The sequence below is a fragment of the Phalangium opilio genome, unplaced genomic scaffold, assembly GCF_054372755.1.
Source record: "Phalangium opilio isolate 3A_F unplaced genomic scaffold, DU_Popi_V2 ptg000031l_1, whole genome shotgun sequence".
NCBI classification, from domain to species: domain Eukaryota; kingdom Metazoa; phylum Arthropoda; class Arachnida; order Opiliones; family Phalangiidae; genus Phalangium; species Phalangium opilio.
This window is the reverse complement of record NW_028324158.1, coordinates 2,273,460-2,345,548: the sequence shown is the minus strand read 5'-3', so window position 1 is coordinate 2,345,548 and position 72,089 is coordinate 2,273,460. Positions and strand designations below refer to the sequence as shown.

The window sequence follows — 72,089 nt, the reverse complement described above, 5'->3', positions numbered from 1 at the left end:
TATTCTCCCTTTAAATAGCTACCACCTTTTCCAAAACATTCTCCTATTAATTAGCTGCCACGTTTTCCAAAAGATTTTCCTATTAATTAGCTGCCACCATTTCCAAAATATTCTCCTATTAATTAGCTGCAACCTTTTCCAAAACATTCTCCTACAAATTAGCTGCCACATTTTCCAAAACATTCTCCTACTAAATAGCTGCCACATTATCCAAAATATTCTCCTTTTAATTTGCTACCACCTTTTCCAAAACATTCTCCTATTAATAAGCTGACACCTTTTCCAAAATATTCTCCTATTAATTAGCTGCAACCTTTTCCAAAACATTCTCCTTCTAATTAGCTGCCACATTTTCCAAAATATTCTCCTTTTAATTAGCTACCACCTTTTCTAAAATATTCTCCTATTAATTAGCTGCCACCTTTTCCAAAAGATTTTCCTATTAATTAAAAATAAATTTAATGCAAAACCATACAGTATATCTTCTTCCAGTTCAAAAGAATTTCGGTCCAATGGGATTATAATAAAATCGCACCTTTTGGCTACGTTCGGTCGAATGGGACACCACAAAAAAGGCGTTCTGTCGAATGGGAATTCGGTTCAATGGGACCAAAGCAAATATTTTCGATGTAAACATCGTCTAGCTCAGCGTTGGCGAAATATTAAAGAAGAATACACATTAAATTTAAGGAAACGTACCGCGAACGTTTTCCACGAGATTTTTCTTGTTTCAGAAATAAATACACAAATTCCGCATACCGTGTAAGGAATGATGTAATGGAAAGGGAGTTCCTTCTGCTGTAGACTGCTTTAATACGAAACACAGTTTGCTTCCACTTACGTGTCGCAAAAACCCAACTTTTTTGACGTTTTGGTTCATCAAATTCAGTTCCACTTTTGTCGTTATTATTATTTTTTTTTAAATTTTAGGTAATTTTTGGTGTTTTGTAACAAAATAATTTTGGGATATTTCTACTGCACCACAACAACGGTTCGGCATCGTGAAACAAGTAGGGAAAAAACCAACTATTACTGCTCCGAGTCAAGAGGAATATTATCCCCAAATATTTTCTCTGAACAGGCATCTTTAATTGCTGTTTAATGATAAGTTGTTGCAGTTAAAATTGTGATTTATATTTGTTTTTCTCCCCACCCGCCTTTCCTTTAAGCACGCTCGAAGCCTAAAAGGGGTTCCATACGTTTTTCGGGAAATTCCCAAAAAAGGTTGGATAGTGTTTTTCTCTCGGAAGAGGGGTGTGCACTACTGTTTGTTTCTCTTTTTCTCCTAAATGGATAGTTGATAATTCAAAACTTTTTTAAACCAGTTTTAGTTTTTTTTTATTATAAATAATTGAGTAATTTCTGTAAAGTTCCTAAAGCCACCATGTCCGCGAGAATTAACCTCGCGCACTGCTCTATTACACGGGAATCGGTTCAGAACTGGCTGGCCCAACTAGTTTTGAAACCCTCTTTATTACCGCTTCAAAGTGATTTCAACATCCTCGGTTCGCACTTTACGACGCTTCTATTAGTTCTGTCTGCTAGGCCTTCCCTTATTACTGTTGGCTGAGGCAATTGGAAAAATTAATTAAAACTAGTCTCATCAAATGTGATATAACCGTGAAATGTAGAAACTTGCCACCAAACCTGCTTCAATTTGGTTCGCGCAGCAACGTTTATAACTAGTTCCTAAATTATTAGTTTTGTTCACAGTTCACATTGGAAGCGATTTGAATCGCTTTGAAGCAGTTTCTCGTGTAAGTGTTAACAGTATACAGGCGCTAGTTAATGTCAATACATCTAATTGATCTATGATCACTTCAATTTAGTTCCGTCTAACACCGAGATACAAATTTCTAAGGTGTCTCTTGTTAAGCAAAGAGTTATGATACACGATTGTGAGTCCTGTGACACGTGACTTTGGTTTATTTTATTTCCGCAATTAAATGCGCTGCAAGTACTCATTTAATTTCTCTACAAGCACCAATGTGTTCCCCAGACATTATCAATGCAATGAGGTTTCCATATTGCATGATCTTCATGGTACCCTGACCTAGAGTCAGTAGTCTCAAAAGTTTGCTATGCCATCTACTAAACATCTTCTATTGAATACAATGGTATAATAGAATAGAATGAGCCTCCGAATTTTTAGGCTACTCTACTCCTGCAAAGGGTAGAGCACAGAAGTCTAAAAGTTCATTCAACGCTTACTATTAGAACGAAGGGCTATTTTCAATTAAGGAAATGGTTTATTCCTTCATGGTTACTTCATATATTTATTGAACTAAGCGACGTTCTGACACGACTCTGAGATGAAATTTAACCTTTTTCACGAAAAATAGCCTCAGAAGAGCAAATAAAATATTCGTGCCAGCTTAATGGGAAAGCATTAGAGTCACTTAGAAACACCAAGCCCATCCGTTAAAGAACAAGTCTAATGAAGACCCATTACATGGTTAGGAAGAAAATCTGCTGAAGCCAGGGACCACTACAAGCTAGGATATCATTTATTAATATTTCGATCTGTTACACGCGGTTACAATCTTTACTCTGACGTACAAGATTTTACGTAGCCTTTTATATACAAATTCCCGTAGGCCTCGATAACATATTGATGTTTTTTATTACTAGTATAGACCTAGGCCTAATAGGCCTAGGCCTATTATAACAGTAGGAAATTATGCTTTTTAAAAGTATTTTAGAGCTAAAGTTAGTGAGGCCTGCTAATTTTTCAATTGTAAAGTTAAAATACCTCAACGAAATTCCAGAATGACTGTTAATGTTATAGTAAATGCCAAAGCTGACTCATTTATAGCCGCACTGAAGGAACAAAAGTTCTGAAGCTATAACCCTATTACGATCGACCCTTAACTACCGCGAGCTAGTTACAAAACGACACTCAGTTCTATTAAAAATAGTTAGAAAAGTGTAAGTAAAGTTCATGAGTGGTGTAAGTCTGAATCTTCGAGAAATCTCGTTCCCCGAAAAAAACTATGGAAAAAATTAAAACTATCACCAATAATATGTGCAGGGTGACCACTCTTCCTATATTTCCTATTTTTTCCTATATTTTTAAGTCCTTCCTATTTTCTCCTATAATTTTATGATAATTCCTATATTCTCCTATAATTGGAAAATTCTAATCCATACGACGAGACTATCGGCGTTTTACCGTGTTTCAAATATCGCGGAGTGCCTAATCCTTCCATAACTGCTATAGCGACGCCTGGGGAACTGGAGAATAACTTCATAAATAATTTTTTTTTTGAACCACTGTCCACAGACGCTATGCAACTCTTCAAAACTGCCTCTGTATTCTGAGGGAAATAATGGCTGCGTTCAGAAACACTCATCAGGAAAAGCATCGATGTTTGGGAAGATGAAATCGATGGTGGTGTAGGACATCAATGTCATCATCGATGCTTTTGATGCCGGTTACTGAACGCGGCCATTGTCTACTCTTCTCGTGCAAAACCTTGAGGAAGTTGATGCTTGTATTTTTTTAATCGCCTGCTTAGAATTTTGGCGCGCTTCTCTCGCAAAAGATATGAGAGCTATAACAGTTGCTCAAATGCTTTTGAGAAGTGGTCATGAGGAAAATGTTAGCGCTCAATCGAAACTAGACTCTATTAATAGGCAGGCAGCTACTCAAAATTTAAAACAAAAAACACCATATGCTCCTAAATTTAACCAGCCCTAAAGGTGTTGAAACGGCTCCTAAAAAAACCAAAAAGAAATAGTTGTGATAGTAACAGTATGTGATAATTTATCGCTCATATATGTGAGGTGATATGTTCTGGTTGCAAGAAAAGTATGGTTCCTACTTTTTAATGTATGGATATCATTTTTCAAAAAGAAATGCACCCCATTTTTTCAGTAATTTCTTCCTATATTTTACGCCAATTTCCTCCTATATTTTACGCCAATTTCCTCCTATATTTTCCTATATTTCCAGGATAAATTTCCTATATTTCCTTTAAAGGAATTTACAATTTTCAGTGGTCACCCTGTATGTGGATAAATCGGTATACGGACTAAATACCCCCAAGACAAAAGATCCCCGGTCATAATCCCCCCATTTTTAAAAACGTACAAAATCCCCCCTCTCTCAAGAAAAATTCCCCCGGTCATTTTCCCCCCATCCTAGTTAAGAGTACAAAATCCCCCACCCTCTGGACAAAATTCCCCGGTCATGATCCCACGACAATAAAAAATACAATATCAATATTATCTAAAATACTGGAAGCCTCAGCGATCTGGTGGCGTAGTGGATAAGGCGTTGAACAGCGGAGATAAGAATGGTGGGTTCGATTCCCCGAAGGTACGTGAGTATTATCAAAATATAATTTGAATTATTTCTAATAATTTCGTTCAGTTTCATTCTTTTCTAGGGCAGAAATAGGTTTACGTATTAATAATTAGTTATTAGCGTGAATAATGGAGAAAAATTGGAAATCCGAAACAATTTTCGCTTTCGAATTGTTAATTGGTTGTGTCACTGACATTCAATATTGACATTCAGTTTGACAATTCTTTGATTTTATTCGGGTTCAGTTGGGTTTGGTTGGGTTAGGTTAGGTTAGGTTTGGTTAGGTTGGGTTCGGTTGGGTTGGGTTGGGTTGGGTTGGGTTACGTTAGGGTAGGTTAGGTTAGGTTAGTAATATTTTGGAAATATTGTAGCAATGGTACGCCTTTTCCAAAATATTAATTTTACATTTATTTTCTTCCTTAGTAACGTTACTTTTTAAAATATTGAGATTTCCCTCCCTTTAGAGACTGGCCTATAGTTATAGGCGGAATATTTTTTAAGATTTCTATAAATGACAATGCATATTTTAACACTTGCTCATTTAACCATGGAAATTATAGCGACCAACAAAGGTACGCCTTTTCCAAAATATTATTTTTTACATTTATTGGGGGGAATTTGTCCTAGGACTGGGGGTATTTTGTCTTCGGCATCCATTCGGGGGGAAATTGTCCGGGGGATTATGTCCTTTTCTTTTCTAATGGGGGATTATGTCCAGGGGTGATTATGTCCTTCATTCGGATAAATCAGAGTGTACCTGCCACTATTTCCTGACCGGGTTCACAGTGAAATGAACTGATCAGTGTCAAATACGCTTCCTCTAAGTAGAACGAAGGATTCTCCTCGTTAAAATTGTTTTTCTAAACATTGCCCATCAAAATTCCATATCATGAAAAAACCAGCACAGGGGTTGGTACTGGTAACTGTGAACACTTTTACACATCTTTGAATAACTTCAGGTCCACTTGCGTTAGACAACTGAAACTTTCAGGACATGAAATATGATTCTTTAGACACTATTAACTATGTTTTCTGCTTTTTACCTCTTTAAAATTTTGCGCGAAATCCTATTTCCGAAACACCTTAGAGGACCCTAATTGTGAATAATCGCTGGTAAATGTGAACAACTCTGACCCTAAATATTGTATAGTTTTAAATCAGTATAGTTTTAAAGTGAGATAAACGCTGATTGCCGCTTCTTGGCAAATGGCGGGGAAAAAACAATCGACAGGCAAAAAGCCTGCCAAAAGAAACCCTAATTGTTTAATATGTAAAAAAGCAATTACCACGTCCCAACCTAAAATACCGTGTAAAATGTGCAACGCGAATTATCACGCAATTTGCCTTGGAGCCTCCACAAATGAAGAAATTGGACTACTTTACAATGGAAAACAAAGTAAATACAAATGTAAGCCTTGCCTCATGAAAAGAGACGACAATTCCCTTATTGAATTTACTAACACCGACGATGTTGACCTTGAAAGCGAAAGCGAAAGCGAAACTGACCCTGACAAAAGCCTAGAGAATGAAGATACCTATACCACTAACGATCTTATGAACAGTCTAAATGAATTCTTTAAAACAAATAGTCTCTACAGAACCAAAGAAAACATTATGGACAATGTGTTGACCTCTATTTCATTATTAGTTGAAACTGTTACGGAACTTCAGAAAGAGGTCAAAAGCCTCAAGGAACAAAACACTTTTATAGTAAGGCAAAACGCGGATATTCTAAGTAGAAGCGCTATTCCCCGAAGTATATCATCAGATTTCAACACAAGTAATAGACCTATGGGATATATTCTGGGAAATCCCGATCGTGTCGTAAAAAATCCCCGGGAATATTCCAGCTTGATAAACGAAAACGTCAAACAAACACAGATCCCTTCAAAAAATTAACAACAAAAAGCAAAGAAAAAAAACCAATACAAACAGGAACTAAAAAATCTGATTCAATTAAATGTATCTCAAAACCCAAAAAGGAACCCAGAAAACGAGCCCTCTTTATATCAAGGCTACCGACAGATGCCTCCGCAGAGCAGCTCAAGGAAACAATTCAATTTGAAAATGATCTAAAAACAATAGAATGAATACGTCTAAACACACGGATAAAGGGTTACTACTCCTCTTTTTATGTCACTTCCAGCGACGAGGAATTTGACAAATTAAGCGATCCTAGTAATTTCCCAGAGAACTGTTTAATAACCGAATTTAGAGGTCCCCTATACGAAAATCAGAAATTCAAGACTACACAAGAAGTAGCCGAAGCAAGGAACGAAAATTTAGGAGGCACTACTGAAGAGGATCATGCCTAATCAAACTAAGCAGATAGATATATACTACCAGAATACAAGAGGTCTGCGAAGCAAAGCGAATAAATTTTTTAATAATTTGATAGAAACAGATCTAGACATAATATGTCTTACCGAAACTTGGTTAAACAACAGCCACAGCAGTACGGACTATTTCCCAAACAATTACACTGTCTTTCGCTCTGACCGCGCATCACATCGACGCGGTGGTGGTGCTCTCATTGCTATAAAGAACAACTTTAAGGTAATCCGGCGAACCGACCTCGAATGCCATTTTGAAGCAGTCTGGATTGAGGTTCGATTAAATAAATATAAAAATCTCCTGCTAGGCTGCATCTACCTCCCACCACACACCTCCATCACATCTTACGAACTTCTTAATACTACCCTTAAAAATAATTTACTAAAATTCAAGGGTGATATTATGTTGCTGGGAGATTTCAATCTTCCCCTTGTAGACTGGAGGGATTGGACACTGGATTTTTGCAACCATAATACAAAGAAAAAAGCTAAACAAATTTTTGAACTGTCAAATATGAACAATCTTAAACAGATAAATACAACTAAAAACTATAAAAATGACATCCTTGATCTTTGTCTCACCAATAATCACAAATGTAGAATAGATACTGAGGTAGATCCCTTGGTCCCAATTGACAAGTACCACCCTACCCTCTTAGTGCAATATGAAACAAACGAATCAATAGACCAAAACTTAGAAGAAAGGATATCTGCTAACCTTAATTACAAGCAAGGAGACTACCTAAAACTATACAATACAATGAAGACAATTAACTGGAAACCTATCTACATGTCCAATGATCTAAATTTTGCTGTGCAGTTCTTAACAGATAATATACAAACCGCAATAACCAAATGTATCCCTAAATATACGAAATCGAAAACCACTATTAACAAAAACTATCCAAACTGGTTCTCTCCCGCGCTAATTAAAAGTTTAAAAAATAAAAATTACTACCATAAAAAATTTAAAAGAACTAAAAACCCCCAGGATCGACTAAAATATAAAGCCATTAGGCAAACAGTGAAACATCTATTAAAACGCGACAAGCAGAATTTTTCCTCTAAAATATGCACTAGTGTTAAAAATGACCCAAAAACCTTTTGGTCCTATGTAAATAAAAAATCCAAAGAATTCAAAAAATACATAACACTGAAGAAAGGAGACGAACTACTTGTGAACAATGACGAAATAGCCAGTGAGTTTCGCGACATTTTTTCTAATATTGCGAATGACAATTCGCATGATTTCGAATTTTCCCCGAATTGCAAGATTCAAAGAGAATTCTTCAACACCATAATAACAGACGTTGAAATTAAAAATACAATTAAGAAACTTAAACCAAAATTGTCTTCAGGCGTCGATGGAATCCCAAACTTTATTATCAAGGGCTGTAGTGATCTGCTGTCCCCTGCACTTGCGAGAATATACAATCTCTCCCTGGAGCTAGGTTTCTTTCCCTCAACATGGAAAGCGGCACTAGTAACACCCATATTTAAAAAGGGGCATCAGGGAGATTCTTCTAACTATCGACCAATCTCCCTACTAAACAGTTTAAGCATGGTATTTGACATGATAATGAGTTCTAAATTATACACATGAATTAAGGTGAATCTTCCGGAAAGCCAACATGGCTTCGTAAAAGGAAGATCCATCGAAACTAATCTTCTAAGCACATTGCAATACCTAGCGCCCATTATCGAAGGGGGGGACAGGTTGACATAATATATGTCGACCTGTCCAAAGCGTTTGACAGGGTCTCACACAGAGTGCTAATTCAAAAACTAGAATACTACGGCCTGTCGGGAAAATTGTTAGAGTGGATTAAAAGCTACTTAAGCAACCGCACAAGTACCCTAAAAATCAATGGGCAAAAAACCAATGTCACATACAAAGTAACATGTGGCGTTCCACAGGGGTCATCGCTAGGCCCATTACTATTTAATATTTACACAGCCGATGTACCGTCTCAAATTAATCACTCGAAAATCTTCCAATTTGCTGATGATAATAAACTTGGGAATTCCATATCGACCGAGTCGGACTGCGAGAAACTCGAAGCCGATCTCTTAAATCTTAATAATTGGTGCATCCAAAACAATATACCCATCAACAATGACAAAACATTTATAATGTCATTCATTAGAAGGAAAACTCAAATTACGTATAATTACAAATTAAGTGGTAAAAGTCTCAACAGAGTTGAAACCATAAGGGACTTGGGAGTAATTTTTGATAAAAAACTAAATTTCATTGCACAGGTTAAAAATACCTTAACTGATTGTCATAAAAAGCTAGGTTTATGCCTTAAAATCGCCAAAGACATAAATTCACCAACCTGCTTTATAAAACTTTACCTGACACTTGTTAAACCAAAACTAATTTTTGGAGGCCTGCTGTACAGTGGCTGCAGTGAATACCAATTATCTAAACTTGAACGGATACAGAATAAGTTCCTAAATTATTATAAATATTATTTTCAATCCAAAGCCTCACACAAGACGATCCTAGATAAATTAAAATTAGATACCATCAGAGAAACCCTTATCAAATTGGATATCGCATTCCTGCAAAAACTAAACAGAAATTATATAGACTGCTCCTTTCTGTTAGAAAAAATTAATTTAAACGTTCCTAACAAGAAAACTCGTCAAAGGAACAACAGAATATTCCAACCTAACATAACCTCAATAGAGCCCATGAGCAGAATGATGAAAAATTATAACAAATACGGCTCTCGTGTAGATCTTTTTGACAAGGGTAAATTATCCCTAAAAGAAATTCATCTGTAAAATTTTTAGGACCTTTAATGTATATTTTTAATGTATGTTTTCATTTTCTTTTATTTTTTATCAATCTGTAAATGATTGTTCAATTCCACTCCTCACCTTTAAATTATTACCCCCCCCCCGTGCAAATACTTGCAGGTCAAACCTATGTACCGTTTATTTGCACGCAATAAACATTATTATTATTATTATTATTATTATTGAACACTGGACACAAATGTGAACACTAATAATTATCAAACGGGAGGAATAAAAATTACGTTTAACTACCTAGGTAGGTCTATGCCTAGGTCCTAGGAGGGAAAGTTACGAATAAGTAATTTCATGCATCTTACGGAGATTTGACAAGTGGAAATTGTTTAAAACAATATGAGTCAAAATGTTTAATGATTTGTTGATAAATCATAGTTTTTTCAATACCTAGCATAACAGCTAACTTTATTTCGCGCTACAAGTCCAAGAAGAAGTAGTAGCTACGGCCCTCTTACAACAAACTTGAAACCTTTGCTAAAGATTCGAAATTTGAATCTTTTTTACAGTGATGTATTTTGAAGTTCATATTATCTGAACCAAGGTTGTCTACACTACTGTAAATGATTCTAAATAACCTTGAAACGTCACATTTGCAGTTTTGATTTGGTTTTTTTCCGACCTTATTTTTAAATCGAATTCCTAATCGAAACAATAAATTTTAAAATCGATTTTATTGAGGAAAATTTGATCTATCTGAAGTTTGTTAGAGTGTTGTTATTGTAACTGTTGCTAAAGCTTATCCCGCGAAGGTATTGTATTACGCAACACCTAAAATAGTCATTAACTTAAGTTGATTAGTCCGAGTTGGTATGTATTTAAGTCCGTATCGTTCATTCAAGTATTCGTGCAATATTAGGTTCATTTTTAGGGTAATACTTGATGATCAATCTTCAAACTGATAGCCCTGTTAAAATTTTGGAATTCGAGCCACCCAAAAATTAGTTACAAAATTGTAAAGAAAATCGGTTCATATTAACCAGTACCAACCCCTAGATAACGTAAGTCTAGAACGGTGGACGACAGATTCCTGTTCGTATTCATGCAGTTATGTAGATTAAAGATAGGTCAGTGGCGATTATAGTATAGACAATAGTCGGGCTCTAATCTTTATTGGTAGCCCATGATTAATATAGGATTAAGAAATTAATACCCTTGGATTAAGCTTCATTTCTCGGAAAAAGCTTAAGTACCTTCCTTTTTTCATTAGAATTTCCTCATAGCATTTCGGAGCTATCTGCGAAAGAGAAAGCAGAAAATTCTTTTTAGGCAGAGAGAAGGAGATTTACAAGAGTCATGATTCAGCTACGACGATTTCCATACTGTATATATTTTCAAATATGGTAAGAAACGAATTTCGTTTTAGTAAAAAAGAGACAAGAGTTTTTCTTTTCAAAAACATTAGAAAAGGAGACCATTAGAACAGCATTTATTTCGAATCAAATTTCCTCTCCCAGATATAGTTCGTGTAAGTGAATAATCGATAATTTTTGAAAATAAGTGGGCAGAAAAGGATATCACGACGAGAAAAGAGTAAGGTTCAGTTGAGAAGAACTGGACACTTGCCGAAATTAAAAAGTCAAGAAAAATTAAATTTCAAAGTTGTTTAAAAGTAACAATTACACTGGAGAAAACTATATTTCTTAACCTTTCAATGCATTCGATTGTCATAAAATTCGCATTCATGAATTGTTTATGAGCAGTTGTTTCTACAAACTAAGGTTAGGTTAAAATCTTCAAGTTTTCAGTTGCAATAGCTTACGTAAACCCTATTAGGCCTATGAGAAACACCAATGATACTGCTAGTGACGAAATTATAATTCATACAGGGTGGAACTATTCTAAAGCATTGTTGATACGCTGGGATAATTTGTACTGAAACGAATTTATTAGTCACCGAACTTATGTTTCGAACTTAAATGTTCGAATTCTATCCATAGACAGCAGTGACCAATGGCGTAAGTTCATTTGGGGTTTTTTAATTTTACACGGAATTTTAATTACGGTAAAATTTAAGAAACGGCACCAAAACCCCTGTCCCTGTCCCGGACGCGTCCGCGAAACGAACGCTTACGATAAGAGAGGGAAACCGGTCGCGTCCGCGAAACGTACGCTTACGATGAGAGAGAGAGATCGCTAGCGTACGCGGTGGCGATACGAAGCTCCGCGTAGAGAGAGAACTGCCTCCCTGGTATATTAGTGAGAGGGGGAAGAGGGAGAGGGGGCATCCCGCTCGGAGAGAGAGGAAAGAAAGGTAGTTTAAATCTCGCGGGCTTTTTTGAGTGAAGGGAAACAAGATGATAATTTTCGTGCACTACTGCACTTTGTGCGCGTGATACATCAGAGATTATGCTGGATGGTTAGGTTAGGTTTCGTAAAATAGAGGGGACGCTTTACGGTCATAGTGATTTCTGGTTTAGGGGATCCAGGATTTTGTTTAAATACATTATTTGATTCGTATGGTTTTTAAAAATTATACTTTAGTGGGGTGCACAATTTAGTTTCATTAATATTATTTGAAATGTGACGTTATTAGAAATTAAAGGGATACACGATTGTGTTTCAGAAATGTTTTTAGTTGTACGATTTATTGGAAATCAACTATACGGGGGGGGGGTCACGTGAGCCGTGTAAAATTACTATTAAGGCCCAGCCCTTGGGCCATCTTGTTTATAATTAAAGGCATATAATATAATTTCTCAATTACTAGACTACTACACCTGTAAATCCCTGCACAACAACAAGCAATGCGTTAAACTATGTGGGTCGCCAGTGAAGGTTTCCACCCAGTGTATGGGAAACTCCGTCTGGTAATTTATTACTTTCAAACCTTATCAGTTGTCAGTGTTATTTAATTTTAACAAAATGTTCGAAAGACGTGTACGTCAACCTTACCTTTTAATAACCATTAATTTCCTAAAAAAACTGCCTAAATGAAAGAATAAAACTACAAATAATAAAATATTTTGTAGCCAAACTTCAAAAGGTTTTAGGAATTTCCCCTTTCCTTGGACTGACAGGTTTTTTATCGATTTCTTGAACAGTACATTTGCAGGGAAAGGTTTTTGATCAACCGTTTTTGCCAAATGTAGTTCGCTTATTTTCCGGTCTTTGGGAGTTTAATTTGAGAACATTGGTTTTTCCATTTGGCATCCCATAATACGCTTTCGAGTGAAATTCTCAACTCTTTCGCATCCAAGTATTAATTTCACTATTAAAGTATCTTACCCCTTGAATACGGCAGCTTAAATCGATACCCTAAGGAAGTTCTCTGTAAAACAATATAAAACCGAAAGTATATATTATTTAACAAAAAGTTTCGATCAAGCTGGCGAACGTGCGCCAGGTCATACCCGTTTCCCCAATTCCTTACCATCGACCTCCTCTTTCGAGTCGCGGGACTCAGGAGTTGGATACAATCACGAAAGCTACGCTTAAGCCGATTCACTGTAGCTGCGGTTTCTAGTATTTTGCGCGTTCTGATGACAAAAGCGGTAACATAGTTCAATGAATTGTGGTGAAAGACCGAGCGAAAAATTGAAGGTCTAATCGTTATGTTGTTTTAATTTTTTTTCTAGAGTTGGTTGGTTATTTTAATAGAGTTACATTGTGTTTTCTTCGTAACAGTGTTATGAACCTTGATAAAATACATATAAAATTCCCTAAAAAGTTTTGCATTTATAAACTTTATGTCGCGTGGAGTCACTCTACAGTTCGGCCAGTAATTAAGTATAGGTGAACTAAGGCCAATTTTTTGCATCGTCTGCTACCTGAATATGGTAGGATCATATAAAAAGTGGGAAACCGAAACTTTCTGTAATAATGTATATACTTTTGATAAAACTGAGGTAAAAGAAAATGGAAGGAAACGAGACTACAGTTCGTTCTGTTCCTCTTTAATCGAACGTCTTAACAATCGACATGTGGGGTTTTTTTGTAGTCTATCAAACTGGGGTTAACAAACAAGTAACATTTGTTTAAACATCGCAAGACTCTTAACAGAATGTATTGATTTATTATCTGAATCTTTCGACAAAATAAAATCAATGTATGATAAATAAAATATTGTTTTCACAGTCATAGCTCTTTAGGTTAACGGTAATAGTTAGTATAGGGCGCTGTCGGTTAGCTGTGGCATATGGGCTAGCCATCACCCCTCTATGCATTGTAAAGGCGTTAGATAAGTGGCAATAAGTCGCAAGATGACTTGGTCCAATTAGCTAGCTGAACTTTAATATGTTAAATTACTGGATGCCTGTTGCTAATTACTCTCGTTTAAATTTTGCTCAAACATATTAAAATTTTAAAACTGAATAGGGTTTACTTTTTCAAAACGTTTCTGGCAATATTGAAGTTAAGTGGCGTGATGTTTTTCGCAGCGCCACAGTAAACAAAGTACCAGAGACAGTTTTCATCAGAAGTTTTGCTTTTCCCACATTTGATAAGGAGAAGACATTTGAAGTAAGGAGCTCCCTAGCCCTACATCGGGAATTCTGTACTACGATTGAGATAAAATTGAGTCACCAGCTGTCGGATGATATAATTCTGGTCTGTTTTGCGCGAACAAGAATTGAGGCCGAGAGGCTAGTCACCTTTTGGTGAATACATATTTAATCCACTGATGTATTGCATAGTTAAATCCGATGTGTAGTTGGCAATGAAAATTTACCATTTTATTTTGGATCGAAATTATTTTTCTGAATAGAGCTAAAAATTAGAGCATAATAGGAAAATCTTGTATAACGAAAGAACTTCAACATTTTGAAATCAATCTCTTTATGCCTTGAAATGAGAAAAGCTGACTGAACACTCCCATTAATTTATTTGGTAGACCGAGTTGAAACGATTCAAATACAAAAACAAGTTTTTTATTATGTTTAATTAAATTCTTTGAGAAAGGATTGCTGATTTAAGCTTAACGCAAATCTTCTTAAACCAAATCACAATTTGATTAAATAACTAATTTTTGGACCATTCGGTCCGTTCTTTGTATTGGACATATGTATCTTTAAATACTCCCCTTCTTTGACTTGTATGTATTTGAAATTTGCCATTATGTGCATGATCTCCCGAGTTGTAAGCAACGTTTTTCATTGCACAATTAACCACTTTTTCAATTCAATTTTAAGTAACGATTCTTTTATGGTGCACCATTTTTTCAGTATCAAGTTTTTGTTACAAATAATGCAAGCAATTATTTTTTCTGTAACAACATTTAAGTTCAAAGTCATAATTTTTATCTTATAGTAAAAATAATGTTCAAGTACAAGCATTACTATTATACTAGTAGCTAATTCCCCCAGGCGTTTCCCAGGAAAATTTACTTCTAAAATGAATAAAATGTACAGAGATTATTCGTTCAGAAAGTTTTGGTTACAATATTATGGCAACATTTTCAATATGCCCCAGCGTTGAAACGAAATCAATTGTTTAAATCGGTACCAAGTTTGTGAAATATCATTGAAATGGGTAATATCGGTCAAAGCTTTTAAAACGTACAGACGTTATCCCGTCGTGGAATATGGTTTGATTTCAGGCTGTCATTTCAAAAAAATAATTCTTCTCACCATTTATAAACTGGAACCAAAATTTAACTGAAGAAAAAAGGTTTTAAGAATATTTCGGCCACTAATTAAAATGATATTGAGTTCCAAATTATACTGTTGTGGTCTAGGTTTACTTTAACACCTTAACTATTGAAAACGTTCAGAATATAGAAGAGCAGTTTGTGGTTCCAATAAAACTAGTTAGACAACACGGTTAAATTTTTTGACTAATTGTAAATCTGAATTATACTAGAAATTAATAGGAACATTATATTTGAAATTAGAACGACTCGAAGTAATTGTGTTCGGCCACAACTCAAAGTGGTTTTATTTGAACAAAAAAATTGACCCTTACTAATTAAAACTTAGAAAATTATGACTTAATTGGAATAAAAATAAAAACTGCACAGAACGGAAGAAAAGGTTATATAGAATATCCAGCGTTTATTATAAAGCCGATCATGTACATCACCAAGCAAACAAATTTTCTCATCAGCGATTTCCCATTTTAAATATACTTCACGAATAAATTTTTACTCATGCAATTTGGCCTGACTAAAAATTTTATTTATTAATATTAGCGATGCTGATATTCTAACAAACATTGAGAGTTGAACGTGCAAATTTCAAGAGTAAGAAACCAATTAATATCTTAAAATGAAGATATTTGTTGCACCGCCGCATGAATAAATATTTTAGAAATTTTCTGCAGGTCACAGGATGGCGCCAAGCTATTTTTGCTAAATTCATTATACATTAAACATATTTTGAAAATAAAATATATATATATACTCAAACAGTATGGTACTATTTTTGAATGAAAATTTAATTATTAATATTTTAAATATTTTGAACCATTGAATTAACATAGAATTTTCAAACTACACTCGAACCATTGTGTGGTCAATATTAGGGTCAAGAAAAGCGAAGTAGCATGATAAAGGGAATAGTTGAAAACTATGGCCAAATCATAATAAAGCTCTAAATCCATACTATCTGATGGTGAGAACGTGCACAAAAATATGGAAGAAAGAGATACCGCTATTCCGGGGGTCCAGTATAGAATAGAATAAGAAACTTATAAAATCGTAGACTACCCAATCTCCACAAAAGAAAACTGTTGCAGAAAAAAACCGGCCGTCAAGGGAAGTTCTCTTGTATCTTTTAAAATTCAAATTTTTTCCCCATTTTTCGTTAAGTTTCTAGTAACGGCTGTGGTGAAGCGTTAGACCGGGCGAAAAAGTGAGAGGAAGAGCAGCGCAGAGTAGGGGATGGTAAAAACGTAAGAAGAGCCAAAAGTTCTTCTCTTAGATGATCTATCACCTTTTCCTAACCTCTTCTAGTAATCCGAGCGGAGGTTTCATCCATCACAAAGCGTCATGGGGTACGGTCCGTTAAAGGTCAAATCGATAAGACTATACTGCCCATCTACGTCGCTCTCCACTGAAACAAGGAAGAGAGGAGGGCTTGACCACCTTTGCAATCGTGTCGTGTGACTATGACATCCAGTATATAGATTGCTACTGTCTCGTTCGCATCTTTGTGCTGTCCGAGCTAATCTCAAGAGGGTGCTAGCGAGAAACTAAAAAACTTTGACCGGGCGACCCTGGTCTACTTTTTATCTTTTCATAATTAGTGTCGAATAAAATATTGATTCGTAGAGTCTGGTTCCGTACGGGGAATACTCCAAAGTATTCTCGTATCGGTGCATGCAAGTTTGTGTACTATTGTCGTGTTTACTAGCATCTATTCCCACTACAACTAATTTGATAATTAGTTTTTTAATGATTTAAGTATAGATTTTCAACATACAGATGTTGTACAGTACTAATTTTCAATTAAATTCTATCAACAATGATGAATTAGTAAAACTGAGCTTCAAGCCTGAAGCAAGCGGAAGCTTTCGTGTCAATAGATAAAATATTTCATAAAATTGACATGAAACTAGGAATATTATGCCTTAAGCCTTGTTTGGCAGTTTCTTTCGGTTTAGGTATAACATTTTACAGGAGTAAAATGGGACCTTAGAGTTTCGGTTCCGTAAAAAATACAGTGCTACCCGCTTTTCACATCACGTCAAAAGTGTCGTTTTAGGGCCTCAGAAATGATGAATATGTTAAAGGGTAGTTGCTTTTTAAAAGCTTATTTTTATATGAATCGAAGGCGCTAGGGAAATGAGGCATTTAAAGTGCAAATAAAAATTCAGCTATAGATCGTGGTAAGGATAGAAGTTTCGTTACTTTAGTTATTATAAAAAATACAGTTTGCTAGCGAAGAATCTCCAGCTGTTTATTTGCGGATCACTGTCAAGAGGCAGCCGCCATTCGTAAGATAAATATCAGTATCAGCTTCCCATAGCAAAACTTTACCATGATCCGTATAGCTTTTGCCTTATAACAGCCGATTTACAATATGTTATCTACACCACCGTGAGTAAGCACGAACTATATTTTCGCTTCGGTGGGTTGGTGGTTTACATTTATGGTGCATTTTATCACACGTATTGAGTGTAAACACCATCTCTGGAATTCTAAACGTCTAAACCACTAGTCTAAACGAATAAATTTTCACTTTCATAAGCATGTTCTAGTTCTTTTTGGGCTTGCTCTTCGTAGAACGTTTTAACTTTCTGCCTCGAATAAGATTTAACCTAACTGAACACCGTAAAAACTTACCATTGCTGCGTTATTTTCTCCAAACAAAGACCCGTAAAAATAATCCCGTATTACACCGAGAGGGTAACATAATTTGTACGAAATGGGTACGTCTATCGGACGAAGCTCCCGAAAGAGATGGAAAAACATTCTAGCAATTCAGATAATATCAATCTCCTTCCGGTACAAACCGATATCTTCAGATTGTAATAGAAGACAATTCTAGCTGTAATTCAAAAGAAAAAATCTGTTATTAGAGAAGAGTTCTTTTAGACCAATGTTTTACCATGAGACTTCGCTTTTTGTTCAACCTTACCGTAAACAAAGACATCGCATATTGCATGAAAAATGAAAAATTAGCCTAAGACGGCAAAGCAGTGTAATAAACATTATTGCCAAATGCATATAAATTTGCATACAAAAAGGTTTCGCCGTAAAGCTCAGCGGATTCATACACCGCTTAACTCCCAAAGAAATAGTTACCCCATTTTTTAGTGCCCACGCGCATTAACTTCCACACTTCCGGTTTAGCACTATTTTTATCTTGTGATTTTGAGAGCGAAAATGGCTCACGTCTGCTTCTGTCGGAACGGTGCAAATTAAGCCTTGGCTAAGAAGTTGGCTTTTAGTCGGGGTTTCGAGTTTTCTACAAAACATTTTAACTATCGTCAATAATGTTTTGTTGTGATATGTGTGAGTGAGAATTCCGTGGTTAAATTAAAACGGTTTGGACAAATTTATTCGCAGTATCTTTAATATAAGGATTGCAACATGTTTCTACGTCCACCATATCGCCATTTTTCTTTTCGACGAAGGTTTGGAACGAAAACCAAGGAGCATAGATGCCACTACGATATACTGTAAGGTTGTATGTCCATAAACAGGCTAATCCTTTCTATGCGCAACGACAGAATCATGTTGTTCGCGATTTTTAACATTAGCTCTATGGCCAGTTTCATACTCCCCCCCCCGAAGGTGGGTTATTTTGAACTCCTGATTAAAGTAACTGTAAAGTGTTCGGAGGAGAGATGTGCAGAAAAGTTTCCTCACTGCGCATGGTACTAGTCGATGGGGAGCAAAACCACTTTGGGAAGGCAGAACAAAAGTCTTTACTACCTTTTCCTTCCTTATTTTCTTCTGCGCACATAATTCTAAATCTAATGCTTTGTTAAAATATAACATAAACAAGTCAAATCGTCTGGCAGGGCGAAGTCAAATTATTTTGTACTTCTTACAGTCTCGCAATTACTTATGAGCACAGCTAGGTTAATCCCCGAAATTCCTATCCATTTTAATTCAAATTCAGCGGTTCATTCTAGGATTCCCTTATCAGTCTTATAAGCTTAACTACGGTTTCTATGATCACTAAGATCATCAATCTGTTATTTTGACCTCGGAGAACCGAGTAGAAAGTTATGGTTAAGAGTAACCGCGATTTGAGTTTAGCATAAAAAAATTTAATTGAGGAAAAAGAAACGAAAGATCTGCCATAAAGGGCACAGATTAAGTTCTGCTTTGATAAAGTCATTAGGGTATGTTAATGTTCTTCTGAATGAATGAATGGTTTAGAAAATCTGCGAGTATTTAATAGATCTCGAGCATCTAAGGAATTCTTTGCAATTTCTTTGGTGTGAGGCTATTTCCCGCTCTTGTAAAGAGTTTTGCGTTAAGTCCACATTTACGGGATAAACAAATGTAATTTAGCCGTTCACTTGCACTAGAATTTTATCTTTCAGTTTTTGTGGAAACACTCACTATACACGCCTTTCTATTTGTTTAAGAATGTTTAGCTTTTCGGGCGGTGACCATTACAACCGAACGGATTCATACAGTTAAGTTTTCTTTACTTTGGCAATTTGTATGTAAAACGTGTTTCGAATTAACTTTGGCTAGCGCATATTCATGAGGTATTTGTCCAAAAATGTTTTTAAGATAAGTCTTATCCGAAGTAACCTAACGAAAAGTAGTCAAAAAAGACTTCCCTTGAAGAGAGGCTGAAAAGATAAATCAAAAGATTATTTATCAATTATAAAACCAATCTGCATAGTGAAACATCCAAGAAATACTACCAAATTAATTTGAGATTTCATGGATAATTTGAAATTAGCACCACCGACCAATCGCGTAACGTCTTGCTTTTTTGTTAACCAAATTCTCGTGGAACGCTCTATATCTCACATATTACGCAATTTTTATCAAACCTCTCGCTAAATTTCATTCGACATGAAATGTGTCTTGGTAATTTTGTTAAAGGGTATGAGAAGCTTCGTTTGAAAAAGATAGAATTAATTACTGTGAATTCATAAATATCAAGCTTTTAATCCTCCGATTTCTAGTTATTTGGCAATATGCATTTGAAAATGCTTCATATGAAATTATTTAAAATCCACTTTTTAAAGTTTTTAAGAAAGGCTACAACGTTTTCTTGTTTTTGACGTCACACACGCGAGATGGTGCCACTCTCTCCGCTATCAAAGCATGGACAGAGCTCGAGACGCGTATAGCTCGCGCTCGCGCGTATAGGTTTCCCGCGCTTTTTCCCTCAACGTCATAGTGATGTCATAAACCAACCGAACAAGCTGTCAAGACAAAATTATTTATATATCGAAACTGAGTTTTCGTGATTTTCCAATGGATTTTAAAAATAGAAACTTTGGTTCAATTATATTAAAAACTTTATATTTTGAAAGTAGAGACTTGAAAGTGTAATATAAAACCACTTTCATGCTAAAATATGATATGAAATTGTAAATTCCCATACCCTTTAAGAAAAAGGCAAGGCATTACACGATTGGTCGGTGGTGCTAATTTTAAATTATCCATAAGATCTCAAAATAATTAAAACTTTTAAATCATTCAGAGATATTTCCTGGATGTTATACTATACAGATTTGTCTTATAATTAGTATAAGAATAGATAAATATCACTTGATTTCGCTTTTCACCCTCCCTTTAAGGGCGTTTTATTTACCATCAGAATTTTGTACAATGGTATATTTTACTACACTGAACGAGACACTAGAAGTTAATTTGTAAGTTTACTTTATTTTTCGTAAACACGCTTCGTTTTCGTTTATAATAAGATATTGTAGATACTTCAGATTTAAAATCTACCCAAAACCAAGAAAAAGTTGAATTAAACTTCAGCTAGACCCTTTCGAGGAAAAAAAGGAGTTTCCTCAGTAACGGGACACACAAGGGGGACCGTTCAGATTATCCAACTTCAGTCAGCCGACAAAGCCGAACTGACCAGGGTTTTATCGCCGCGCATTTCCTTCTTAAACTCATGGAAATGGTGTACTCCCATGTGGAATGAGTAATATCACTTACCTTTGAGACACATGATTTATACACTTCTCATGTAGGTGTTCTAGTATAGATATGTATTCAATCATTTAGTATATCAGTAGTACAATTACAATTTGATAATAAAGACATCTAAAATCAAGTATTTAAATCGAGACGAATTAAGAATTTTCATTGTATTTCTACTTTTGGTGAGTCACTTCCTACTGTGGAATGACAACATACTTTAGCAACTTAGCGCGTAAGTAGTCGCGTTTACACGAGACACTTTGAAACCCTTTTCAAGCGTTTTGGAATCATCAAAATATAAAATGTTGCTGTTAATTGTAGAGATATTTTATGAGAAGATTAGTTTTTTTAGTGATATGGCCTTTTTAACCGGTTTCAAAGTGTCTCGTGTAAATGCGGCTTAAGTGAGATGTGCCGCATTTGAAGTTCCCTGCATTGCCCGAGTGATAGATTTTAAGTTTTTTATTGTTTTATATTTTCTTTAAAAAACCTCGACTTTATTACTTCAATATTTATTGGATGCCACTGATGATCAGATTCATTATCCGCAGGATAGAAGTCAAATACACACTAGTAAGTTTAGTGTGTGAAGTGTGAATTAAGCAAACTGTATGTGAATACTGTAATAACTCCCAAAAAGCCGAGAATGAAGTATCTCAACGTTTTCTCACATACCACTCTCTACTTTAATAGGAAATTTTGAAGATTCATGAATTATTTCTTAAGCATTGTATAAATCCTTTAAACTTCGTAATTGATTTTCGTTAGGAAAGGAAATTACGTTTAAGTCAATTTTGAGAATTGATTATGAAAATGGGTCTTCCAACCACTTTGTGACTGCTATGGGGGAATCTTTCTTTTCTCGTTTAATATTTTTTGGGATATAAGTATTCCGATGCATAAAATATCCCACGGCAGTTTAATAGTCCAGGGAGTAAGAAAATTGCCGAAAAAAACCGATCAGCCTTTACCTTGTATCTTTCTACAGTCGTAGGTTAGCACTTGCGTAGGCCACCTTCTAAAATCGAGAATAGACGACCTTCAGAGAATGTCAATCACTATTAGTTACGAGATGGCTCGTCTCGTTCATCCAATCGTATGCGGTGTCCCAATTGATTCAGTCTGAAGAGGGTGAACGGAATATCCAATAATACGGTTCATATACTCCAAGCCTTACGCTCTATTAATTACTTCTTGTCGTATACCCATCACCCGCCCGTCTCCTCTTACTCTTGTCTTTTGAGAAACCTTAAACCCCTTACTCAGCTATGTGTAAGTAACTCGGAAGTTTTCAATTCTCTAGTCTTTTGATTTTATGGAATCTACGGTGAAATAGCTTTTATCGGTTTCGGTGTACGCTGATTTTGCTTGGGTAGTGGCAATGAAATTTTACCAACAAAAATTGTGAACGTTTGAAGAAAGGTACTCAGCAATGTTTATCCACTGTCGCCATATTTAAAACAGAAGCCATAAGATAACTATCTACCACCAAGTTTAACTCAAGATTCTAGATGGTATAAAAGATGCTTTAGGGAAGAAATAAAAATTAGAGGAAGAGGTAATTTAAACTTTTACATGGGAACAGTAAACATAAATGGATGAGGCATTTAAATGAAAATAAATGGTATGACGGGCAATTTGTTTTATTTATGAGATATTGAAATGAAATTTTACTCTATATACAATAATTTATTGCAAATTGGCATGGTTAAGGAATTGCAACGGTTCGAAAGCCTAAAATTTTAAAAATATTTCATTCAACCATGAATCAGAATTAGAATTATTATCTTTAAAACTACTACAAACTCCTTGAATTGGTTTATCTAAGTTTCCGGTGTCTCATTGCCATCAATAAATGATCGTCTATCTGGTGTCGCCATTAGAGCTAAAGAGCAGACCTCTAGCCAACAAAAAAGGGACATAAGCCTGAGCTTTGGATGAAAATGATATATATGTATAAAAAATTAAATTACTTTACGTCCAATATTTTTACCTCTCCGTGTGACGTAGTCCAGGAGAGGTTCTGTAACGGCCGTGTCTGTCTGTGTGTCTGTCTGTCTGTCTGTCTGTGTGTGTGTGTGTGTGTCTGTCTGTCCGTTGTTACACCCACGTGACCGCGTTCGCAGTTTGCGTATCGGAGCAAACGTGTTGGCCATTTCCGAACTGCTTTCACAGTCACGGAAATGGCTCCTCTACTTGAGTTCTCACACCACCATCTTCTGGTCTTTGTCCATCCCACACGGACACCAGTCTGTTCTTACTGGCTTCTAATCACCACCATCTTCTGGTCTTTGTCCATCCCACACGGACACCAGTCTGTTCTTACTGGCTTCTAATCACCACCATCTTCTGGTCTTTGTCCATCCCACACGGACACCAGTCTGTTCTTACTGGCTTCTAATCACCACCATCTTCTGTTCTTTGTCAATCCCACATTTACACCAGTCTGCACTTACACTGGCTTCTAACACCACCATCCACTGGTCTTCCGTCTATTCCACATAGACACCAATCTGTATCATTGGCTTCTACTCCATTATCATCGTTTGGTTTTAGGATATACGCGGCGATCAGCTAGGGTTACGAGAAACGTCTAGCCTCCCTAAGGTGGGATCGCCACCAAAGGTTTTCGCAATTGCGCTTTTTCCTTACTATTATAATGGAAACGAATCGTATATATACCCCAAATTTGAAAAAAGCGGGCAAGAGGGGTACCCTTCACTTTAAACGTCAATATTAGCAAAGTTTGAGAAGATAATAGGTATAACTCTATTTTAAACGATTTAACTATTATTAATGTTAATTATTGAAGATTAAAATAATTAAAAATAATTATATTTATTTAAATATTAAAGATAAACCTCTCGTGCAAAGAGAGAGATTATCATTGCCTCCTATATCTACCAAGGCCCGTGCATGCGATATATTTCCTTCATTGCCTCCTTTATCTATCAAGGCCCGTGCATTGTGATATATTTCATTCATTGCCTCCTATATCTATCAAGGCCCGTGCATTGTGATATATTTCATTCATTGCCTCCTATATCTATCAAGGCCCGTGCATTGCGATATATTTTTCAAAACAACAACAAAAATGGGAAACCCCAACTCAGAAACATAACGTTTTCATTGGATACTTAAGTTTATATAATCTTCTTGACACGGAGAGGTAATATTTTGGTTTTCCCAACTTGTAAATATCTGAAAAGGTTATATCACAGAATTCGTTATTAAGCTATAAATTACGTTTTTCCCCTCAAGAATCCCATGGGCTGCTTTAGCTTTTAGATACCAAATTTCCTCATCGAATATTACCTTAACGGAATGTGCACGCTATTTTTTTCTGTTTCATGGAAGAATGGCTGAACAAATTTGGTACTTCTACTTCAAATATATTTTAATAAGGGTCTCTTATGCTTGTATCTTAATTATGAAAAGCAGCATGCATATTTGAGGAAAAAAAATAAAACTAAACATGAAGACGTTTTGATTTGACCTTTTTCATTCAAAATCCAAAGTAACGAAAATGGTAAAAGAAAGAACGTTAATATTTGACCTGAGTGGTTCAACAGGTAATAACTATTATTTCCAACACCATAAATTAACTATTTAATCTTTTTTACAATTCAAACACATCAAAAAAGTTAATTATAGAAATGAAGACGACAAATGATTTTTCGATAATTTTGGGACTATAATTATGGTACTTGATACCCAAGAAAAAGCTTAGGGTTATATTTTATTTTTTTTTTAACCCTTGAATCTATCTTTGCTAACTTTAAAGCCCTATTTAATGACTTTGGATCCACATACCGGATATTAAGTCTAAAGCAGGTGAAAATACACGTAATACAACAAACCAAGTTGGTTTACAAAACAAATTCCAGAAATGGCGTTCATAATTTGTTTCACCATTATCAGTTTTGTTTACACTTAACTTTGAAGCAAATTGAATCGATTCGAAATCTTTCCTCCTGTAAGTGTGACCATGGCAAAAAATAGTACAAAAATTTCATTGCTTTCTATGTTCTTGATATTCATCACAGATAGTGAACATTTATGTAAAATAAAGAGAGCTATAAAGAACTGCATGCAAAAAAATGCATTCTCAAATATTCAAGCTAATATTTTCCCCTTATTTCTCAAATTTAGTAGTTTTTTAGTATTTCGCAAGCAAACAAAAAATGGGTAAATTGTGATCGATAATAACAACCACTGTCGTCTCTAATACTAGGTCTTGCAATACGAATAAAAAGGGATGGCAGTTAGGATTTCACATATGGCGCTAGATGTCGCTTTTCTGAGGTTTTAAACTGGTGGTAAATTAAAATCTTTCGAAATTGCTGAAAGCTCGCAAGACAACGGTTAAAATAAAGGTATTGGGGATAATATAGCAGCTGACTTAAATAAAAAGACAGTAAAATTCAAACCACGAACTAATTTTCAACTTGATAAAACTTAAAAAGGCATTTATCAGAGTGTGGGTAAAATGTATTTACATCTTTAGAGTTTTTCTTTAGAGAGGTTTGCTCTTGAACTTTCTGGACGATTCTTTGCGATCTGTTAAATCTTTCGAGTAGTTGTCTAACAATGGTCTTATAAAATTTGTTTACAGTAGTTTCGTAAATGTCAAATGAGTATCACAGTCACATTTTAAAGCATTCGCAAAATATGGTTGAATGAAATGTACAAGTATCATCAATGAACAACGTTTCGAAGTGAAGTACATTGCTTCCTTTACAAAATCTGCAATATCAATTAAAATGTTAGTCAAATAATTGCTGGGATACCTACATCCCCACGATTCAGCAAATGTATTAAACTCAAAGCTTTTGCGATGGATATTGGTTGAGAGACACAATCCAAAGACATTGATCTATTCATTGTAGTTGGGCATCACATTTCACAGAATTTGACGAAAAATACAATCATACATATCCTGAGTATCATTTTAGCGAAGAATTGCACCCATAGTCCGCCACATCCTGGGAAATAAGGCGGTGGCACAGGGCAAATAACCAGTTTAAAAATTGCCTGGTCCAGTTTAAAAATTAATTCGGAGGGGGCCAGTGGTAACTAGAGTCCAGACATTAACACCAATATTTTAATTATCCACTTCTCTAGTTTAGCAGACCACGTGCCCTGGTCAATGGTCTTGGACCAGGTTATTTAGTCCAGTTTAAAAAAAATCCTTATTTCCCACCCTGGTCCGCCATAAGCAAAAGACGTGACGTCATGCGAGACTGCGCAGTACGAATTTACTTCCGTCATCACGAAAATTCGTCCCAGAAAAGAGCTATCTAACGGTTACGAAGCGCAAATTCAAAATGTCACATAAAGATTGCTTCAGTTGTACAATTCAAGGCCTAGTATCAGAGATGGCAGTGTAACAACTCAAGTTTCAACTCAAACCTGTTGTTAAAAAGAAGTAGTTCTCACATCTTACTTGGATACTGTCAAAACGTTTTTTAAAAAAAATTCCAATTGCTAACAGTTCAATTTTAACCTCAATTGAAGCATAGAAACATTATTTTTGACGTTTTTATCATAACAATCATACACCCAAAACCTCCCATCTGTTAAAGTTCAGTCAGGAAAAAAGGCGAATAAAAAGTAAAAAAAGAAATTCAACGTAATTACATAGTATAAAAATCCTAATTAAAACGGATTTATGCTAGGATTAAGAAAGAGGGAGATTTCCCTCCTTCCGTTACCACCAAATATTCTTCTTCTCTGTACAACTGCTAATGACGTACAACCCAACGGTATTTCCCCCTCCTTGTCCACTACCAAAAAAAAATCCCCCGCCCCCCACTCTTTCTCCTCAATTAATTAGAACGAACGCTAAGAGGAGAGGAGTGAGGATCTTTTTTTTCGGGTGTGGTAATAAAAAACAACTATATACTTTCGCTTCGTTCCAGTTAAAGGGCGATTCATAAAGAATTAATGTCGATAAAGCGAACCCGTTTATTTGGCGAAGAATAATAAAGAGGGGTTAAGTTGCAAGTAAGTAATTGGATACCTTCTGTCTTAACCCTTAGTTGAATGCAGAAGTTTTCAATTGTTAATTTCGTCTAGTATTGGATTTTTATTTTAGAGTTGTAAATTCGCTAATTATATGGTAGATTTTATTTTTATTGTTGCATTAAATAACTTTCCTTGGGGCTCTATTACCTACACTAAGCTTATGGGTATAGTTTTAAGTCGCCTTATTTTCACGCTATTCAAATTTCCATGTCCAACCATCAATATTTCCAACCTTTGCATTATCAGCACATAAAAGAACCATTGATATAAATACAGGATGTTTCTGATAAGTCTGCATAAATTCAAGGGTGTATTCTTAGCATGAATTTGATTTTAGAGTTCCAAAGAACATGGGGAATACAACATTTAGTGCTGGGGATATGGGCTCCAAAATATTGGTCCCTAACACATGGAAATAGCCCATGTTTAGCCTTCAATAGTTTACAATATAATGGCGTTATTAAATCTTCATCTATTTTTCTTAATGCTTAGAAACGTGCATGCGCTGGTAAAGTAAAGCTAATGTTTGACTATTCCCTTGTTCTAGGGTCCTATATTTGGGAGCCTACACAGCTGTAACTAAATTTTCTAGACCACATGTTAATCCACACTTTCCACTCAATTTGACTAAGAGAATACATATACTAATTAATTTCCGACTTATAATAAACACCCTCTATAATATTTAAATTTAAATTAATTCCTTTTTTAATAATAGTTATAATTTTTAATTTATCCATTTACTTTTAAAATTCGAAATTTCCAACTTGGTCTGATTGAAAACTCATTTATGTTGTTCTGTGTAAGACTTTTTGAAAGTAACTGGAAAATTGTATATTGTTACCTTTAAATGATTACAAACTAGCATGAAGACAAAAAATGTCAAATAGTAAACCTTCCTCATTTCCATGGCCCAAAAGTGACACGACCATATTCGCTAAGATGTTTCATTTTTGACTTTTTAATGCAAAATAGTAAAATTGAGTAGAATTAGGTTTAAATTTCAAAGTAAAGATAAAGTCTTCATGTATTGCAATTCATATGCGTAATGTATAACATAGTGAAAAACATGTTTATTTACTTTGTTTACACAGATTAAATTCAAACTACATATGGCAGCTGTATACACCCTAATCTATAAACAATTTTTGAATATGTCAATGGATTAAATAGTTTTCTTAGCCATCAACTAATACTTAAGATCAACTTCCCTGCAAAGCTTCTATATTGTAAGTCAATGGTTTTTGAGGAAAAGTGAGTGAGTGAAACACTCGCTCAGATAAAAACACCTGGTTTAACATACCTGACGCTCGTATAGTGTGACCTATATTAGAAAATGCTTCACTTAAACCTTCTACATGATTGTTTCAATGTTATGCTTAACCATCTCCTAAACCCACTTTTTTACACCCACTTTTATATGGGTTATTATCTATACTAGAAATGATGGCTGTAACCTTTACATTAAAGGTTTTTTTTACCTTTATGACGCGACATATTAAGGAATACTATTGACCTTTCAAAATTAATCGTTAATTTGAAGCTTTAGATGTTTTTAAACAACTCCCATAAAATGTTTATACTTCATAAATACACTGACATATGACTCACACCGTGACGACTTATCCACTCAACGATCTTTAGGCTAGTGCCCTAAGGCCTCCCAAAAAAGCCGGTAAAACAATTTCAGCCTTTTTAATCTTTAACAAAAACAAGAAGGGTACAGTGCATCCTCAAGAAATCAGAGACAGGAGAGGGTACGAGGAGAATAAAAGTTTTCTCATTGTTTTTACCGCGTGCTATAAAAAAGGAGCTTTTCCAATAACAACGGATGATTCTTTAGCCAAGAGAAAGGTTTTTTTTCTGCTTCAAGCTTCTAGTATTTTTCTTAGATCTCAAATCTTTTCTTTTTCATTTTCACTCTTGCTCTTCTATTTCGTTATCGAAGAATAAAGAACGTTTCAGACTTGGAAAGGATGTTATCTTGTAGAGCTGAAATCTATTTTGGTTTAGGAATTGGTTACCCTTCTAAGGTCGTTATTAAGTGTGGAAAGTAAAGAGAAGCCAGACGAGAAAATGAGTGTATAGTACTAGTCCATATGCGCGAAACGAATGCCTCCGGAACAAACAGGAAATATGTTATCATGTTACGGTCGCCATCTATAATGAACGGATTATAACCGTTCGCTCCATAAAACGTACGCAGGTAACTTGTGTGGAATGCCTCGTGTCCTCTGAATTAATCTTTCTTTTATATAAGAACTACGTGGGTTACGTTTCAGTGACTGAAATAGATAATTGTATCTTCTGACAATATCTGAAGTAATTGTCGAGAAATCGAGAGGATGGGGGTGTGGTAAGCTCATGGGAGATAAAAGTTTAAGGGAATGAGAGCCTCGCGCGTTCGTAGGCGACTAGTCCAAAAATCAAGGCCCCAGGCTGGAAGCATCGGCATTACCCCATTTATAGACAACTACTATAACTGGAAAAAATCGTAGCCCGAGATTAGTCGCCATTCTTCAGTGTTTTTCGTTTTTGTTGGACATATCTACAGGATAGAGTTCAAGGGGCTCTCAAAGAAGCTTATTGTCTGGCCAATAGAAAAAACCTTTCTGTTCTAATCAAAGCCTATGGATGAATGTATATGCTGTATCTTAGGGTCAATGAATAAAATATGCCAAAACATGGGCAGAATATTTCAACTGATACTGGTATAAGTTGAGATTAGTTTTCTCAGAATTTTCATTAAGGACCTATATATAGAAAAATTATTATGTTGTTATTATTTTATCAGAACACGCGAACTACATGTAAGTTATGCTTAATATTCAAATTACTTGGTTACATCGATCTGTTCCTAAAATTTTAATTCGCAAATCGGAATAAATTTTTAAGGTCTCTTAAATAACAATTTATAAAAGTCAGATATATTAGAATCAAATGACCAAACTAGATGTATAAATTTTAAAGATAATAAGCGTTATGGTTGGAAATTTTGAGCTTCTCTGAGCCTTATTTACCATATGAAACTTTCTCAAAGTGAAAATATAGTTTAATTTGGCCCGCAACTCTTTTTTATCATTGACCGGCCACAATACATATATAGTATATGAAATATCTGTGAGGTAAACAAGTGGAGAAGCTAAAATAAAGCTCTCCGAGTCGAGACGAGGGCTATCTACCCAGTTAAGAGGTTTTTAAATAATAGAATAAATATAATTGAAATTAATTATTTTAATCATCAGTAATTTACCATAATTCTAGTTAAGTCGTTTTAAGAAACATAGATAAACATAGGTAATGTTAACGTTTGACCATTTTTTTAAATTTAGAGCATATAAGGCGATTGATTCGCCGTAATTGATAAGAAAAGCCGCTTTGCTTGAACCTTGGTTATATCCGATCGCCGCGTACATCTTAACCACAACGATGAAAGTGGTGTGGAAGACATTGCTTTCTGCGAACTACGAACGCGGTCCGGATATTGCTAATACGTTTGCTCCGATTTGCCAATAAATTACAAGCGCAGTTAATTTCGTACTCTGGCGCTAAAACTCAAATAGACAATCAATGAATGAAAACGTGCTAATCAGGAATATCTTAGTTTGGGTCCCTACTATAATTAATAATAAGAAATATAAATACACTGATAGTGGATTTTGTACTTTTAGAAACATCTTTTGCTGAGAAAAAGTACTTCTATATCTATCTATAAAGAAAATGAAAGGAAAATTCAGAAAATCATACTTCGACAATATGCTCGAGATCTGAAAATGAAACCGCGCCATTGGTGGGGACGCAGCAATTAAGAGATTATCAAAGATCAGACCAATTTTTTTTGCCATATGAGGTACAGCAAATATTTTTTATCGAAATTATAAATTAACGCCATATATTATTAAGTGGTCAATTTTCGGGAAAATAATATGTATTTTTCCCTTATTTTTATCAAAATTAAAACAAGTCCAACAACCAAAATACCATTTTAGTGGTTTCCCAACCAATTTTTACATCACGGAGCGCAGCTTTATTTGTCAAGGATTTCGTAGAAACATTTTCTTCACAATTTCGTTTCCAGTTTCCATTTTGTATCTGTTAACATACATTTTTATCCATATTTCATATAATGAAAAAAGTTTGTATTTAATCTTCATACGGATATTGAATTTCCAATCTAAAATTTAAATTGACTACCGCGAATTTCCTTATTAAGCGAGAGGAAGTTTTTGTGGCGTCTAAAAAAATGCAGTCAATACCAATGGTAAAGTACACTGAAGGCATAGCTAAAAGACGTTCTGCGATAAGTGAATAAACTAGACTGTACCAAGGTTCTTATAGAAACTTCGTATTATTCGAGACTGTACATTGTAGATGGTAAACAACAAAATTTTTCTAGTTTCTCACTAACCTTATAACGGCAACACCTGTTAAAACTCTTTAAAACAAGATGGCCCAAAACCATAAAAATGCAAATACATTTTATCTTGGTTAACCATTTTAAATGCTCCCGTCCCATTAGACCGAATCCCGTTGGATCGAAAGTCCCATTAGACCGAATCCCATTAGATCGAATGTCCCATTGAACCGAATCCCATTGGACCGAAAACGCCAAATGTGCGGGTTAATTTTCATACTTTGGCGGGTTCTTTTTCTTAAGATTGGCATTTCAATGTCTTAAATATATTTTTTAAGCTGGTTATATTCTGAAATATATATAAATACTGCAAAAGCTACACGTAAAATGCCGATCCTTGAAGCTCGATAATGACGCTGGGAAACCTCCGAAACCAGCGAAAACAAAATTTCTTCAGTTCAACGAAAGGTACAACAATGCTGTAAAAAAATATCAAGCCGCCATTGAAAATCCCAAAGAATGTAAAATCAGTGCCGCGACGAAATTACTGGATGCCATATCATCAAATATTGTAACGGATGTTTAAAAATTTTGAATGGAATGTAACAAATATTCATAAAGGAAATAAAAATTAATAACTGGAATGATATAATTGAGACTAATTCTTTAACCTAACCAAACCTAACCTGACCTAACCTAACCTAACCTAACCTGACCTAACCAAACCTAACCTGACCTAACCAAACCTAACCTAACCTAACCAAACCTAACCTAACCAAACCTAACCTAACCTAACCTAACCTAACCAAACCTAACCTAACCTAACCTAACCTAACCTAACCTAACCTAACCTAACCTAACCTAACCTAACCTAACCTAACCTAACCTAACCTAACCTAACCTAACCTAACCTAACCTAACCTAACCTAACCTAACCTAACCTAACCTAACCTAACCTAACCTAACCTAACCTAACCTAACCTAACCTAACCTAACCTAACCTAACCTAACCTAACCTAACCTAACCTAACCTAACCTAACCTAACCTAACCTAACCTAACCTAACCTAACCTAACCTAACCTAACCTAACCTAACCTAACCTAACCTAACCTAACCTAACCGTAAGGCAGATGCAACTAATTTAGTTTATAATGACTTTAGTATGCAAACACACGAATGTTAGTATTACGAAACTTACTTTTCCTTTCGAGGATTCGATCCAGGGTCTGTCGATTGATGGTCCGATACTCTTCCACTAGGCCACGGTGAGACGGAAACCACCATTGCTTAATTAACTTTTGACGAAGAATTATAAAACACTAACAACAGATAACATTTCTGATAAAAAATTCCCAATAGACAGAAACCGCCCAACGGGCTTGATTGAGAAAAGCAATACTTAAAATTTCGATTTATTGGGAATCGGTTTAACGGGATTCGATTTATTGGGATTTCGGTTTAACGGGATTCGGCGTAATGGGACAACTCCTTTTAAATGTGTATGTTACAACTGAAAGGAAATGCAAATCTCTCTCATACTTCTTGTAACCGATAATGGACTACTTGTCATTACTTAACCACTATCGAGGGTTTTTACACACTGTCAGAAAACTTGTTCGTAATCGTGACGAGCTTCTATTTTGTTTTGGGTTCCGCAGTTACAAATTATGACCCGAATATCAAAATAACACGCGACCATTTGTTTTGATTACTGTGTCTGAATTTCGGAACTACTGAAATGTTTAATCCCAAAATCCGTGACCCCAATCCTGTTACTGATGAGGCAATGAAAAAAATGGAAACACTAATACGCGAGAGGGGTTTCCAAAGCGGCAACAGCTACCATCATGTGATCCATACCTCAGAATGTGGCAATACCATCATGAGCATTTTAATAGGCTTTTTCCAATTAGTTGCAACCATTCAACTTTCGCTTTTTTTCTTTAGTGCATAATTCTAAATCGGTTCAATGGTATATTATAATTTTCGAAAACCCTATACTTTCACTAAACTGTCCAGAGAATGTAGATAGAACCACTTGTAAAAATATAAATGGGACCCGCAATTTTATTTAAAAGAGTACGAAATAGACATCTGGTTTTTAACGAACGAAGGGCTTAGTTTTATATTTAAATGTTAGCAAATTTTGGTTACGCTTCGTGACACTGACAACCTCTATCTGTCCGCCAAGATCTTTTTAAATTTAAGTGATGATTTACATTATTAGGTTTCATTTCATAAATTTTATATTAAATATAAAATTGAATAATTAGTACCATAAATACTAATCGTATCTGTGGAGGAGAAAAGTAAACAGCGTTTCTAGACCATGTAAATATTATGCTATAGCCAAGCAATTCGATTATCAGAACACTATGAAAATATACATTAAACGCAGTATGAAGTCTTATCTAAGAGAGCAACCGCTCTCTCAGAATATTTCCAACTGTATTGTGTCCAAGCTTTAGGACAGTGAACGAACCATGAAATAAAACACGAGCTATTATACTGACGTAGTATAAAAAGAAAACGAGTTAATATACTGACGTTGTATAAAAAGAAAACGAGCTATTATACTGATGTAGTATAAAAAGAACACGAGCTGTTTTACTGGTGTAGTATAAATGAAAACCTCGCATTATGGTATCGTCCCTTTCAACCGAATTCCCAATGGACCTAAATCCCATTCGACCGAATATCCCGCAATGATTTAAGATTTCCAGCCCAATGGCTATATTCCCGATGGACCGAAATCCCAATCGTCCGAATATGCCCCTAAAAAATACATGAATATAACTTGGAACACTGTAGCTGTCAGTGATTCGGTTGTGTAGTGGATACGATGTTGGACTGCGAAGCGAGAGGTTGTTGGTTCGAATCTCCGAAAGGTATGTCAATAATATTAAAAGTAAATGTTTCGTGAAACTAATTAAAACGCTCACTTTCATTCCTTTCAAGGCAAGAGATATATAGAACTAATAAACAAATTGTGCTTAAATTGATGTACAGTCTTAATGGTAGTTCCATCAATGTCTTTTTAAATTAAAGTTTTAAATTAAAATTTTAATATTTTGGTTTCGGGTGGGTTAGGTTAGGTTTGGTTCCAATAATTCTTTGACACCTTTTCCAAAATATGCTCCCTTTAACTAGCTACCACCTTTTCCAAAATATTCTCCCTTTAAATAACTACCACCTTTTCCAAAACAATCTCCTATTAATTAGCTGCCACCTTTTCCAAAAGATTCTCTTATTAATTAGGTGCCACCTTTTCCAAAACATTCTCCTACTAATTAGCTGTCACACTTTCCAAAATATTCTCCTTTTAATTAGCTACCACCTTTTCCAAAATATTCTCCTTTTAATTAGCTACCACCTTTTCCAAAACATTCTCCTATTAATTAGCTGCCACCTTTTCCAAAATATTCTCCTATTAATTAGCTGCAACCTTTTCCAAAACATTCTCCTACTAATTAGCTACCACATTTTCCAAAATATTCTCCTTTAAATTAGCTACCACCTTTTCTAAAATATTCTCCTATTAATTAGCTGCCACCTTTTCCTATTAACTAAAAATATATTTAATGCAAAACCACACAGTATGTCTTCTTCCAGTTCAATAGAATTTCGTTCCAATGGGACTATATTAAAATCGCACCTTTTGGCTACGATCGGTCGAATGGGACACCACAAAAAAGCCGCTCTGTCGAATCGGAATTCGGTTCAATGGGACCAAAGCCTTATTATACGAGTGTAGTATGAAAAGACCTCGCGCGCTATTATACTGATGTAGTATAAAAAGAACACGAGTTATTTTACTGGTGTTGTATAAAAATAACGGTCGCTATTATACTGGTGTAGTATATAAAGCACACGAGTTATTTCACTGGTGTAGTATAAAAAGAACGCTCGCTTTTATACTGGTGTAGTATAAAAAGAACACTCGCTATTATACGAACACGGCAAATATTTCAAAGGAATTTTCATATTACGCAGTAAGAACTTGATAATAACAGAAGTTCTTAAGATATGTTCCATAAGTTTGTCAGTTTTTACTGACAGCTTGTCATGAAGTGACGTGGGTGAAGCGTCATAGATTCTCGGAAAGCAACGCCTGGTGAGACGCTGTTATTGACATAGTACAGTTCAAACAGGCAGATCGACGGGTCAATTCTCGCGTCGTTCTTGAAGCAGCTCTCAGTAAGGCTGTAGCATTATGAAGTTTAGTTTGTCTCATACTCATGGAACATATCTTATAAAATTATGATAATAATATAAAAACTCTCAGAACAACATTTTTGTAAAGACAAAGCTACGATCTTTAAAGCACGCCAAACCGGCTTGACAATCTTCCAGCATCTCTAATGGAGGTGTCTGCTTGAGAAGACCATTTACTTCGAAAGAAATTATGGAAAGAACGGTTTTCCTTCAATCTACTTACCTCCAGCTCCGCTTATGCCGTGACCACTGCACTCATATTAGACGTTTTACGCCAGGGTGGGCAATGCTCTGCCGCTGAAAAGTAGTGCTGTGCGAGTACTCGATAAGATATTTTTTGAGATTAGAAAAAGTTTGGAGTGTTAAACCTAGGCTTGATAAATACTCAAACCTGCTTTTGGATGGCTTAAAACTCTGCAAATGGGATGCAGTAGTTACAAAAACTACTAAAAAAATCACTCTTATTGACTAGCAGACGAAAGTTAGTGCTGATTGGATAGTTTTGCTCATAATAGCAGTATAATGTATTAGGGTAGAAATTTATAGCTGGTCCAATTTTCGAAGTAATAGAATAAGTTCATAAGATATGTTCCAGAAGTTTGTCTCTAGCTACTGAGAGCTTGACGTAGGTCAAACGTCATAAATTTACGTAAAGCGACAGCTGGTGAGGCGCTTCAAAGGCTTAGTACAGGCTAATGGAAGATGGACTGCAAAACTTCTTGTTGTCAATTTTTGTGTCGTTCTCAAACTAACTTTCAGTAAGTCCCTAGCATTACGAAGAATAGGAAGTGTCTTATTTGTGAAACATATGTTTATGGTAAAAGTAATAAAAAATATTATTGAAGGGGTGTTGTCTATTTTTTCACAAGTTTAGCTTAGTAGTTTTGGTTATTGCGCGCGAAGTAGTATAACAATGGCTATCAGTGACTTAGTTGAGGAATTAGTTCGACTGGATTCTGAAGAAGGTATTAATGAGAATTTTTTGTCAAATGAAAAGGAACAAGACTAATAACGTCTGGAAATTGTTTGAAGTAGATGATGCTTAAAATTACTCTAAATGTCAATTATGAAAGCGATAAATTAAACAAGGGTGGAAATACTAGAAATAAATTAACAATTACTCGATAAATTTCGAAACATATTTTCGTATTACTTGATAAAAGAAATTTTCGATGCTCGAGACTCGACTCGAAACTAAAAATTCAAAGCCCGCACAGCCCTAGGAAAACGTGGCTTGGAGAACCCTCGAGACTTAATTGCTTTGTGGTGTCCATTAGGTATACCGCCCCGCGTTGTCCAGTGCATCAAGCCTATTTCCTCTCTCATTCATTTTCCTTACCTCTTTCACTCGGATGTGCATCCTATTAAGACTTCTTGTAATAAGAAAACAAAAGGTGTAGCCGGAGACACGAAGGTAGAATCTAACATATTGTGTTACGGAATATTTCTTAGTCATTAGAGAGTAAGGATAGCCATATAAACACAAAATGGTTTTCCCATTCAGGGGTCGAAATGTTTTGGTTTATAAAGCCAACCCTATGGGAAGAACGTGGGGGCTGCAAGGTGGATATTATTTTTTAGTCATCTGGTTTTTGCGAGGTTGAATTTCGATGACTTCGCTTTCCTGTAAATATAGGATTATGGTACTTGTAAGCCTAATAATCAGATTTGTTTCACAGAAAGGTAATTTAATGAGCACAATATTATTGATACATGAATTATTTAAAATAATATGAGAATTAAGTTATAATTTTAAAAACACCGACAAAGTATAAAAGGTTATGGTCGACACCGAAAAAAGAAGCTAGTCTTTACAGTTAAATTAGGTTTGTAGTATAAAAGTAAAATTTTGTATTGAAGCGTAATTTTCGAGGATTTTTTCCATTGTATACAAATTTAGGTTTAAGTAGTACAAATAATATGGTATTTTAAACATGGATTTTTTTGCCTTGTTTCGCTTGTTATTATATTATGTTTGAGCAATGGTTTGTTTTGTAAGTTTTTGAGGTATGATAGTAAAGAATTGACATTCTAGTGTAATTTTATGCTGGGAACTTTGAATAATTAAAAAATTCCGATTTAAATAGTGAAAAATAACTTGTTCGAGACGAATCTAAATATAATTTCTTAGTGCAAAAAACTAACCCCGAAAAAATCCGGACTTTATTTTGCATATTATGTACCTGGATCGGTGTCGAGGAACTGTTCGGAGTCCCCAGTTTTTGGGGACTGGGATAGGGTTCCGTTAGAAGCCTAGTTAAAAATAGGGAGAGTTTGAAGCCCTGCACAGCCATAAAGGCTGATGTTTTCTAGCGGTAGGGTTGGTGACGTGTTTTGCCATTTAGTTTTTTATGTCTTCCAATTTAAAATTAATGAACTTGATAATTTTCTTAAACTAAAAACGAAGTTAGAATATACAGTATGTGGAAGAACAGATTTAATAAAAATTATTACGTATATTTCAGTAATTAGGTGATAATAAGGTACCCAGTTCTTCCATATCGTAACGTCATGTTACGGTAAGAATTGGTCTCTAAAATTTTAAAGTTCAAAGTAGGCTCTCCACCGTGTTTATAATCTTAAAATAAGGATGGGAAAACCAATAGAATAAAGTAGATGTGCCAAAACGGTGCGCACAAATCATTCATGCCTCCCATTTAAAGGTAGGAAGGTGGAAACGGAAGAGCTGTCTGTATTTTTGGAAGACGGGCGTTCAACATTAGACCGCTTTTAAATCCCCATGACTAGTTTTCTTCTTGAAATGTAAGACTTCAAATGCAAAGACATTCTTATGGTATTGAATTTTGACTCTTATCAAACCTCTTTTTATTCTAAAGTTACTTATCTAGAACGGTGTTTCAGACAACCGATGTATGTTTAACATAAAATTTTTCATTAATTTTTGCTACACTACTCAAGCTCTTGCTGGCCAAAATACCTAAAGCAGTTTCCCTGATTGCCGTAAAAATTGAAGTCTTTTTTGTTTGACCCAAGTATGACGTCTGTTTCTGAAATATGCTAACTTTTTCCATAGAAAAAAATGTATAGAGTAGAGATATATGAACGTGGAGGAACTAACTTAGGAGTTTTTGTTACGTCAATGTACCATTTTATAGTCAGATAAGCTCTTAAAGTACACTGTTTGGTGGCATATACAGTGTAACCTATTCTCAAAGAGTTTCCCAGTCATGGGTGGTAGTAGATATAAAAAGTACTTTTTAGTGCATCACATAATTCTGGAGCTATGCCCACCTCTACCTACCTTCGAAGTCATGGTCGAAAGATGGCGCGGTTTCGCTCATCCGTAAATATATGGTTTTTTTCCCGTGGTTTCGTTCAACCGACCCATAGATGGCGCGCTTGTCGTTTATCAATCGTGAAAGTAGGTATGTTGACTCGCTCCTCTTATTTCAAAAATTAGAGTCCGTGGCCGATATGGTTCTTTCTTTCGATAAGAAATTTCTTGAAACAACTACGCCCGTCCAAGTCCCTTATATTCCGGTTTCGTCTATCTTGTTGTTTATAAATAAACGGCATTTAACAACTATTTGAAATAAAAAAAATCGCTTCGAAACATTCTGGAACGTTTTCTTGTCGTATTTTCTTCACGACTAGTCATCTTTGTATGACATAATTTTCCAAGACTTTGATTATGGCGTAAATCTACGAAAGATCGTCTAGCTCAAAATTTCGCCCAGAGTGGTCCCATGTATTTTTTTTGGGTACACATTCAACATATACAGGGTGTTTGTGAAAGGTCCATCAATAATGAAAGGGCGTATTTATTGGGCCATTTTGAGTCGAAAATGTTCTATGACATTTTTCCGTGCGGGCCACTGTTTTCAAGTTATGATTGGAGTAATTTACGGATGACCCCCTTGAATTTAATTAAGAAATTGAAAGACAGCGTTAATTTAATTAAGGGGTCATCCCTAAAATATTCTAATCATAACTCGAAAACCGTGGCTCGGACGGCAAAATGTCATAGAACATTTTCGACTCACAATGGCCCAATAAATACGTTTTTTCATTATTGATGGACTTTTCACAAACACCCTGTATATCTAATGTTAGGTAATCTTTAAATGGAAATTACTTCCGAACACATCTGAAAAAGAAGAATTATCAAAACTGAACCAAGTCACAAGTTTTGAGAAAATAGTTGCTAAGGGATCGTCACGAGTCATGTGAAAGGCTTAGTAAAAAAGTTCCAATTCGAATGAACGATTCTCTAGTATCTTTTGTAATTTATGTGCTAATGTATAAAAGTTATAGATGCCCTGGACCAATAAATATCAATTCAACTGAATTTCATTTGGAAGATAACCTCCTGGGCGTGAAGAATGAATGTTTCAACAGGTATAATAACGTTATTGTATAATCTACTTATTAGCAATACCGGAAATTTAATTCCGTTGCCATGTTTCAATTTTCTAGTTAGGTTATAGCTCTAAGCTAGTGTTTAGCAAAATCTACACTTATTTACGCCACGTTTCAACCAAAAGGGCTGGCAAAGGACAGAAAAAATGAGCAAACATTTCAAAGTGATGGAACGAAATATACATTCGAAATAAGTCGGAGTGCTCGGAATACAAATGTTCCCCATTCCACGAAAAAGAAATCTTGGTTTTGCAAGTTATCCTTAGTTCGTGTGGTAGAGATGTAGAGAAAAATAAAATCTCAGGGAGAAGAAAACATTTTCAACCTCAGCGTTTTTCAATTTTCCATTTCTGTCATCGTTTTGTCGTTTCTATGAAGGACGGTCACCGGAGAATTTCGCCAAGGTTAAGAAAATACTAGTGGCTTTGACTGTATGCCTTTTTTCTTCTCCAAGCTCAATACGATTTTATGCGAATGGCATTCGTGCGGGCTCAAAATGGGCAAAGACGTCTTTGGTAAAGGTATTTAGGATATGGCCAGAAATATGGAATATATATATAGTTTATTTTTGTAGCCTCCCACATTGCTTAACTTATTTTTCGATAAACCATTTAAACTCAATCTTTGGAGTTGGGTCCACTAAAGGACACATTCAATATCTCGCAGTCAGGAAAGAAAACAGGGTGGCTCAGCTATTTGAGGTTGTACCTCCATGAACACATAAACCTCAAAGAGGTTTTCTTTAAAAATTTGGAATGAATTTGAGTAGAAAATCACCATTATGTCAGTTTCAGGAACAGGCACTTAGAGTAGGAATTTGACTATACATATATATAAGCGGCATTTCCGAGTAGTTTTATGTAATATACTTTTTGAACACCTGAGTTTGCTCTCTTTCTTTATACCAAAATGCACCTGTTTTATAATTACGCTATACCACTAGCATATCGAAGCAGTGAACTGTGTCAGTTCAGTTTTCAAACGTCATTTACTAGGTCCGAAGTCGATGTGCTATAGAGGACGTAGATGGCAACTCCACAACCATTTGTCCCTGTTCCAAGAAAAGACTGGATTAGGACCATAAGGTTAAAAATTACAAATTTCAAGCAAACTGAAAAATCTTGAAGCGAGCGTTTATGACAGCATGAAAGTCCAGAAACACGTTTATTTAAAAACATTATTTCACTATACATGAAAACAAATTTCATTCCTAAGGCCCACTACGATTACATCATCTGACTTGAAATTCTAGCTATTCCTACTTTACGTTGCCTAATAATAAAACTGAACATTTTGACATTTTTTCGATCCGATTTTGTGACCTTCACTTTGCTTTGTTTAATGCATGATGTTTCCCAATTTTATTGTAAACAGTATCTATTAATTTCTTCTAAATTTTTGTATATATTTTTGTAATGTGTATAACCTCGTGAATCCTTTAAGATTCTTTTTATACACAATAAACAACCTATTCTATATTCTATTCTAAAAATCCTTTTATTTCAAGAGAAGTGAAATCGTTGAATATAATAATTTTTTAATAACTATTCATTAATGAAGTTCACTACAAGTTATTCGTTTTCTTAATACAAAAGTCATCACTGTTACTTTACATTTAATAAGTTTTATACACTATTACTTTAACAAAAAATGGTGCCTCCTTATTCCATCTGGTGGAGAAAACAATTGGCTCTAGCTAAAAAACATACCTCAAAAATAGAATTTATATGTCACTGAGCGAAAATTTAAGTATGATTAAATTTGGAGTGAAAGTAAGATGTCATAAAATTTGAAAGAAAGGATATTTGCGAATAGTATGAAATTTAGACTCCTGATAAATGTAAGGTTAAGGGAAATATTTTAAACAGAAGCTCCATCATATGGAAGGCTCACTAAATAATATGAAACTAAATAACAAAACTTTTATTTAACGTTGAGTTCGGCGCGAAGTAGCTACAATTTTCAAGTATTTCTCTGATTAATCGCATCCTTATTACGAACCTATGGAATAATTGGCCTTGAAATCCGCGATTAAAAGTTTCTCAAGATCGTTTTTAAAGGCATTATGCAGCGAAAAAAAGCACAACTTTTTACCTGCGCTTCCCGTTTCATAGATGAAAAGCAACGAAAATTGTCTTTATTGTTTAGCAGTTAAACCTGTGGCAAATCGATAAAACACTTTCTTATCATCTAATACTGCTTCACCGTCTCATTTAATTTAAATTGAAATTTTACCCAAAAACTACTATAATCTAGAAATCTAAATTCAGTCGTTCTTCTTTGCGAAATTAAGGTATACAATTGTACACTAAACAGTCATTAATAATATTTTATGAGAGGAAATATGGTCATTGAACTACCAGAAAAAGAAGCAAAGAGCCCTAAGACCAACATATTTGATAAATAGCGGAAGTTCAAACTAATCGATAAGTTTCGATCAAGTCCTCTCTCCAGTCTAGAAGTCATCCAGTTTGAAATTAATTTAAAGGAAAAATCAACTTTTCAACCTATTTCAAACCTTTCTCTTGTTACGTGTTAAATTATGCACAATGAGAACTATAATACAACTAAGTATTGGGTATAATTCGACTGGGAAATATTGAGAAAATTTATTTGTCTAGTAACCTTACGAGGGTCAGACTTTACATTGGACTTGAGTCATTCCGCTCTCTTTTTCAAATATAGAACATAGGCTGGGTTTAAATGAGGTTAAATCTGTATAATCGACGCTACTCCCACGAGAGACTGATTTAAACATCGGCTATTGCTGTTGCAAATCGGGCAAGGCAGTGTTAAATGCCCACCTTTAACTGATTATAATTAAACAGTTATGTCTAAGTAAATCAAAAACCCAGGAACATGTTTAAGTGGTGGCTACTCTTAAATGACCTTTGTACGCAGATGCTTTGAAAATGAAATTTTTAATGTATATTTTTATTGGATTCTGTTTAAAACGGTAGCTCTTAGGAAATCATTTTATTCTTTGACGTGAATTTTATCGTTTTCCACTTCTGTCCTGAAAAATAGTAGTTCTGAACTTAGTGAAGAAAAATTTAATAGCAAACTATTCGCTGCAGCAAGTACAATAAAATATGAACTTACCCTTCATATCATGATATAGTTCCACAATGTAGATATTATTCTTTCGCACTCTGATGAAGTCGGAATCTATTTACTAAGAAGATCATAGTTCAATCTTACCTTGAACCTTCGCCTTAAAACCATCACTTTTTTCAAAATAAAGGGCAAGGAAAGTCTATATACTCTAGTGCATGGTCTATGCACTAGCAGCAACTCAAAAGCCTATAAACTTTACTACTTGCACTATACACTGGCAGCAACCCAGCCTCGACACTTTGTCGACCGAAGGCCTATAGGTAAACCGACTAACTCAAATCCTCCTGGAACCATTTTTTATCGTCAAGTAGGGGTCGAGCTACGTAACTCAGCATATATCTTGGAAAGCACTCATCTAGCCGGTCAGCACCTTGATATTTTTCATAAAACAGGAACATGGAAAAAGCATCGCACGAAGAATTTATTTGACGGTGATTTTCTAAGGAGTGTGAAATATTTGGATGGACATTAATGATATTGTTACATTTCATCATTTAGATAGAATACGAGAAATGAGCCTAAGTAAATGCTACATAGATTTTAGAAATTATTATGATTTTTCAAATTTAACTTTCTTTAGGTAGAATGCAAGTAATGAACCTATGTAAATGCTACATTTTAGAAATTACTAAGATTTATCGGATTTAACTCTTTGAGTTCTAAGTTGCTATTCGACTATATTTTCCGAAACGATGGACTAAAAAAAGAGGGCATGAATAGTGTAGGCGCGAGATCCAACGTGGAGGAAGAGAAGAAAATGTTTTATAGAAGGATAAGGTTCCTTTGCAATACATCTTGTGTCGACCATCACTTTCTTCGAGAATAAACAAGAGGGAAGACGGAGATGTCTAACTAGAACTGTTCTAGCTAAAAAGACTGTATACAGGGTGTTTGTGAAAAGTCCATCAATAATGAAAAAACGTATTTATTGGGCCATTGTGAGTCGAAAATGTTCTATGACATTTTGCCGTCCGAGCCACGGTTTTCGAGTTATGATTAGAATATTTTAGGGATGACCCCTTAATTAAATTAACGCTGTCTTTCAATTTCTTAATTAAATTCAAGGGGGTCATCCGTAAATTACTCCAATCATAACTTGAAAACAGTGGCCCGGACGGAAAAATGTCATAGAACATTTTCGACTCAAAATGGCCCAATAAATACGCCCTTTCATTATTGATGGACCTTTCACAAACACCCTGTATAAGATGCGATACTTCAAGACAATTTCTCCCCTTGCTCTTCCTTTAAGCATAAGAACAGTCTGATCTCTTTAAGTTTAAAAAACTCACAGGTACGTTCTAGAAATCTGGCTTCGTTCGAACAGACTTGTTTTTTCGGGAAAAGGCCTTGCGGGTTAGATTTAGTTTGCAAAACGAAAGAAAAAAGAACGAGACTAACATTAGAAGATAAAAACACACTGAATCAGACGTGCTCGATGCGTAGGAGAAATGTGTGGGTAGTGAAATTTGTCTAAAAATTTTTTATTCAAAAGTTAAAATTTATTTCATAAATAGATTATTTAGAACAATCCAATTAAATAGGCAATAATCCTGCAATGAAACATTTGACGGATTTAAAAATTAAAAAGGATTTCGTTACTACGTACTTTCCGAATCATGCAGTCTCCAGAGAGAGGGCGCGAGCGAAGAGACAGATGCCTATAGTATATCGATCGCGTATTGAAAATTAGCACTTTGCGCATAAATTTTTCGCTATCCATGTTGGCTTTACATTTATCACTTTCTATCATGTGTCTAAGTTTGCTTCCGGTTGGCGTATGATTTAAGTGCTATCTCTCTCACGTCATCTACTCTAATAAAGTAATCAATTTACCGAAGATCATTACTCCCTTAATATATAGTTCTAATTATAATTTCATAGTATACACATATAATATTTATTCGGAAATAAGCTTTGCAAGTCAACTAAGCAGAAAATGATGTGCCTTTTATATACAAGATTAACGATAATCAAATCAGGATGCTTTGAAACTGGTCCATGGGAGAAGATTTAACCAACGAACATATATACAAAATATCCGACGGTTAAAATATTTTCCTTCTGAAGCTACAACCATGAACTTATTCACTAACAGGCTTAACCTACATTACCTCTTACTCGGCGAAAGGAGGAGCCTGTTCAGTGGTAGCATAGCACACTCAAATAGTTCGCTCACTGACTCAAGCTGTGCTGCCAATATGTTGCACGAGCAGCTTACGTGCACGAGCGCAAATTTCGTGTTTGCTATGTCCTCTGCTATGAGAAACCGAAAGCGACGCCCAAATAACAAGGTTACTGTTTATAAAGTTTACATCACACGAGTGACGCGTAAATATGTATCTTCCTATCGCTTTTTGGCAATGAACTACAAAGTAATGCTAGACATTGTTATTGATGTTAATGAATAAATTCACGCTACAGCTACACATTTTTTACGATGTTGCGCCGGTTTTATTTCTATATACAATAGACTTTCTGAGCAGGGCAACTGTCGGTACTAAACCTTACTGACATCGATCAATTCCAGAGGTGTGCTCAGTGTAATCCTGAAGAAATTTTTCTTTAAAAAGGATAACGGTTCTGTTCACACTTAAAATATTCAATCTTTAGTAGTTAAAGAGTAAAAGAAAACAAAGACCAATCGGTTATTTCTCGTTTCGGTTGCTTTTGACAACATTTGGTACACTTAATGTTGACGTTAGTGGTTCTTAGTCTCAGAAAACAATGAGTGTTGTGTTTGTAGGACGGACACTTCAATTTTCGATACGAAGTTTCTGTCCATTCTGGAGCAACCTGTCCTGGAGTCATAGAAATAACAAAAGGATTCTTCAGCTTGTTCATAAATTGGCTATACTAAAATGTTTAGCTACTTAACAAGGATATTTCTCGTACAGAAATTTCGTAAGTTTCACTTCTTTTTTCAAGGCAACGACTTCCATGACGAATTTTTAAACGACGAGATATGTTTTGATATAATTTAATGAAGCAGCACCTGTGATGTAGTTTCCCTCTACTGAGTACTGACTCAAAGAAGTTCCCCATGCTATATTTGCATCGGTTTTTAGAAAAATTGCCAACTCAAAATATCACACCAGTGTTGCTCAATATATTTTGTGGTACTGACCCTAATTTCCTAAAATGACTTTAAAAACATGTGAAGGACGACTTTTCTAATATCGTTGCCTTAAAAAAAATTAGTGAAACATAGGAAACTTCTGTACGAGAAATATCCTTGTTGAGCAGCAGGTACATATATATGTACAGTACATATATTCCGATATAGAAAAGGTTTCCAAGCGAATGTAAACTGAATATAAACGCTCACTTTAGAGGGATATAGAGGAACTCCGATATACTTTTCTACAGGGATATTCACGAACTGTAAACTTCTTTCCAAAATTGTCTACAGCGATACTAATTTTTTTTAAATTACTAGACTGACTCCATTTCCTAGTTCATGTATCTGACCCCTAAAGTCCTTTGCAAACGCATTCAACAGGGAAGGATAAATTACATTAGTCGTGTGAATGGTTTTCATATTAGTATAAAATATTCGGTTCTGGAATAGATTGAAAATAAGTGGTAAAGTTCAAAACAGAAGGTAAGTCAGTTGGAATAGCGCGGGGGATGTGTGGTTACCTCTAAATCAGCTTCTCTACAAAAGAAGTATCTTCATTTCTAAAACTGTATACTATACATCAAGTGCTGCAGGAAATACCATCGCAACTTCTTTCAGCGGATGAACATCGTACCCGTGTAGTTTTTGACCTTCGTAATCCCAAAACACAAAAGCTCATTTTACAAAACCTGCAGAGAAGAGAGAAAAATCGTGAAAAAGTAACAAAACCTCTCGTTTGACCTAAGCCGAAAGTCCAATCTAATAAAAAGAAAGCCAGTGCCCAAAACTTCAACTTATCGAAGTTACCAGTTACCGTTTACGATGAAAGTTCGTGAAAAAACGGCCAAGCCAAACAACGGGGCGAACGTGACTGAGTTAAGTTTCTAAGATGAGTTGGTCGTGTTAACGGCAATACCTTCGTGCATAGTACTGGGGCTAGTAAGGCCAAAACGTTACGTGTCTCATTGGGATTTTGCTAGAAGAGGCTGGTATCAGGAACGGACGTGGGAGAAGTAAACCGTGGTTAAGACTATCATTGAATGGTCTAGGGATTTAGGTATACCAGAAGAGTTTGTAGTTATGATGGTTGAAATACGCTGAAAATTGGTGCTTTTGACACAAAATCAGGAGAGCTCATATCTTTAAATAGTTGAAGTACGAAAAAGGCCATACAAGGCTTGGTGTAGAACCAATAAAAATTATTGCTTCAAATATGGAAACTAGGAGTTAATAGAACACCAGTTTCAGACTGACATTTTGTTGTCCCTTTATTAAATCGTCATTTTCTCAATCATCATAAGCTCCAATAAGGAAGTTGAAGTAGATAGTGAGTTACAACTCGACATATGTCAAGAGGCTACATTTTATTTTTCAACTGAAATAAATTTTTAACTACAACCAGCTTACGTTCAAAAGAAAATATCACCTTACTGACTTTTACCTTTACATTTGGGTTCTAAGGTGAAGAGAGACTGTTCGGGAAAATTATATACCTTCAAAATAAAGTTTTGGGTCACCGAAATCGAGACCAAATTGGAAATTCTCTTTATCCAATAATACGAAATTCCTATTCTTTTACCTACTTCACAGTAATACTAGTACAAAACTAAATAAATGATTGGTCTTTTATCAATTTTTCAAGGTTTTGTAGAGTAGAAGTAGGGGTTAAGATGTACGCGGCGATCGGCTGGGCTTACACCTAAATTTCACGGAATTTCGTTTTCTTATCATTTACTGTGATTCAATCGCCTATACCGTAAAATTACCGTTAACAATAGCTATGTTTAAAATAATTTTAGGAATAACGTTTCTTAAAACGACTTAACTAGAATTAAGGTAAATTAATGTATTTTTAATAATTAATATCAATTATATTTCTTAATTATTTAAGAAAAACCTCTTAATTGGGTAATAGCCATCGTATCGTCTCGGAGAGGTTTATTTTGGTTTCCCACCTTGTTATTACTGTCTCAAACTAGTTAACCTCTTAAAGGGTTCTTCAGCAGAAAGGTAACCTGAAAAACAAAATTTTTCGTGATTCTGTTCTTTATTTTGAAACATATGTGGGCTTGCAAAAAAGATATGTAATATGTAATAAAAATTAATTAACTTCGTTATGTGAGCTTAGATTTACGAAACCTTTGAGTAAATGACGCTTAACTGATGATTTAGTTATCAGTTGACTGAATGCGAGTTTCGTGTTGGCTTCTCAACAAAGAAGGAAAACTTGTCCAGTTAACGTTTTACATGTTTATAACATATTTTCTTAAAAAGTATGCCATTCAACAGCTAAAGCTTTCCCATGTTCCTTTGTTATTGCAGTAAATCATAAGTAGATTGATCATTTTCACCAGAATTGTACGCATATAAGAAATTAGTGATGGGCATAATTTTCAAGAATTTAAAACGTACTGCTACTCGAAATTAAACACTATTAGCACTTAAACCATCCTATCTTGCTACCAATTGATGTATAATACACGAATTTCTTATCTGGCTCCATAGGCTTTCAATATGATGGCCACGTATGGATGACTCGCGGCGACTATAGTGACACCTGTGATTAGACTCCGGAACCATTCATCATCTTAGAACACCTCTAAGCCCACCTTTCCTCAAAACAAACGAGCTTCTAGGATAACCACCTTTTCCTGTTGATCTCGAAATTGCTGCTAAATTAACTTGGCTTTTCTAGCAATGCTGCACGTTCTAAACTCAGCACCTTCAATCGTATTGGCAAAATATAAACCCACTTATGATGTAAAGGAATTTTGATTATGAATTGAAGTATATTAAGATATGCCGAGGGCAAGACGTCCATTTTAGCACAAACATCAAGCAAACCATTTTGGGTTTCTTGATTTTGATCTCAAAGCTCATGTTTGCATTAGATTTTTAAATGGACAAATTATTTTCTTCCTTTGTCGTCACATTGCGAGATTGTCCAAGAATCAAATTATAATTTTTCAAGCTGAAACGTAGTTTATCTTTGTATGTTAAAGGGAAAGTCTCTCTAAATGTGCATTTTAGTCCATTTTAATGAGTTAAGGGGTAAAAAATAAAACAAGTTTTGTTGAAATCGTTTAACATTTCACAACGATACAAATTTTTCATAATAATTTAAAAACCACGTTTATACAAATAACTCTTGTGATATTCGAAATGCGTGGGAATTATTGTCTTTTTCCTTCTGTCTACGTTAAAGGTTATCTCGCGAGTCGCCCGCTTCAAATTAAAGTTTCAATAACATTCAGCAATAACATTGTGTAAGGTATATGATTAGGGAAAAATATTCAAAACGCAATGGATTATAGTTTAACACCTCACGACTTTCAATAAGATAAGAATAATCAAGTGCAATGTATTATTTCTCCTAAATTTAGTCAAAGTGCAGTGTTAACCGTTTTTGTAGAGAACTCTAACTAAACAAGATGTACTTGAATTTTGCAAGTATGTGATTATAAAGTATGAATGATTTTATGTTAATTTGGTAATGAAAAAACCCATAAAGCCGCTCAAGGTGTTGAGCATCGATAAACTTCTTTGCTGTTATTCAGAGAGGTAGAAAAGATAGCTGTATATGCTAACCCAGAAAAGCCTGCACCTTCTTCATTATTCCCTATCGTTATCTACTCAATCAAAGTTTTTCAAGCATCATTACAAACCCGGGTACTTGTAAACTTCCGTAAAACCTTCAGAAATATGTTAAACTCTCAACAAATATTAGGATTTCTAAAATAGAAGCCATTGACGATATTTGCCTCATTTAACTCTGAACCAAGGCAGTGACATACAAAAAATGGGCATCTGCTAGTTTTGGTTAGAATTTACTTTTCGTTTCGAAACGGGCAGTTAGGAGTAGAAACTTCTCAAATAAAGGAAATAAGAACATTTCTGATTATAGGAAATAGAGAAAAGATAACGGTTTTGAAACATTACAAAAATCGAAGAGAAGTAATACACTGCAGCTTTAAGATGAACGAAAATGCCCGCTTATTGCAGTTTCAAATGAAGCAAAGAGCCTCGTCTTTGTTTACGGCAATTTTCTATTCCATGAGATAAATATAAATAGTCTATAGAACTTAAGTCAACCACCGGTATAATATCTCGTTACGGTCCTAGGTATTGTGAAACTTAATGAAAAAGGTGGTTTTAGAAGCTCGAAAGCTCCACGAATTTCCATTTTTTTAAATTATGGGTTTCATATAAATTGGGTTTCGATAAAGGGTCTTGGCAAGGCTGCGATTAATCAGGATTAAGTAAGTGATCAAGGTTTTTACTAAGAGTTAAAAATTTTAATTCGCTCTACGTTTAATACTTTTTCCAGGAACTTCAGGGTCTACAAAAATATTTTCTAATACTTCAAAAGTTAATACCGAGTCCTTATTTTGTTATCGTATCTGGTAAAGAAAAATTAAATCCAGGATTCCATATTTATTTAAACTACTAGCTACCTTGTTCTTATTATCAGTCATTGTAATTGCTCTGAGGCAAAATGAGTTTCCTTCTTTGTATGGTCTGTAGAATTTTCAAGACTACTACGAAAGGTCATATAAGTAGCTGACATAAGATATCTTTATGGTTGGAGTCTCCTACATTGTGGCATCACTCCGTATCACATGAAAATGTTTCCAATTACGAAGGGATTAGTGAAGAGACGGGAGGAGCATCATATCCTTCCAAGAGAAACATCGATCTATAGACTAAGAACGAAGCTTCCCGGGAACTCTTACGTCAAGACTGTTCAAGAAGGCGACGCTTTCAAAGTTAACTTTACCGTAAAATCTTACAAGACATCCACATGTGAAATTAATTAAAATATATCCGGTTATTAATAATTTTTCAATCCTGACCTGACCTAAGCATATCACTCGTTTAGCTTTTAAGTTACGTACCTAACTCAGTGTTAAAGAATTGTTTTTTAATTTTTAGTAAAGGTTGCTTATATATCATTCGAACCAGTGAACCACACAAGAAATATCCATCGTTCAGTATTAGCAGAAGTGGTATGATACTAGAAGTATTGAGCTAACCAAATTCTTCACTCGGCATTAGTGAAAAGACTTGATAAAACACAAACGGTTGGCCCTCTAGTGGCGGTTTCTGAAATTTCCCCTCCAAAACGTGAGACGCTGGCGGTGGTAGACGGCCGAACTAGATTCAAGGAGCCGGGTCCGTGTTTCGCCGCTTTAGGTTGAGGGGAAGGGGGTAAGAAATGTTTTTGGAACTCGACCAATTTTTTTTCACTCCGCGATGGAAGCGGCATAAAATCCTCAAATTTGTTCACTAGTGCCAGGATCTACTATCAATGCTAGAGCCCTTCACTTCTAGTCTCATACCACTTCTGGTATTAGTAAAATCAAGTTTGAGGGTTCGTTTCCCCGAGGGTACGTAGATGCTATCAAAGATAATTTGACTTATTTCGAATTAATTCGTTGACTTTCCTTTTTAGGGTAAAAATTAGTGGTCGGCATTTGGATAGGATAATATCTGTTTGTTTTATCTTTATTCAAAATTTGAAATTATCCACGGGAAGTCTATGATTAATGCAATGTAATCACGAATAATTATCTGATTATTATCCATGAATAACTGATTAACCAAAATTCTGTGGATTATCTTGTCCAAACGCCGATCACTAGTAAAAATAGGTTTACGTAAGCTCTATAAATACGAAACAATTTTGCTTTGGAATTGTTAATTGGTGGTGTCACTGACATTCAATATTTACATTCATTTTGACAATATTTTAATTTAATTCGGGTAGGGTAGGGTTGGGTTAGGTTAGGTTAGGTTGGATTAGTTTAGGTTGGGTTAGGTTATTTTATGTTGGGTTAGGTTAGGTTTGGACTAAGTTAGGTTAGGTTAGAGATAGGTGGTAATATTTTATAAATAACTCAACAATGTTACGCCTTTTCCAAAATATTGTTGTTTATCTTCATTGACTTCTGAAATAATATGCCTTTTCCAAAAAAATTACAGTTTATATTTACTTCCGATACAACATCACTCTTTTTTGCATAACATTGTTCTTAATTTTTAAATACTTAATATAATAGAGATTTCCCTCTCTATCAATCACAGCTAGGGGGAATTTTCCCTGGGTTTGGGCTGAATTTGTCCTCGACATCCATTAGGGAGGAAATTTTCCGGGGGATTTTGTCTCCTACGTGAGGGGATTATGTCCATTTCTTCTCTGATGGGGGCATAATAACCGGGGATTATGTCCTACATGCAGAAAATTCAAATTTTTGATTAACAATAATGGTTAGTTTCGGTGTTGAAGGTAAAATATCCTTACCTTCAAGATCACGATTACAGTAATGTTTTATATTGAAAAAAGGCGGAAACGTCAAGATTGAAATGGAACAATGGTACCCTAAAGAAGCTGTTGACCTCAAGTAGCTTAACCACCACATTCATTTGAAATAATCAAACATTCCTTCTGAAATATTTTGCTATTAGATCCACACTAAATACTTCAAACTTTCAAATTTTCAATTGCCATCAGTTGCTGAAGTAAAACATTCCATTTCAAATTATATAGTAATTAATCCTCGGTTAATCATTTGTTCCTATTAATTACGCAGCAGAATGACTTTGAGATCAAAGCTGCTAAATAACTTTAAAAACTGGCTTCTTTTAACGTACACGAAACATCGTTTTCCTTCAATTAAGAAACCATTTATTTTTATTTCAAAACGTTTATTTTTTTGAAAACAATGAATAGATGCAATGTAGATCTGTAGTTCCTTTTTACTTCAACAAATGTACTTTAGCCTTGTATTTCTAAACGCGATTTATGAAATCCTATGTTTTGGGGACTGTATTTTGAGCCTTTTTGTAGTCTTTATGTTCCACACAAAAAGAGAACCAACCATATGTCGAAACGTTTTAAAAGACTCGGGAGACGGGTAAGACACTTCCCGGTATTTTTTGGGCTTATCCTTGAGAAGTCATTTCTACTCGAAGTTTTTAAAAGCAAGTAGCAATTAAAAACCTTTGCATTTATGATGATTTCATCTTAGTTCTAATAGGCTAATCAATTCCGATTGAAAAAAATTAAAAATAAGCTAAACATAGATCAGTAAGGGTCAAAAATTTTTAGTTTATACCTAGATTAAAATGGTGGGAAAGGAGTGAAAACTATATTTCTAAATGAGAAAAATTTGTTTTAACTTGCTTAATTACCTCTAAATTATTTTTTCAGGAAAAATTATTTTGTTTTCAAGAAATTTGACGGTTAAGTATTTAAAATTTATTTTCAAAAATCCGTTAAAATACTAGCTGAACAAATTGGATGATATAGGAGCGGTTGCGAAGATTGTCGTTCGGGGGCTTGAATCATACTCGCCTTGCCCAAGAAACCAATACCGGAAGCAGGAATCCTGACGTCACACTGGAATTGCCACTGGGGTAATGTTTTGTTTTCTTTTCCGTATCATAAAATAACCCCTCGTCGCTACTTTAAATACGTCCACTTCTGAGGTTATAGATAGGAAAATTCCAATTAGTACATACCTTTCCTCAAAAATCTTTTTATCAACACGTCAGGTTTTAAACTGAATATTTAGTTCACTCCTCAAGAAACCAAAGTGCTTTGAGGAATTAATGAATTTTGACGAACAATATTCGGAGTTTTGCAGAGCTACGAATGAGATGACTAAAATAACTGCAAAACCCTCAGAAAAAGAAAGAATCATTAATAAGCAAGTGCTGAAGTAAATTTTCATCCTGTAGTTGGAATTAAAGTGAGAGTGAAAAGTATAGTTAAGTGAGTCTTAATTGACCATATAATAATAAATATGAACAGGTTAAATTTCAAACAAGATAGCTGAACACCACAAAACCAATAACAGCACGGCTTTTTGTGAGCGAATAAAAGTGCTCGCGGTTCCCTCAACCCTCATGATTGTATTAGGTCTACCATTTAATGCTTGCAGTAGAGGCGTTTCTATTGAGTTGCAAGGTGTGCTTCAGGTCGGTAGTTTTTCAGTGACACAAGAAATAGTTTTATCAGTAGAATGAATTAACACTACGTCTTCTTCCATTTTACTCTCCCAGTAAAATTATAGATAGTATAGCTGCAAAAAATTAAGGAGGCCCAAGTATTGGAATTGAATGATGATCAGGAAGCTGTGTTCTGTACGAAAGATAATGTCATGTTATTCTATTTCTATAGAAAAAGTGTGAAAACGGTTTTAACTACTAAGCCGCTATATTTCCAGGGTATCGGAAGAGCAAAAGAAAGTAGAAATATTTTTTAAACCTATTTTATATTTTTTAGTTTTCGGGGCTTTTTCATTGGTTCCAACCGTGCAAACTCCCTTGATCTTGTTTCAGAATAACCTAGCAAAGAACCGGGCCGAACAGAAACAAAGACCTAGAAATACGAAGGAATAAAAATTATATTTTCTATCCAAAATTTAATTTTTGTTAATACTCACTCGTGGATCCAACGGCTTTAGTGAAATTGCGGAATGGTAGTGAACTATTTGAAACGGGAATACATATATCTTTAAGAGGCCATGTACCCTATACTAATATCTGAATGAACGTAATGAGAAGGATTTAAAGCTTTAATAAACCGCCTGCTCTTCCTTTATCGAGTTTCATTGGTTATTCGCGTATCTGGGACAACCATCGACCCTTCTTCAAACTACACACTGTGAATTTGTTTACATTCTTGTTCGGCGTGCATTGGTTGATGTCATGTGATCTCTAATTTCATATAAATAGTGCATGACGTCAAGGGTAATGGTTTCTACACTTTCTGGCATTTATTTCAATCAGAAATACCCAGAAAATGCATTACCAAACGTACTAAATCTTTCTTTATACTTAACATTCGGGAAAATATTAACCGAAAACTACTTAAATAATAAATTGTTAGGCTTGCAATTTTGACCATTCATTAATTAAACCTCATAGCGGGTAATGTGTTAATCGAAAGCTATGCTAGCAGAAGACAGACTCACGGTGGGAATTACTTTTGACAGTCGTCAATTTTATAAATGAAGAATAATCGAGAATGCCGCCTGACCAGATCAAATCAAGTCGTTTTTAGTCGTATGCTCAATAAATTACATGCGAAGTACAAATCAAGCTGGCTAATTTTTTGTGCATAGTCCTATGAACTTTTAATTTTACTGTCTAATGTTTTAGAATAATGGAAATTACAAGCATACTATGAGAAGCTTATAATACTAGTCAATTATTTTAATTTGTTATAATAATTTATCAGTACTTTGGCACCGAGCGGAATTTTAAAAAAATTCGAACTATTTTCTATGTTTCGGTCTCTTTTTCCAACGCATCTGAATTTCTATAACCTGTTGTTATGGAACGTGCTTCAATTTACTTTACGGTTAGAAATAGGCTTAGTGCAGTTCTGGTGTATAGCTGTAACAGAAAGCAAGAGGATGGGAAATGGGTTTAAATTTTTGAGATAGGTTTCAGAATGAGAAACGAGATCTATGGCGTCTCGTCGCGAATTCCAGATTTCTAGCTGGTGCGAATCAGCATATGGAAATTAGACGGAAATTACTCCCCCTTGAAGGAGCAAGTCTCGGATGTCTTTTTAAAGATATTCGTGACAATTTACTTATAAAACTTAGCCGCAGCGTGGATTTAAGGAGCTAAGGCATCTTGGAAAAGTGAAGTGAGCTCTGAAAATTAAATTACACGACTTCGATTTGCAGTAGGAAGTATTTCTATGTCAAGTGATAAAACGTTCGAATTTTGATATAGTCCTCTGATTGGGTTGAATAGTATTTCGTAAGGACAAATCATGGTAAGAAACCAGTGAAGTGGCGTGTTTATGCCACTCAAATTATAGGACGCCAGTTGCAGCCTCAAGCCTCTGCAGTTCTCTTGTAAACCAAGGCGCTTACATCGCCTATAGGTTTAAAGGTAGAGCTGTTGATATTGCAACTTTGCAAGTACATTTTGGACTTCGGATGCTGGGAACGTTTCCTTTGAAATAAAGGGCTAACGTTTGTCGGATTATTTTCAACCTTCATTTTTAGGTGGCTGCCAAAAAACGTTTCTAACTGTTCACTAGGATAGAACGCCAACTGATCACCACGGCTGCTATGCCATCATTCTGACTTGTTGGCTAAACTTTCGTTTCACTCCAAGTCGGCCCAAATTTTCTACCCTCTTTGAGTTAACCAGACCTCTTGGCTAAACTATGGTTCAGTAAAATTGTAACTTAAAAAAGGGAAATCCATATTTATAAAAAGTCCTCTCATATTTATATAAAACAAGTTGGGAAACCAAAATAAACCTCTCCGAATTAAGACGTAATTAACAGGTTTTTCTTGAATGATTAAATAAATATAATTGATATTAATTATTTTAATCATCACTAATTTACCTTGACTCTAGTTAAAATAATTTTGATTGAATTCCAGCGTATGCCTCTTTAACATTTTTTTTTTGGAAATTTAGGGTATATAAGGCGATTGATTCACAGTAAATAATAAGAAAACCCGCAATTACGTGAACTTTTGGTGGATATCCTGCCATAGGGAGGCCAGACGTTTCTCGTAACCCTAGCCAATCTCTGCAAACATCTTATTCCTAACGACTGTGAACTGCGAGCTCGGTCCGCAAGAATTGTGTCGCGTCTTCATAGTCAAGCTATCAAAACTTTAGAAAAATTTTCTAGTCAACCACCAAGTGACCCCCATAAGTTTTTATAAACATTTATTGGACAATGTCCACTGTCCTGTACTTATTTTTAGCCCCGGTTGCGCAAGATTCAAGGCCATAAACTGGCGTCCTATTCGATTGAACATACTAGGAGTAGTTTTTTCGTGTGTGCCCACGTGGAAAATAAAGGCTCCAAATAACATTAGCCCTCTTTTGTCAAATATTCCCTGTGCTCTGTTCCATCTTTCAATAGCAGGTATTCCTCTTAATTTTACCCCGTGCTAATCGCTAACTGGATATTAAATAATCTTTATGGTATTTTTACCTCTCCGAGTGACGTATGTCACGGAGAGGTATTACACCGGCCGTATCTGTCTGTGTGTCAGACCCCACGTGACCGCGTTCGCATTTTACAAATCGGAGCAAACAAATACCAGATTTCCGGAACGCTTTCGCGGTTCACGGAAATTTGGCCATTCATCTACCAACACCAGTCTTTACTAACTGGCTTCTAAGGACCACAATCTGCTAGTCTTTGTCCATCCCAAATGGACACTAGCCTGTACTTGTTAGTTCGTAAGCACCACCATCTTCTGTTCTTCGTCAATCCCACATTGACACCACCTTCTATGCACCACCATCTTCAGGTCTTTGTCCATTCCGGCTTCTTCTCCATCGTTATCGTTTGGTTTAAGATATACGCCGCGATCGGCTAGGATTACAAGAAACGTCTAGCCTCCCAATGGCAGGGCTTCCACCATCGGCTCACGCGAATGCGTTTTTATCTATTATTATGATGGAAACGAATCGTATATATACCCCAAAATTTGACGAAACCGGGCAAGAGGGGTACCCTTCACTTTAAACGTCAATATTAGCAAAGTTTCGAATGATAATAGGAACAACTTTATTTTAAACAATTTAACTATTTTTAAAGTTATTTACTGGCGATTAAAATAATTAATATCATTTTATATTTAATTAATTATTTTAGATAAACTTATTTCTATGTAATGACATAAGTGAGAGTTTATATAGAACGAGTAATGAAGATTGCATCCGAATCACAACACTACACGCACATCAAAGTTAATATAAAGCGAGTAGGATGATAAGATCTCTTTCAAAACGATAACATTTCGTTTGCAGAATATTAAATGGAAATATTTTAAATATTTTTCGGCATTACGATTCTTTAAGTAGTTGTGTAGCTATAAAGCTCTGTTTCATCTTAATATTCCAAGAACATCTTTTGATATTAACATTTCAAATTTGGTGTTTACTTTTTAATTCAGCTTTACTACATTTATATATAGTGTAAACGCATTTTTTATATTCATTAGATAATATGGATGTTAATTCTTCATCCATCCACAAGTGTTAAAACGATTGGGTCTGTAAAATAAGATACCCTAGGTTTAAACTAGAAATGACCTTGTTTCGCCTCCTCTTATAGGAGGTGTTACGGTTCAGTGTGAGCCGAAAGTTAAATACACCCTTCAGTGATACATTTTAGGTCTTCATTAGAATTATTGAGGAGACAAAGGAAATTGTTAAACGCTTAAGCCTTTGCTAAAGACCTTGGCAATATTTCGCCAATTTGAACTATGTATTTCTGGTTTTTCTCATTGGCTGGTGGATCTGTGTTTAGAAAGTAAATTCGTCTCGGCTCGGAGAGGTTTATTTTGGTTTCCCAACTAGTTTATTAATTGCATCACTATTTTCTAGAAAAAAAGATATTTATATTTTCGGCTTGAAGTACAAACAGTTTCGAAAGAACGTTGCTGTTTTACCACTGAAAGATTTGTCAGCTTAAATCCAGCGTTGTGGGCATGTTTAATTGTCAGAAAATAAAACCTTAAGTCAAAAGCTTTTGTGAAGTGAAAATAGTAAATAGAGTTTTCCCTTTAATATTGGTATTTATACTATCAACCTTCAAAATCATTAACTGATAAGCCTTTCATCAATTAAAGGCATTACAAGTGCAGCGCGTAAGAGTAGCAGTCAGTCCTAGTTAAATCCCAGGAGACAGAGCGATTCGAAAAGCAAGGTGATTACGATAATCCCCCGCAACACATCCGTTACGATGAGCCTTCGCGAAGCTAGTGGTTTTCAAATTTAAATGCAGACCTTTAAAATTGGATCAACATAGTTAACAACTATGAATTAGTCATTCATTCTTGCTATCCGATTGTCTTGATGAACAGGCGTAAAATCAGAGACGTTCAACCTACTTCGAATAGAAGTATAGGACTCGTAACTATTCTAAATGCACATCCGAATACATTCGCGTTCATATATCTGTTATAGATTGAAATCCGCTATTACAATCGATACCAGGTTGTAAAATTTACTAGAAATTTAACAATTATGAAAATCGGCGTAGTATAAGAACATTTTCTATTCAGTGCCATCTTTTTGTCCCCCTTTAGTTCTGTACCTGCCTGGCATTTACTGCATTTATTTACACTTCAACCTTCTTGTTAGATTTTTATCATAGCTATGTTAACTTAAAACTATGACGTTGTTATAATAACCCCTTACTTTGCGTATGCACCCAGCTATAGGCCAATAAGGCCACGCAACTCATTATACCGTACCAATGCCTAAAAGTCTAACGCATAACCGGGAAAGATGGGCCTGATCCATAAAGTCATTGAGTACATAGTTCAAGAGTTTAATATAAGAATAAAAAAATAAAACTTGGTTGAAGTGGTTAAGTTCTAGCATCGTCAGAAATGTACGAACATTTGTTGAAGTGAAAAAGTCTAAAGTTGCAAAAAAATACTCAGATAATTGAAAAGGCTTGCCATAATTAAATACAGTCTCAGTAGATGGCCCCCGAGAAAACAATTCTGTACCGAGTTTCCTCATAGCGTGCTTATGCGACGTTGAAATATCGAACGACCCCAACGTGAGTTATCTTTAAACGCGACCGGCTGACACGAGAGGGCAAGTAAGGTCAACTTATGCAGCAAAAAAGGACTCTTTCTACATTTTTTATTACAAAAGTATGTATAGTATAACATGTAGTAAGTATAACATGATGTGTAGATGAAATACTTTACCATTAGTGCGTAAATTTATAACTCCTAGACATCGTAAGATAATAGTAGGATTAAGAAAATGCGATCGACACTTCAGTCATTCGGGTCGTCGTGAAACATCACAACGCAAAGAGTTCAAGGTTACCTCTTTCAGTCGACAAAGAAGTTATCCCACTTATAATTAAACTATTATTAATAATATTTATTTCCCAGCGTCAAATATGTTTCAATTATATACTTTTTATATTTTATATTTATATTCTTAAAAATGACGCGATATCTAAACAACAGAACTTAGATTGTAAAATTGACCAAGTTAACTGTAAAATATATATATATTTGAGGGATATCGTCTTTCTCATTGTCTTTTAAAGGATAAATGGTAAACACAGTTTTTGTTACGTAAATAGTTTTTGGAGCAAAATATATGTGGTATTTTATTAAATGCATTGCAAACGTTTTACTGGAACTTCAGATTGGTGGCTCTTGTTTCTGTCAGCTACAAGAAATGTTACCATATAGGAAAAAACAATGGACACGCAAACGAAAATCTTCACCCAGATAAAGTGTAAGCTAATGCAAAAATAATTCTATATACGGTTACAACACAACCCGAATTCCCTTTCTCAGATTCCAAAAATGCTGGTGTGAAAAAATATCCTGGTAAATAAGACAAAAAATCTAAAACATTCTACAACTGTAAGTCGACAGATGTGTCTGGCGGTTGCCGTAAATCACGTTCATACCCTCCCAAAAGTAAAAACGAATGCGGCGCCTTCCCGACATATTTTTCTTGTTCGTACTTCCCTTTACGCTGTTTTATTTTTTCAACAAAAGTATAAATATTTTTTTTTCTGTTGCAATCAAACAATAAAAAGAAGAGTCCTCTGAATTCACTCCCAATAAGCTTACGATATAAAACGAAAATAAATTTTTTTCCTATAAAACGAACAATACTCCATTATACTCGGCGTTTACAGAAAATCATATGCTCGAAAAACCATTTTTAACTTACTCAAGGCGAGGGACTTTATACAAGGGCGATGGACCAAGTACATCGAGTGATGGAGACCTGTTCTAGACAACCGTCCCATAAAACCTCCAAGGAACAATTAAGGAAACTGTGGTTCAAAGAGAACATTTTTAGGGACGGTTCAGGGGACCGAGGTTCAACCAAGACACGCAGACTGTTCCTTCAACATAAAATAACAGAAGCGTGTCATTGCTTCCGGGAATCTCAAAAAACATTACAAATCTGGCTATTAGAATTGTTTTTCAAATACGCACTTTCTGAATGTAAGAAATATCCGTCTTCTTGTATCTCTTTTTCGCTAAAGCTTTATTGCCCTCTTTTTTACCGAAGTCTGTAAGCATTTGCAATTGTTCTCACCAATTTCAAAACAACTCTTAAATGCGGTATTGGTAAAATGCGAAATTATCTACTAGACCTATACTAAAAAAGATGAGACAACTATACAAATAATCTCCTTCCAATAAGTCTTTGTTGAAAGTTTCTGAATATGTTCCAAGTACAGAAAATTCGAGGGAGCTTTTAAAGAAAGAGAGACACGATGATTAGTCTTGTTAACGGTTTCAGTGCAACTTTTCTTTTATGGAAAAACATAGATCTCCTTCATCCCGCGCTTCCTCACATTCCATAGGAAAGGAAATGACGTATACAATAAAACTGAAAAGCTTCCTGCTCTCCATATAAGAGTCTAGTCTGGAAAATTCTACAATTCCCTTTTTATGTTGGAAGCTTGGAAAAGTTAACTGAAGTCCGAATAGTTTTATTCTAGGTCTCCCCGTTGGAATTCCAGGCAATTAAACATTTTCCGAGTTCATTGTGACACGTGACAAAATGCATGCTGTAATTTATATTACCAAAACATCCATGGCGCATTCGCATGGATTCATTAAAATTTACCTAAAAATTAATTTTAAGTAATTGGTTTTGTGTCCATCATTTACACTACCGAAAAACTACAATTTAAAATTCCTTTAGTTAGTTACTCCACTTTATGGATGAACGTGTAGGGTATATTTTATAGATGAGAATTCTCCGTCCTTTCACCATAAAAGAGATGAGAATGGAAGAATAGGTTTTTATCTGAAAATGCATAATGGCTTCATTCTTAAGTTTCTTTTTTCCCGTTCACGCTTCAACCCTATTTTCCTTATTTCGCAGTTATTTTTCAGTTGCTTTGATAAAAAATTCAATGGGGTTTATATCTTTCAATCCTTCAAAGAGGGTTTGACTTCTAAATTTTATGACCATATTGGGCAGTGACAATTCTCTGGTCGTTTGGTAGAGATAAGCAAATATCTTTCTTAGCTTTTACTTCAACTACTCTTCGATATACGAGGGTATTATTATATAATGCCCATTACGATAAATGGCATTTGCGAAATTATTAATGTGGCGATGAAAAGAAGAAATGACAAATATTGGTGGTTTTACACACCCAGAACCAAATTCAAAGTACGGCCTTGTAAATCGATTTGATACATATTATTCTTCACATTGAGATACATTTTCAACGTCCCAGAATTGTCCCTCACATTGAGATACATTTTCAACGTCCCAGAATTGTCTTTCACATTGAGATACATTTTCAACGTCCCAGAATTGTCCTTCACATTGAGATACATTTTCAACGTCCCAGAATTGTCCTTCACATTGAGATACATTTTCAACGTCCTAGAATCAAAGAGGAGGGAAATAGGGAGAGAGAATCAGCAAAGGCAGCCGTGATCCATGCGTAGTGAGAAGAGGGGAAAATGTACGGTACGCCGCGGCTCTTAACGCGCAACTTATTCGCGCAAAGTTGACGTTACAGGTTCTCCTCTTTCGGGCTACCAATACTAGAGAGAAATTTCAGTTACGTAGGGGATGACAGAAACAGAGGCGGTTAGGTCCCCCCTTGCGCGAAAGAAGTGCGTTCTAAATCTTATCGTACCAGAAATTTTTGTTACTACCCCCCCTATTTTTTCCATTTTTCGGCGGATTTTATAGAGCACGTTTCTATCTCTCTATTTCCATCCTCTTTGCTAGAATTGTCCCTCAAATTGAGATACATTTTCAACGTCCCAGAATTGTCCTTCACATTGAGATACATTTCCAACGTCCCAGAATTGTCCTTCACATTGAGATACATTTCCTTTCATTCCATCTGCGTCAAACACCGCTCTAAAAGGGAACTCTGCTCTAAAGAGTCCAAACATAAACGCCAGGAAAATAAGCTGCGTTTACCGAGCGCCTCGTGACTATAGCAAAACATGCCGTTGGTGATCACGATATTGAGGAACTGCATCGTCGTACGATATATACATATGATCGAACAATGGCATACAATCATTTCTGCACATTCTCTTTTTGTGTTAATTAGCTTTAGCATGGACAAAAGTTACCAATCATACTTCGAAACTAAGAATAGTTCTCAGATATAACAACATGATAGTGTTTACTCGGCAAGCGAACTATGAATTAAACTTTTCATAACGCTTGAATAATCTAGTAATTTAATTTTGAAGGCCTGCAGTTGCTTATCAATAAATAGCATAGTTGCATAGTCAGGTACATAAGTGGGACGTGATAGTTTTCTCGATTCGGAGAGGTAATTTTTCGGTTTTCCAACTTGTGTTCTTTGTTTTTTTTTCCATTGTATTGAATATTATCGTGGTTAATATTGATTAAAAGCATATTACTTATGAACATTCATTTGCATGCATCATTGCGTGAGTCCACGCGGAGCGAGTGACACAGGTGTCCAAGGGAGTCCAGATGAGATGTGGGTTTGGCTGCGTGAAGGAAATACGTAGCAACTTTGGACTGACATTGGGTGACCCAGGACCGTTGTATCGCAGTTGAAAGAGGCCCTTAAGCTCTGATGTGAGTAGGGTGAGGTTAGTTCTCGGGTCGCCTGGAGCCGTCTTCGCACTGGCCCCCTCTCGATCCATCTGGTGGGGCATAGCATAAAGCCTTATTGTTCCGGAGGGGGTCTCAGTTTAATGTGCCGCTTAGGAAATTCCTTGGGTTCACCGTCAGTTCCGTTTCATTCCTTGCCACTGGCCGCGTACGTTGTGCTCAGCAGCCTCGCCCTTGCTGCGTCCTCCCTGCTACTGGTACACAGAAAAAAGTGTGTTCGAAAATTGAACACAATCTCTGAACACCTTCATGCAACACTCTCCTATACATGTTCAAAAATGAGACCATGTTCGAGTAAAAATATGTTCTTTTTTCTAATGTATTCAAACCTATTTATGTTCCGGTTTTGAACGTGGTTTTTATTTAAGTGTTCAGCCTCTGAACATGTTAATTACTCAGAAAATGTGTTCGGACGCTGAACACAATTTCTGAACACCTTCATACATTACTCTCTTATACATGTTCAAAAATGAGAACATGTTCAAGTAACAATATGTTCTATTTTCTAATGTATTCAAGCCGTGGCATGTTCCGGTTTTGAACGTGTTTTTATTTAATTGTTCAGCATATGAACATGTTAATTACCTATATCATTGCACAGTCCCTTTAGAACCGTCAATAAAAAATTAGGGAATATTAAACATAAATCGTTGAAACTAGGGAGCCGCCGAAACGGTCGAATATAGGATCCCTTTATTTGATATACCCACTAAATTGCAAACGTTAACGGTTCGTACGAGACTGGTCGGTCAAAATCGTCAACTACTTTAATCATTTCCCTCTTGACACCAAAGAACATTGAAAATCTTACAAATGGACTAAAACCCAAGTCCTCTATGGTACAGTGTAACGCAATTTCAAATCTCTTTGGTGGAGAGAATACAATAAAAGACTATAAAAAAGTTAAGAAATGCTTGATGTGATTAAAAATAAATGTACATAATTCCAGTACTTCAAACCATTTTACTTCAAAAATGAAATTATAGAAATGTACAGTAATGGATAATGCAAAAGTATGAAAATGGATTGGAAATAATTCCTAAACCACCAAAAACAAACCATATTTTTACCAGGGAAAACATATTTAAATAGTTGACGAACTATTGAAAAATATTTCGTCATTTTCAATGTATAGATTTTAGGGGTGTGCGGGTACCCGATACCCGAAGATTACCCGTTCGGGTATCGGGTCGGGTACCCGCCCCGATACCCGACAATGAGTTTTCCAACTATCCGAAACTACTCGGGTAGTAAAAAATACTCCCCCCATTACCCGTGTCAAGCTGAAACAGGTTGTCGGGTTATTCGCGGGTAGAAAAATAGGAATCAGAGGTGAAAGGGGTACCCACTGTCCAGTTTAGAATGAATCGGAATTCTTAAGAATGACGAAATGCCCGGAAACACTGTTTCAAAGTAAAATATAGTTCACATAAGGTGGTAGTTTCTTTCTGAGAAAGACTAGAATCACCGCACGCAGCGCGACACACCTATATCTCAGGGCTGATACTAAGTCACTTTTTTTAAATTCGGTTATTAAAAGTCACTTTTCCAAAAATTAGTTACTATTTGTCACTTTTTTTGGATTTTTAAGTCTTTCGGTGTTATTTATCTTCTCGACCACAACGTTAAACGTTATATATTTGACTGTATGACGGTTTAAACGCAAAAATAGCGAGATCACAGTTGATCAAACCCCAAAAATCGTGGAGCTCGCTTCACTCGCTCAGCAAATGTTTAACTTATTATTTAAAATTAATGTAATTTAAATTAATGTTTTGTTTTTGATTTAAAACGACATCGATTACTTTACATTCTGAGCTGTGCTCCAAAATAGTTTAATTGAATTTCGCCGTAGACCTTTTATGAGGTGACCTTTCCTTTGACTGGAAATATCTAAGACCATATATTGGGCTTAATTACGACTCTGACCTTTAAAATATCTTTAATTATAGCAAATAATTATGAAAATCGGTCATCTCTGAAAACATTTCATTTCAAGTGGCCTTTTTTATAGCTTAATTTGCCCCTATTTAGTCACTTTTTGCTTGCTATTTCGAAATTAATTAGTCACTAATTCAACTAAAATTGAGCGTATGAGTGAGTATCAGAATGCCAGTATTCTGTGTTGAAATAAGACTAAGAGCTAAGAAGTAAGCGGAACCAAAAGTTAGAGAAAGCATCAAAAAGAAATAAATTAAAAAAGATAATACATTGAAGAACCTAGAATTGAGATATAACTGTAAAAATATTGTACTTAAGGGAGTTTTTGAAGGAAGTATCTATTTATTTAACCCTAATTATCCGAAAAACATTTGGGTACCCACCCCGATAACTATTTGTCTTAACTTTTAATACCCGACTGTTACCCGACAACCATTTTTGGGCTAAGCCTAAATACCCGAATACCCGACAAAAATTCGGGTACCCGCCCCGATACCCGAAAACAATATTTTTGATTACCCGAACCCGATTCGAAATTCAAAAATCACTACCCGCACACCCCTAATAGATTTAAATGTCAGATTCATTAATGCCAAATTGTTCTAAGAACTTGAAATACGCCATATTTTTCCTGAATTTCGCCTTTTCGGAACGATCATTAAGAAGAAACACTTGAAAAAATCCAAGAACTTGTCTCAAGACAGTGGGATAATTCAAATCGAGCACATCGTAGGTGATGACTAAAATGTAAAGGCATTCTAGGAGGGTGCTGGCCTTACAATCAATAATTGTTTCATTTATAACAACAAATCCATTGTTCAACTCCTCTTTGTTGTTGGTTATTATCACAAGCTGAGGGGCTTGGACATTAGATTCCACTGGAAGCGTCTGAAATTTCACATTTTTTATAATTGCAACGAAAAAGAACATAAAAGACAAACGGGCAACGTTCAAACGCATTTCAAACCCTATGGCTAAGACTAAAACGCAGTAATTGCCATTTTGAAAGGTATCTGCACGACTATTACATTAAAAAATTTTCGCTCTTACATCTTTGAGACGAATAACGGAATACTGTACAGTTTTTTTAGGAAATTTTGGTTTCGACTTAGATTTAGTTTTCTGTTGAGGTATTAAATGTTCTTCTAGTTTCTTAACGAATTGTAGGACAACTTGATCAGATTTCAGTTTCTCCTAGGAAAAATACACAATTACAAATGAAATGCAAATATTTTCAGTGAAACAAGGTAAATTCTATGTAAAATCAGTGGTGTACCTTATAAAGCATATATAATCATGCGTTTTACATACCCAACTACGTTTCCTACATTATAAGACCGAAGAAAGGAGTATTTATGTAACTTACTGAAGTCGAAAAGTTTGGGGCACACAGTGAAGGAGAAAAAATTGTGGTGTAAAATAAAAATTGAACTGACGAATTTTACACCACAACGTTACCTTCTTTGCATTGTGGCGTAAGTTTTCGATTCCGGTTGGTTACATAAATACTCCTATGTTCTTTTAAACGTAGTTGGGCTATGAAATACACATAAGCACACCACTAAACTAAAAGACAGACGACAAAATTGTTATTTGCTCTCTATTGCCTATTAACAATCTACATCTTACGGTATCTTCATGTGGGAAAATTCATGTGGGAAAATTCATGCAGCAACTTTTTCATAGTTGGTAAAAAGTTGTTCCTCTTTTGTTTCCATTCCGTGAAAAAGCGAAAATTCTGCTTTAAGCTATGATTAAAACAAAATAATTAAGATAATTTATGTTTATATAATATTTGAGACTTAAATAAGGTTTTTCTACAAGGTGAGGATAATTCTCTAAGATTTCAGTGACTGATAATGGGTTTTCTACAATCCATTTACGCCTTTCAGTGAAAGTCTCCCGAAAGAGTTTTAGGATAGTAGAAATATTTCTTCTGTCTTTGTTCCATTCACAGAGTAGGTTGCTCTTCAAAGTTTCAATGTCTATCGGGGTTTCCATCTCTTACTCTTGTTTGATTTCTTAACATCTCCAGATTGAACCACTTTTTGATAATGCCTAATATGGCGAATTTTTTGTGACAATTTCTTTGCAAACAAACCCTGTAAGTGATTATTAAAGGTCTTTAAAGTAGGCGCAGTTTCAATATTTATAGGGTTCCTTCAGGGGCATGCGTCAGCAATGGCGCTATTGACAACGCGCTTTCACATCTTACCGAAAGGATAAGCCTTTAAAGAATCCGCTTTAATTGCGCGAAAATATTCAAAAAAAAAACTCACCCACGGATTTTTAGCTTTCTTATCAACGTTTAATGATGGATATTTGCTTAAAGGCAATTTGCCTACAGTCGCATAGTCACTCTTTTTGTTCATACTGTACTTAACTAGAAGTCCGTGCGCCATTTCATCTACCATTTTGCGGAAAACAGAAACTGGTTTTCCAGTAACAAGCATGTTGTGCACATAATCAGTTAGCTTTGGTAGTTCAACAAGTTCACTACAATCCTAGAAAGAAAAATTAAAACAAAAAACAATTGACAACACTGGAGTACAGAAGGATATAACGACTATTTTAAAACTATCTTTAAGTCACGACAAAAGCAACACTACAACATTTAAAGGGGCTCACCGGCGCTATTGGGGAGACCGCCCTTAGTTCAGGGGGAAAACACCCAGCTCTTTGGCCATAAGGAATGGCACCACCGTCGCGGTGGGCGGGTGAGCAATATGCTAACCAACATTTAGACCCCCCCTTCACCCCAACAGCTCCGGCACCACCGTCGCGGTGGGCGGGTGAGCAATATGCTAACCAACATTTAGACCCCCCCCCCTTCACCCCAACAGCTCCGGCCAGCCCCTTTAAACGAGCTATGTCTAACAGACTACACATACCAAATTCGAGGATTCAGAACCAACACCTGGGTCGTCAATATCAAACTCCTCAAAGCTAAATTCATCACATTGGTTTAAAGTTGAGAGTCCTGAGTTAACTTTAGACGTTTCACCCTGTTCTTTTGAGTTTTCAGTACAACTAAAATTGGCTTCTGAATTCTGAATCATCGCTTCTCGAACCATTACAGGTCGCTAAAAATTCAAGTTCAATATAATGATTCATAACATAGCACTGAAGGATGCAAAACTTATAAAAAATTAAAGCCTCCGAAATGGAAATCAGTATATTTACGAGAGAATATTTCTGGTCATCTCGTAGAATCATTAGGATTTCATTTTTTAATTCTATTAAAACTTCCCACTCATCAATAATGGTTGCATCAACAATCTAATACAACTTTGAAACTTCCAGCAGGCAAAGCCAACTTGAGAAAAGCTATAAAAATAATCTGGTCACTTTTTGTAAATTTGCACTCTGCCTAGCTACAAGGACTAAGGGATTCATTTGTAATTAGAAATGAAGGCTATCTATTCTTACCTTGATTAGCCAGTTCTTCTTACGAATTAGCAATAACTGCTATTTTAATAGTTCTGTTAAAATTTGTCATCTTGAACAACGGCATTTTTTACTCATAAATCTGAAATATTGTTTGTTCCCAAAAGTAATTGATCCATTTAATTGCTAAAATATAGTCATTATAGTACTATTCCCCTCCATTCATATAGTCCAGTCAAACGCACAGAAGGCGCAACCAATTTGCTTATCGTATCAAAAATAATAATAATTGTTCAGATAGTAGTTGAGGTCCTATATTCACCTACGTTAACTATCCGAATAAATCCTAATGATTACACATCTTCCGCATTGTATATCATCGTCAAAAAGTTGTTTTGTTTTAAATAAGTAGGTTGAGGCCACTTGTATTTTAAACTTCTTAGATGTAGTAGTGTTTTTGCTTCAGGGGGGTGAACCTCTTTGAGCACGTAACGATTGCGATGTTCATCATAGTAAGAAATTTTTAGTTTTGAACAACACGCATAGGACTTTTGGTTTATTGTGAGAACTTGTCGTACGATGACGAACGCAGGCATTGTTGTGTAATCCGTCAGTAAAACTGTACCGTTGCGATAATTGTGACCCAAAACTTTAATCCCCGAGCAAACATGCACTCTTTGTGGGAAGTCATTAGGCTCAAACTTCCTTAGTTGTATTTTAAGTTCATCCTCCAACGTAATGTCATAACCTTCAGTGACGAATTCACCATCATCCAAAAAATTTAAAGCCTTGCCACCCAAACCATCATTCTGTTGCATGCACATCCACCTTTGGTGTCGAAGTGACATGGTTTTTGATACAGCTTTGAAACATTTCCATTGTCTATTCTTAAATAAAGCATGTTTTCCTCCTTCCCTCATACACCAATGGTGACGCAAAGGACCGAAATTGCTCATTTGATCAGGAAAATGGTTTAGGTAGTGAAGCTTAGGTGTTATGGTATTTTCTGGATAGTAGAGCTTTTTGAAATCTTCTCCATGCTCGCCGACTAAGAACCTTAGAGTATGGACTGTCTCTGAATTTACTACACTAGTGTGGCTATTATAATGACCAATGTTTTGAGAATAGAATGGGCAAATATTGTAAGAAATTCCATTTCTAAAATCATAAATATATCATACAAGTGCATGGTTTGCTAAGTTTCTGAAACTCCCAATTTTCAAAAGGGACATGTACGGAAATTTCTTAATAGTCGTTAGTAATTAACAGCTATTATTTTACTGAGTTATAATTGATATTGCTAGTTAAAGGACTATAAGTATTGAGATCTTTAATATTTTCACTTAATAGGGAGCTAACAGTTCTGACCCTTAAACGTCACACCCTTCTATCTCTTACGGGTTTCATACCCCCTGACGGTTGGAAACATTTCTACGCGCAAAAATGCCAACCAGATGGGGGCTGCGTGACGTCAGACTATCTCTTCCCCGTATCCAGTGGTTAGCTCCCTATTGTTACTTAAAACTTACCCACAAAAAGAGATGGCACCTTTAACTTGGACAAGGCTCAAAATTCTTGGCCAAAACTTGATTACTTTTCAACGTATAGAGCTATTTCAGAGGGGGTAATGGCTACGTCACCAATGCTATTTGCCCATAGAGAAAACCCTCATAAAATGGCCGCCCCTACACTCAAAGGCAGGCCCAATTTTCGTAGCAGACGAAATTTTTCCCCCACTGAAATAGCTCTATACCGTTGGAGCTACTCCCTACTGGATCGGTAAATCGGGCTATGGGTTTTCTGATTAGCAGCAGTATATGTTGCAGACGAATTTTTGGGAATATTAAAATGCCCCGAACATAAGTAAATGCGATTGCGAAAAAGCTTCGTCAGAAAGTTCGTCTCATGACTCTCATCGTCTGCGCTTTGCCAAGAAACATTTTCAAGGCGTCGGTTAATTATATTCACATTCAAAATGTATATCATTTACCTTGTTTTTAGTCGAATTGATACTTTCATATTCATTGCATTGTATTAATCGTTGCCTACGTTAATCAAGGCCTGTGCGCGGCGCCGATTTTTTTTTTGGCAATTTAAGTTGCCAAATTCTCTCACCTGAGGCGCTATTAGCTGGACCTAAATTTGAAATGTTCATTTTCCGCGCTTGGAATTTGAAATGTTCAATTTCTCGCGCTTGGAATTTTAAATACTCATTTTCGCGCGCGTTTCGGTCCAGCTATCAATGAAATCTCGCGGTAAAATAGGGAGAAAATAAGAAGTCTCGTTTCTTAAAAGTCGCCCCCTTCGAACCTACCGCGTACAGGCCTTGATTAACGTAGGCAACGTATTAATACTAAAGTCCAAATTCATTCTTGGGCGACAAAGAAAACCATGGCATAAAGAATGAGCGCGAGAAAATTTTTTTTCACGCTATAGGATAAGCAACTCCCTATCTCGGACGGACGCTTATTCGGTATATACTCTGTTCGAGGTTCGGTTGCCATCACGCACAAAGCTACGTTACATAGAGACCTAGCTTTGAGCGTGTTGACAACCGAAGCCGCAACAGGGTATATATCGAATAAATCCTGTCGGAGATAAGGAGTTGACTATCCTATAGCAAATATATCATAATTCACTTATGGAATATTATATATTTTTTCTATAGCAAGAAAAAATTTTCCTCACGCGCATTCTTTATCCATGGAAAAACCGTGTCTACGTGCGAAATACAACTAAACTATGCCTATAATTTGATAACATTCCTCGAAGTATGACTTCAACTGCATGGTTACAGAACAAGAAAAAAAATTATCGCGTTCGCTGTTCCTTAATTTTGAACGCGTTCATTGTGAAAGTGTTAAGGTTTAGTGTTCAACGCTTTTAATTTTTCCAAACACAAGCAAAATTTAGAAGTTGAACGCCAAAATTATGCGAA

The 72,089-nt window shown here is 35.4% G+C and overlaps 1 protein-coding gene and 3 long non-coding RNA genes across 4 annotated transcripts; 2 read left to right on the top strand and 2 right to left on the bottom strand.

Annotated features, from left to right (window-relative positions):
- The first annotated feature begins 31,501 nt into the window (after nt 1-31,501).
- On the top strand, nt 31,502-32,010 carry LOC149687488 (uncharacterized). The gene is made up of 2 exons (XR_016383857.1): nt 31,502-31,618; nt 31,697-32,010. It is a non-coding gene; the product is annotated as an uncharacterized LOC149687488 (long non-coding RNA).
- LOC149687487 (uncharacterized) lies at nt 31,735-32,845 on the bottom strand. Its single transcript, XR_016383856.1, has 2 exons — nt 32,558-32,845; nt 31,735-31,837 (listed from the first exon to the last, which is right to left on the bottom strand). It is a non-coding gene; the product is annotated as an uncharacterized LOC149687487 (long non-coding RNA).
- Nucleotides 32,846-39,852: 7,007 nt separating this feature from the next.
- On the top strand, nt 39,853-40,831 carry LOC149687486 (uncharacterized). Its single transcript, XR_016383855.1, has 3 exons — nt 39,853-39,933; nt 40,012-40,475; nt 40,529-40,831. It is a non-coding gene; the product is annotated as an uncharacterized LOC149687486 (long non-coding RNA).
- A 26,864-nt stretch (nt 40,832-67,695) lies between these two features.
- On the bottom strand, nt 67,696-70,107 carry LOC149687485 (uncharacterized). Its single transcript, XM_089870457.1, has 4 exons — nt 69,730-70,107; nt 68,656-68,847; nt 68,044-68,268; nt 67,696-67,866 (listed from the first exon to the last, which is right to left on the bottom strand). Exons 1-4 carry the CDS (start codon nt 70,105-70,107, stop codon nt 67,750-67,752), a joined length of 912 nt encoding a protein of 303 aa, XP_089726583.1. The 3' UTR covers nt 67,696-67,749.
- Between the last annotated feature and the right edge of the window lie 1,982 nt (nt 70,108-72,089).

Excerpts from the sequence above, each read along its gene's own strand:
- LOC149687485 (XM_089870457.1), bottom strand. The coding sequence starts at position 70,107 with ATGAGCAATTTCGGTCCTTTGCGTCACCATTGGTGTATGAGGGAAGGA. Across the intron at positions 68,269-68,655 it reads GTTCTGAATCCTCGAATTTG|GATTGTAGTGAACTTGTTGA; the intron begins GTATGTGTAGTC and ends TTTTCTTTCTAG. Across the intron at positions 67,867-68,043 it reads AGAAAGCTAAAAATCCGTGG|GGTTTGTTTGCAAAGAAATT; the intron begins GTGAGTTTTTTT and ends AATCACTTACAG.